At 42.7% G+C, this 72,089-nt stretch overlaps 1 protein-coding gene and 1 pseudogene across 2 annotated transcripts; one reads left to right on the top strand and one right to left on the bottom strand.

Annotated features, from left to right (window-relative positions):
* The first annotated feature begins 11,586 nt into the window (after positions 1 to 11,586).
* On the top strand, positions 11,587 to 27,824 carry LOC144681125 (amine sulfotransferase-like; annotated as a pseudogene).
* A 484-nt stretch (positions 27,825 to 28,308) lies between these two features.
* Positions 28,309 to 68,238, bottom strand: rwdd1 (RWD domain containing 1). 2 transcript variants are annotated; one of them, XM_078542240.1, is made up of 7 exons: positions 68,022 to 68,231; positions 53,658 to 53,723; positions 47,040 to 47,170; positions 44,145 to 44,288; positions 34,815 to 34,947; positions 32,344 to 32,406; positions 28,309 to 31,267 (listed from the first exon to the last, which is right to left on the bottom strand). In XM_078542240.1, exons 1-7 carry the CDS (start codon positions 68,092 to 68,094, stop codon positions 31,158 to 31,160), a joined length of 720 nt encoding a protein of 239 aa, XP_078398366.1. In that variant the 5' UTR covers positions 68,095 to 68,231; the 3' UTR covers positions 28,309 to 31,157. The 2 variants fall into 2 exon arrangements, with proteins under 2 accessions (XP_078398366.1, XP_078398365.1); XM_078542239.1 differs by lacking the exon at positions 53,658 to 53,723 and having other exon boundaries at positions 68,022 to 68,238.
* Positions 68,239 to 72,089: the final 3,851 nt, after the last annotated feature.

The raw sequence follows: 72,089 nt of genomic DNA, 5'->3' as shown, positions 1-72,089 counted from the left end.
ATTTGCCTTTATTAGCTGAGGCATGGAATACAAGAGCAGGGAGGTTATACTGGAACTGTATAAAACACTGGTTAGGCCACAACTGGAGTACTGCATGCGGTTCTGGCCATCACATTATAAGAAGGATGTGATTGCAATGGAGAGGGTGCAGGGGAGATTTACCAGGATGCTGCCTGGGCTGGAGGGTCTGAGCTGTGATGAAAGATTGGATAGGCTGGGGTTGTTTTCCTTGGAGCAGCGAAGGCTGAGAGGTGATAGAGGCAAATAAGATTGAGGAACATAGATAGGGTGGATAGGACTTTTTCCATTAGTAAAGGGGTCAATAACCAAGGGGCATAGATTTAAGGTAAGAGGTAGAAGACTAAGAGAAGAGTTGAGGAGAGTTCTTTTTCACCCTGAGGGTGGTGGGAGTCTGGAACTCACTGCCTGAAAGAGTGGTTGAGCCAGAAAATCTCGTAGCATTTAAGTATCTAGATATTCACTTGTGTTGCTATAGCCTCCAGTGCTATGGGCCAAGTGCTGGAAAATGGGGTTAGTGTTGTCAGGTCTTTGTTTGACTGGTGTGGAACATGATGGGCCGAATGGCCTCCTTCTATGCTGTAGACATCTATGAGCCTATGAGTCTATAAAAATTGATAAAAAGGTCCTGAAATCAGTATCCTGCCGGAGGTGCCTGTGTTTACTTTTATTCCCAGCGTTCTTGATTTGAATATCAGCCTAAAGGGAATGGTGCCACAATTAGCAGACAGTAACAAAAGAGGTATAGTTATTCTATATACATATTCTACATGAATTCTATCATACATCTGCAAGGTTTGTTGTTCTCCTTAAAAAAACTTGGAATTTTTTTTATTAGAACATAAAGTTTATAGGCAATGTGACACAGTTGTTAAAATTATGAAAAAATTGGGGAAGGACAGACAGTACCTTCTATCTCCAGTGGTTTAAGGTATAAAGCGAGGGGCCATAGATACAAGATGAAGCATGTAAGAGATGTAGAACATGGAGGAAGAGATTACTTCTTCACACAAAGAATTGTAAAGGTGTGAATTTCATCTAATGTTTAGTGATTCAGCCAATAACTACGCTAATATTCAAAAATATATTGGATAGGTGGATGAAGGAAAAGGGGATGAAGGAATAGCTGAACAGGCAAATAGATAACAAGCAAAAATTGGTTAATGAGTAACTGTAAAGTATATAGAAAACATATGCAGATTAGTAATGTAGGTACACAATTGGCAGATACAATTTAACTGCATAAGGGTGAGGTAATACATTTTGGAAAAATAAACAAGGAATAAGATGAGACACTTAATAGAAGAACACTGCAATGTGTTAATAAATGGAGAGACCTAGATTTTCAAATGCATAATTTCTTAAAATGGGGTTGCATGAAGATAAAGCTATTTTAAAAATGGCAACAGCTTCTTGGCTGTTATAAATAATAGACCAGAGGTCAAGAGCAAACAAGTCATGATAAATCTAGACAAAGGTTTTATTAAGCCATATTTTGAGTTATTTGTGTAGTGATGAGTGCCCTAAAACATTAAGACCAAACAGAGTGTGCTTCACATAGATTTCTAAGAATAATACCAGAGATAAGATACTTCTGAAAGGACTGAGATACTGGAACTATTTCCTTTGTAATGACGGCTGAAGAGATTTTGTAGTAATGTTAAAATTATGAAGGGCTTTGACATGCTGCATGGGAAAAATCTATTTTCACTGGCTGAGAACTCAATGAGAAGGCATATTCCCCAGTTTGTCTTCATACCAGAGTTCATAGAGTTAGCACAGACATGATGGGCTGAGCAATCTTTTTCTACTCTGGAGATTTCTATGGTTCTGTAACTCAATGGACCCCCATAAAACAGGGAAAAGCAGAAAATGGCAAAGCCAAGCAAGATCAGCTACAAAGTAAATTATTTTGTAAGTTGTACTGTGTAAATTATGAGAGTCCAATTGTATCTTTTGCCCTGTATGTTCACTTATTGTGAAACAATGTAGCCTAACAATTAGTATCTGGCCTCATCTTACCGGTGTTTTCTCGATCAAGCTATTGAGAGATAAACGTGGGCATGTGCAAAATTGAATATCTGGTTCTGATCACAACAGGGTACTATTGACAGACGCATTACTTTGCCAAACATGTGCATGCATGTATGTGTGCATTCATACATGCAAATGCCTACACTCAAATGTGCATGTGCTGGGTTTTGCTTTAGTCCTCAGATGTTTGTGCCAGTTAAGACTGTGATAATTCAGAGGAAATTGCACCCAATGTTGGGGATGTACATGAAGATTATCAGACCTAATATGTAGATGGGAGAGAGGATGTGGAACAGCTTGAAAGATGAAACATATAAGTTCATGCATATGTTTGTGCTTTTTTTCTAAATTGTTCAATCTTTCATCTGTTTATGTCACAGTTTCCTTTTAGAGTGAGGAGAGTGAGGAACTATCTGATAGATGCATGTCAAGGGAATGGATTTTGATACCATGTAATTGGAGCGAGAACATTTGTGGGAGGAGATTAAAGGGGAAAGGTTTTCTGTCATATAATAGATGAGGTAACAAAAATAACCAACTGAAATGCAAAATATCATACATTAAAAGAGGTGGGTAACATTTGGTGGGCAGTTAGTTATTAAGCAGAGAGGAAGACTTTGTTAGAGCTATTTCTTCAATTTGTTCTAATTAGCCAAGGTCAGGCAGACTGAAAACCTGAAGAGCAAATTAGTTTTGTCACCTGCAGCTCCGAAGGGCAAACAGACAGATATAATTCAGATAGATTGTAGACAATTTGGGGAAAAAAGTCACGTTGCAGGATGTAAAATAATCTGCTATTTATATCATTTGTGTTAATAAATATTTGTAGAAAACTGATATATTTACATACTGTTCATTCTAATGTACATTAGATGTTCCTTTTCTTTCCATGAAATGTGATTCACCACTTAACAATTGCATTTGAAGAGATTAGTTAATGACTACTCTGAATTCTTATCAAAATAAAGGAACAATATGGATGCAACATATAATGAAACATATTTACATGAATGGAGACCTACAAACAGAAGAGTGCAACCTATCCTATTCTGAAGTTCCCTGGCTGGAGTTGACACATAAGGAAACTAATACTGATGACCACCCATCAACTCGTTTGTTCATTACACATGTACCTTATCAACTGATAGCAAAAACTCTGAAGAACAAAATGACCAAGGTTAAGATTTTACTCTCCCAATGAAATTAATCTAGAAGCATAAATTAAAGCAAAATTTGAGATAAATATATGTAAGACAGTCTCTTCTTTCATTCAAAATGTCCAAGTGCCAGGTAAAACTTCAGAATCATCTGTAGCATAGTTAATATTGGAACGGGCCACAGTTTCAAAATAACGGGTCGGCCATTTGGAACTGAGATGAGAAGAAATGTCTTCATTAAAAGGGTTGTAAATTTTTGGAATTCTCTACTTCAGAGAGATGTGGATATTCTGTTGATGATCATATTCAAGACTGAGGTTGATAGATTTTTGAATATTAAGGAATCAAGGGTCATGGGGGGAGGCGTGGGGGACAGGGAGATGGATCAGGAAGTGGTGTTGATATAGGGGATCAGCCATGATCATATTGAATGGTGGAGGAGGCTCAAAGTATTGATTGGCCTAATCCTGCTCCTATTTTTGTGTTCTCATTTATGTACTCTACAAGATAATACTGTTTCTATAACAATGAGAAGTATATCCTACATAACAGAACGCATCAATAATCAGTTCTGTATTTTGTTGATCAGTTGGATATCTACCATGCAAAGATTCACCACCATATTTATGGGTTTCCAAACCAAGCTACTGAGTAATCCACATGGGTAACATTTCTGTCTGCCTGATTTGGAAGGACATATCTCACTTACCCAAGTCAAAAATACTGGGCACGGGGTTAGTGGGGTGAAAGCTTAAGGATGCCCAACTATGTGCAGAGGTACTGCAGCTGTTTAACCAGATATCAGACTTAGGAATAACACTCTCGCAACATACGCTTTTGTAATAACACTATTGCAACGCTCTTATAATGTGAAAACAATCAATAACATCTGATTCAAATTCATCAATGCACGCTCGAAAGAAAGAACAAAGATTGAAAACTGTTATTTTTAAATGAGCATTACCACTATTTACAACTAAGTTTTACTTGACAGCTTGTCTAAGTGTACAGAAACCCCAAGGATCTTGCAGTTTCTTATTATCATTTTCTTAAGTTTGCTAATTATTTGGGAACCCCAGAAAATTTTGGAGCTTTTCTGCAGGCATTTCTGAATGGCCAAGGTAAGACGGCACAAATTGCTCTCTCACTTTTAGATCGATATGCACTGTACATATAATATATACACCAGCAACGTGACATTGAGCCTGGCGAAAGTCAAACTGGTGCATCTTATTCAAACTCTGAAGTGTGGAAAAATCATTCCAGCTTTCCAAATAACAACTTCTTCTCAAATGACATCAGCTGAAATAGATTTCTATTAGTTTCTAATGATATTTGCCATAGGGTAGATTTAGATATATTTATGGACCCATGAAGCATTTTTTTAAAACCTTGATATAAAATAATAAATTCCATATTGTCGTTTGATGTGAAAATGTTGAAGTCCTTAAAGGAGTAAAGTGGATCAGCAATTTATTTTCTGAACTGTGATACAAGCTGTATTGGCATTGGCACCAGGTAAACAGCTGTAGCCTTGTACAAAGATTACAATCCAACCCAAGGACCTATTTAATGGAATGTTTGCTGTAAATTCAGTTTTGCAACACTTCTCTATCAATCCAGTCCAGGTAAGTTAATCTAAGGGTCAATATTAGCCGATTACATTATTTTAAAATTTCAAATTTCAGAATTGAAAAAAGTTATTTATTATTCAAAACAATTCAGCAAGTGTGAGGTTGATCACTACATTTCTTATGCTCAATTATTTCATCAATTTAACAGTCATGTCACAATTTCAAACTTTTGTTTGACCATGTTAGGAACTGGTATAATCATAGATATGAATTCAACATTTTTGGCAGAATTTTGCCCTTGGTGTGCGGGATCGGTGTGGGACGGATGGCGGCGGATGGGAAGCTGATCGCTGCCCGCAGTTGGCAGCGCATCGCGATTTTATGCTGGCGGGCCAATTAAGGCCCGCCCAGCATGGTACACGGCTTGTGAATGAGTGAGAAGATGCGGGCAGGAGCATGATGTCCACCAGGTCCAATGGTGACCCAGCGGCTGATTCAGAAGTGGCCTCGGCAGCCCCTGGAAAGCTGCCATGGAAGGACGCTGAAGTCTGGTTAATGGTGTCCATTGCAGGTGGACACGGTATGCGGGAGGGTAGTCAGCCCCGCGTTTCTCCGATGAGTGCCTCGCTGCACCCCATTTAAACATCAGGAATGCGGTGGCACAGCGAAATCAGCTGTGTGCCCGTCGACCTGTCAATGGCCAATTGAGGACACTTACAGGGTAATTAAAACAATTAAAGGACCAGCCCGTCCAACCTTAAGGTTGGCGGGCAGGCCAGGAGCCCCGGTGGGCTTCTGAAAAAACATGAAGCCTCATCCACCAGCGGGATGAGGTTTCATGTAGCGTTTAAAAACTTTATTAAACTTTTTGTGAAATTTATTAACATGTCCCATCTCGTGTGACATTGTCACATGAGGGGGACATGTTAAGGGTTTTTTTTCTATTTTTAATGTTTGTGCAACATTCAGCAATCTCCCTGAGACAGCACTTTGCCTCAGGGGGATGTGCGCTCTTTCGTGTGCATGTGTGAAAGAGCACACTCTCACATTTGGGGAATCCCCCCGCCCGCACAGAAAGCGCATAGCACTTCCCGCCGGGTGTCACGCTGGGCGGGCCTTAATTGGCCCGTCTACTTAAAATGGCAGCGGGGCCCACTTCTCCAGCAGGGATCAGCTCCCCGCCCACCGGAGATTGGGTCGGGCCCACCCACCCGGTCGGCAGAAAATTCTGCCCTCAGTGTTTCAGATTTTGTTTGTATTCCAGCATTCCAGTATTTTGCTTTTCCTTTCCTCTAACCAAAGTTTCCAGAATGTAATGTTCTGACTGGCTCCAGGAACGACAGCTGGATTAAAATATATTTGTCCAAAAAGTATACTTCTTAATCCTGCCAGCAGTCCCTCGAATTATGGATAATGTCTACTCAGGGCCATGAGTCTTCGTGTGGCTGAACAGGCCAATTCCCGACCCACAGATCTTTGGGCACATGGGGCAGTATCTAAAGTTCAGGTTTTTCTTCCTTTTCTTCCCTTCTCTGCTGCCACGCTGCCTCATTATTAAGCTGTTGTGACTCAAAGCACGATGCAGCTTGATGGACAAGTCGTTGCCATCCTGAACAATTGGTAGCAAGCTACTCCCAGTCTTTAATGTCAATGCCACCAAGCTTTAAGGAGAGCTCCAGAGTGCTTTTGAAAGGTTTCCTTTGCCCTTCCCCTGGAATGTTGGTCACTTGTGAGTTGAGAAAACAGGGTCTGGCCAGTGGGATGCTTTTTGATCATTAGGGCACAGTGTGTCCAGTCCACCAAAGTTGATATTGTAGGAATTCATGCCTGAATGCTTGTTGAATTAGCTTCAAGAAGGACACTAGTGTTTCTTTCTCCCATTGCATCCAGAGGATGCAGTGGAGGAATTGCTGATGGAATTTCTTTAACGCTCCTAAGTGTCATTGATACACAGTCCAGTTCTCATTCCAGTACAGGAGCATGGTGATGACAACTGCTCTGTACACTAGGGCTTTTATTGATTTGCGGAGGTCTTTGTTGTCAAACACCCACTGCTGTAGTTTTTAGAAAGTTGAGCTGGCGCATCTGACCTGTGTTGAATCTTCTCATCAATGGTGACTTTTTGAGAGAGGTGGCTGCCAAGGTATGGGAAGTGCACAATATATTCCAGAGTCTCTCCTTCAACATATATGAAAGGTGGGATATTTGGCTGATCAGGTGTGGGTTGAGATATGAGTTTTGTTTTGGCAACATTCATGAACATGCCCAGCTTCTTATATGCAGCATTAAAGAGATCAAGAGTGGCTTGCAAATAATATGAGCATATGAAGTAGGAGCAAAAGTAGGCCATTTGGCCCATCCAGGCTGCTCCGCCATTCAGTAAGGTCATGGCTAATCTGTTTGTGTTTCGAAATCCACATTCCCATCTATCCCAGATAACCTTTGATTCCCTTGCCTAACAAGAATCTATCTACCTCTGCCTTAAAAATATTCAATGACCCCACCTCCGCTGCCATCTGAGGCAGAGAGTTCCAAAGTCGCACAACCCTTTCAGAGAAAAAGATTCTCCTCTTCACTGCCCTAAAACGGCGACCCCTAATTTTAAAACAGTGGCGCCTAGTTCTGGACACACCCACAGGAGGAAACATCCTTTCCACATCCATCTTATCCATACCATTAGGATCTTATACATTTCAATCAAGTCGCCACTCACTCTTCTAAACTCTGACAATATATTGATATCACCAATATTTTAAAAGTATAAACTATATATCACCTACTCCCCTTGATTCAAAGTTGCTCAATTCAAATTTTCTGTTCATTCAAATTGGATTTCTTAAAATAAAAATCTCCTGTTTTATTAGCATTACTGGGTAACTTTTTCTTTCCACATGCAAAAATGACTTTAAATTAATAAATCTGGTGCAGAGTGGGCAACAACAGTTATCTGCAAAGTATAGATCATGTATGTCTATGGTGGTCAGTTCAGCTTTGGCATGGAGGCAACTGTGGTTAAAGAGTTTTCTGTGTAGGTGGTATTTTGTACTTACACCAGATGACAGTTGATCTTTGATGAGGTGCGTAACCACTGTCAGGTATATTGTGAATAGTATGGGGGCCAGCATACAGCCTTGTTTGACCCTGGTCTGGATTTAGGACGTGTCAATTTCAGATCTTCCACTCAAGACAGTTGCAGTCATATCACCATGAAGAAATTGCAAGATTGTAATGAAGTTTCTTGGACATCCAAATCTTTGAAGTACAATCCTCAGAGACTTGCTTTGGTCAGGTCGATAAATGCAATAAAGAGTTCTTAGTGGTGTTCTTGACATTTTTCTTGATATGCCTGGCAACAAAGACCATGTCAGACGTTCCGCTGGAAGATCTAAAGCCACACTGTGTTTCTGAAAGGATTTCCTCAACCACAGGAAGTAGGCAATTCAGGGGAATATGTGTCAAGGTTTTCCCTAGTGTGAACAAGAGGGAAATACCTTGATAGTTTCCACAGTACTTCTTGATCTATAAACATACAGATATTGTGCATTAGTCATAAATTACAGCAACTTTATTTTTAACTTTCTATTTTTTGGGTTATTTGTTGGGAGTGCAACTTTACAACCTGCAACAGTTGTAACTGTACATGTAGGTTATAGTTCATATTTTTGGAAAACATTCTACTTGGTTCAGTGCTAAGAATTTTCTGAAGATGTGTATTTTAATGATTACAAAACTTAGCACTTAGCATCAGCAGACTTCCTCAGCACAAGGAATCAAACCAGTCACTAAATATTCCAAGGGGAATAATTTGCATTAGTTTTAGCACAAATGGATATATTTTGCAGATGAGCTTGGTATGATAAAGTGAAATCCTGAACTGTGAATATTTATGTTTCTGCTCTGGGTTTTGAACACTAAATATAAAAGCATTGGCATCTTCAAACTACCATTTTGAGTGCAAAGACTGTAATTTTACTTCCAATATTTATTCAATTGTGCACCTACAAAACCGGATGCTTTAAATTAAGGGACAGTCTTTCAGCAAGGCAAGAAAATCTGATTTTTTAAAAAATGTATGTCTCCTGGAAAGGCTATCCTTTCAGGTAATGAAGGTATCGAGCCTGAATTGCAATTTTAAATGATAAAACTCAACTTTCTGAAAAAATAACAAGCGATTGTAACGAAGGCATGATTTTAAATCCAGTGTTTTTACACATATGAGGGGATGCAACAAATATTGAGCTTAATTTATTCTGATGGGACATCACAGGAGTGCAAAACCAATAGGGCATTTACCAAACTCCATGACTTCAGTTTCCCTTTTGAAATTTCAGACATGTCCATCACCTTGGCTCAGTGACTTTTAATTTCCCTACTATTTAGTTGCAAAAACTTCGAGGGGAAAGTAAGAATATTTTCTGTTATTATGATGTTATGATTTCTGCTATTAGGATTGTGCTTTCTGTAGTTCCTATAAATTGCATTTTATTTTTCTGGCTAAACTGGATTTATATTTCAGTAATGTTTAATTCAGCTTTCTTTCTCACCAGTGGCTGGGAGCCAGTTGGTTATCAGTAGCAGCTGGTCTGAGAGAGTTTCAAATTTTTAATGAGAACAAACAGTGAAAACTTGAAAAAGTACTATGTGTTTATTTTGAAATCCAACTTCATATGCAGGATATTAATGTTGCTCGATATCCAAGGATATGTCAGTATCATAACTGTCTCAACACTGGCTAGCCTTACGTGAAATACAAGGACATTTTCAAGAGCTTCATGAAAAATTCCTAGTTGAAGGTTTATATATTTATATACATCTTCAGTGGTTTTCCTTTTGTGGCTCGGAGGGGAGGCCCCTCTAAGGTAGAATCCCCCCCTTATCTTCCTACCCACCCGCAGCCCTAACCCCGCTGCCCCCCACCCCACTCCACCACCCTCCCTGAACTGCCCAAATTCACCCTGCCCAAGACCCTGAACTTACCTGGTTCTGGGATCCATGGTCCATCTTCCTCCTCCTCTTGCAGCCCTGGCAGTGGTCACTAACATGCTTTTGGATTGGCCAGCAGCTCCCGAGGTTGGCACCTCCTCCCTAGTGAGGGGTGCAAGTCCCACACTGGTCATGTTAAGCCCGCCCACGGTGCTTTATGGGTGTGGGGCGGGCCGCCATGGAGCCATGGCTAACTTTGTTTCTGGGGTGGGAGTGGGGTTGGGGGGGGGGGGGGGGGGGGCAAGCCATTTGCGTCCAGCCCATAAGAACATAAGATATAGGGGCAGGAGTGCACCATTTGGCCCCTCAAGCCTGCTCCGTCATTTAATAAGATCAAGCTGATCTTATTGTGGCCTTCACTCCACATTCTTGCATGCCTCCCAAGACTCTTGTAGATCAAAAATCTGTCTAACTCAGTCTTCAATATTTTCAAACCCAGCCTCCCCTGTTCTCTGGGCCAGAGAATTCCAAAGATTAGTGGCCTTCTGAGAAAATAAATTCCATCTCATCCCCATCTTAAATAGGAGACCCCTTATTTTGAAACTATGTCCCCTAATTCTAGATTCCCCTATGAAGGGAAACATCCTCTCAGCAAGTATCAAGTGTCAGGTGGCTCAGCATCTTATATATTTCAATAAGTTCACCTTTCACGCTTCTAAACTCCAAGGAGTACAGGCCCAACCTGCTCAACTTTTCCTCACGAGACAACCCCTTCATCCTTGGAATCAACCTAGTGAACATTCTCCAAACTGCCTGCTGGTGGTATCCTTCCAGCTCGTATGATGATAGTTTGTGCCATGCTGGTCACTTTTTATATTCTTTCACGGGGTGTGGGCATTGCTGGCTAGGCCAGCATTTATTTCCTACCCCTGATTGCCCTTGAGAAGGCAGTGGTGAGCCACCTTCTTGAACCCTTTGTTAAACATCGCCTGATGTGGCTCAGAAGACCCACCCTGGTGTGGCAGTCTCTACTGCATTTGCTGCAGAGGAAGGCAGTGGGCTGAGAAGGTGTACAATTCCCTGGCCTTTGCTATCTCTGGGCTCGTCTCGGCAAGGTGAGCTTTTCTTTTCTGCTCACCTCTTCCAATGTCCTTCCAAACAATCTGCCCAGTTTTATTTTCAATTAAAATTCAGCTCTATAGCTCAATTGTCACCTTTGGCACAACATTTCCCTGGTTTCAATAGCTTAGGAACGACGATATTCAATTCAGCATTTAAGTATTTCTATTACCTTGAAAACCTTGCAACATAGAATCATAGAATAGTGCAGCACAGAAGTGGGTCATTCAGCTCGTCGTGTCTTGGAAAACGCTTTCAAAGAGCAATCCAGTTAGTTCTACTCTCCTGCTCTTTCCCATATTCCGGCATTTTTTCTTCTGCAAATACTTATCCAATTCCCTTTTGAAGGCTACAATTGAATCTGTATCCACCATCATAACTAACATTCCAAATCCCCCCCATTCATTGGGTAAATAAACTTTTCCTCATGTTGCTACTGGCTATTTTGCAAAACACCTTAAATCTGTACCCTTTGCTTATTGACCCTTCAGCCATTGGAAATGGTTTCTCTTTATTTACTCTATTTACAGCTCTATCAAATCTCCTCTTAGTTTTCTCTGCTTGAAGAATAACCTTAGTTTCCGCAATCTATCCATGTAACTGTAATCCCTTGACACACACAATCAAATAGAACAGCAGTATGTCATGATTAACTGAATTCTTCAGAGATTAACTGGTAACTAGTTAAATATTAACTTAAAATTCTTAAAGTTCTTAAAAGAAACAGACATCCAGTTCCTCTAATGTTGTGGAATGGAAACATGGCAAACAGTAACAGTAATTTTCAACCAAAGGAACTTTTCAACCACAAAGGGCGTAACCTGTCAAACATCCATACCATTGAGTGTTTGCATCAAATGGAAAATTACGTTGTACATGATTCTGATGTTTTTGTGGTGTCTTATCCTAAATCTGGTGAGTAAATAGGATAAGCAGAGGATCCATATTATTCATGCACATGAAATTGTGCATATCCCATACATTGGAAGAATACATATAACTGGTAAGTGCAATAGATATATTGAATTATTTTAATTTTAAAAATACCAGTACATCAACAAGAATTCTATTACAAATATAATCCTAAAATAATTCCTCATTCATTTCTGTGCTTACAATGGATTTTGAAAGCTTGTCCATTTGACCTATGCAAAGGTCAAGCGGTTTCCAGTATTGTCGCAGAAAATAGCTAACATATTAACATAAAAACAAATCAAAGTTTTGCAATGATAAAATGTTTATAATGAGAAGGATAGCAATAAACTGCAGGAGGATATCAATGGACTGGTCAGGTGGGCAGAGCAGTAGCAAATGGAATTCAACCCAGAAAGGTGTGAGGTAATGCACTTGGGGAGGGCTAACAAGGCAACGGATTATTCTATGCATGGTAGGACCCTGGAAAGTACTGAAGATCAGAGGAGCCTTGGTGTGTGTATCCATAGATCCCTGAAGGTAGCAGGGCAGGTACATAAGGTGGTTAAGAAGGCATATGGGATATTTGCCTTTATTAGCTGAGGCATGGAATACAAGAGCAGGGAGGTTATACTGGAACTGTATAAAACACTAGTTAGGCCACAACTGGAGTACTGCGTGCGGTTCTGGCCATCACATTATAAGAAGGATGTGATTGCAATGGAGAGGGTGCAGGGGAGATTTACCAGGATACTGCCTGGGCTGGAGGGTCTGAGCTGTGATGAAAGATTGGATAGGCTGGGGTTGTTTTCCTTGGAGCAGCGAAGGCTGAGAGGCGATAGAGGTGTATAAGATTGAGGAACATAGATAGGGTGGATAGGACTTTTTCCATTAGTAAAGGGGTCAATAACCAAGGGGCATAGATTTAAGGTAAGAGGTAGAAGACTAAAAAAAGAGTTGAGGAGAATTTTTTTACACCCTGAGAGTGGTGGGAGTCTGGAACTCACTGCCTGAAAGAGTGGTTGAGCCAGAAACTCTCGTAGCATTTAAGTATCTAGATATTCACTTGTGTTGCTATAGCCTCCAGTGCTATGGGCCAAGTGCTGGAAAATGGGGTTAGTGTTGTCAGGTCTTTGTTTGACTGGTGTGGAACATGATGGGCCGAATGGCCTCCTTCTGTGCTGTAGACATCTATGAGCCTATGAGTCTATAAAAATTGATAAAAAGGTCCTGAAATCAGTATCCTGCCGGAGGTGCCTGTGTTTACTTTTATTCCCAGCGTTCTTGATTTGAATATCAGCCTAAAGGGAATGGTGCCACAATTAGCAGACAGTAACAAAGGAGGTATAGTTATTCTATATACATATTCTATGTGAATTCTATCATACATCTGCAAGGTTTGTTGTTCTCCTTAAAAAAAGTTTTACTTGGAAGTTTTTTTTATTAGAACATAAAGTTTATAGGCAATGTGACACAGTTGTTAAAATTATGAAAAAATTGGGGAAGAACAGACAGTACCTTCTATCTCCAGTGGTTTAAGGTATAAAGCGAGGGGCCATAGATACAAGATGAAGCATGTAAGAGATGTAGAACATGGAGGAAGAGATTACTTCTTCACACAAAGAATTGTAAAGGTGTGAATTTCGTCTAATGTTTAGTGATTCAGCCAATAACTATGCTAATATTCAAAAATATATTGGATAGGTGGATGAAGGAAAAGGGGATGAAGGAATAGCTGAACAGGCAAATAGATAACAAGCAAAAATTGGTTAATGAGTAACTGTAAAGTATATAGAAAACATATGCAGATTAGTAATGTAGGTACACAATTGGCAGATACAATTTAACTGCATAAGGGTGAGGTAATACATTTTGGAAAAATAAACAAGGAATAAGATGAGACACTTAATAGAAGAACACTGCAATGTGTTAATAAATGGAGAGACCTAGATTTTCAAATGCATAATTTCTTAAAATGGGGTTGCATGAAAATAAAGCTATTTTAAAAATGGCAACAGCTTCTTGGCTGTTATAAATAATAGACCAGAGGTCAAGAGCAAACAAGTGATGATAAATCTAGACAAAGTTTTTATTAAGCCATATTTTGAGTTATTTGTGTAGTGATGAGTGCCCTAAAACATTAAGACCAAACAGAGTGTGCTTCACATAGATTTCTAAGAATAATACCAGAGATAAGATACTTCTGAAAGGACTGAGATACTGGAACTATTTCCTTTGTATTGAAGGCTGAAGAGATTTTGTAGTAATGTTAAAATTATGAAGGGCTTTGACATGCTGCATGGGAAAAATCTATTTTCTCTGGCTGAGAACTCAATGAGAAGGCATATTCCCCAGTTTGTCTTCATACCAGAGTTCATAGAGTTAGCACAGACATGATGGGCTGAGCAATCTTTTTCTACTCTGGAGATTTCTATGGTTCTGTAACTCAATGGACCCCCATAAAACAGGGAAAAGCAGAAAATGGCAAAGCCAAGCAAGATCAGCTACAAAGTAAATTATTTTGTAAGTTGTACTGTGTAAATTATGAGAGTCCAATTGCATCTTTTGCCCTGTATGTTCACTTATTGTGAAACAAAGTAGCCTAACAATTAGCATCTGGCTTCATCTTACTGGTGTTTTCTCGATCAAGCTATTGATAGATAAACGTGGGCATGTGCAAAATTGAATATCTGGTTCTGATCACAACAGGGTACTATTGACAGACGCATTACTTTGCCAAACATGTGCATGCATGTATGTGTGCATTCATACATGCAAATGCCTACACTCAAATGTGCATGGGCTGGATTTTGCTTTAGTCCTCAGATGTTTGTGCCAGTTAAGACTGTGATAATTCAGAGGAAATTGCACCCAATGTTGGGGATGTACATGAAGATTATCAGACCTAATATGTAGATGGGAGAGAGGTTGTGGAACAGCTTGAAAGATGAAACATATAAGTTCATGCATATGTTTGTGTTTTTAGTCTAAATTGTTCAATCTTTCATCTGTTTATGCCACAGTTTCCTTTTAGAGTGAGGAGAGTGAGGAACTATCTGATAGCTGCATGTCAAGGGAATGGATTTTGATACCATGTAATTGGAGCGAGAACATTTGTGGGAGGAGATTAAAGGGGAAAGGTTTTCTGTCATATAATAGATGAGGTAACAAAAATAACCAACTGAAATGCAAAATATCATACATTAAAAGAGGTGGGTAACGTTTGGTGGGCAGTTAGTTATTAAGCAGAGAGGAAGACTTTGTTCGAGCTATTTCTTCAATCTGTTCTAATTAGCCAAGGTCAGGTAGAGTGAAAACCTGAAGAGCAAATTAGTTTTGTCACCTGCAACTCTGAAGGGCAAACAGACAGATATAATTCAGATAGATTGTAGACAACTTGGGGAAAAAAGTCACGTTTCAGGATGTAAAATAACCCGCTATTTATATCATTTGTGTTAATAAATATTTGTAGAAAACTGATATATTTACGTACTGTTCATTCCAATGTACATTAGTTGTTCCTTTTCTTTCCATGAAATGTGATTCACCACTTAACAATTGCATTTGAAGAGATTAGTTAATGACTACTCTGAATTCTTATCAAAATAAAGGAACAATATGGATGCAACATATAATGAAACATATTTACATGAATGGAGACCTACAAACAGAAGAGTGCAACCTATCCTATTCTGAAGTTCCCTGGCTGGAGTTGACACATAAGGAAACTAATACTGATGACCACCCATCAACTCGTTTGTTCATTACACATGTACCTTATCAACTGATAGCAAAAACTCTGAAGAACAAAATGACCAAGGTTAAGATTTTACTCTCCCAAAGCCAACTTGAAATTAATCTAGAAGCATAAATTAAAGCAAAATTTGAGATAAATATATGTAAGACAGTCTCTTCTTTCATTCAAAATGTCCAAGTGCCAGGTAAAGCTTCAGAATCATCTGTAGCATAGTTAATATTGGAACGGGCCACAGTTTCAAAATAACGAGATGAGAAGAAATGTCTTCATTAAAAGGGTTGTAAATTTTTGGAATTCTCTACTTCAGAGAGATGTGGATGTTCTGTTGATGATCATATCCAAGACTGAGGTTGATAGATTTTTGAATATTAAGGAATCAAGGGTCATGGGGGGAGGCGTGGGGGACAGGGAGATGGATCAGGAAGTGGTGTTGATATAGGGGATCAGCCATGATCATATTGAATGGTGGAGGAGGCTCAAAGTATTGATTGGCCTAATCCTGCTCCTATTTTTGTGTTCTCATTTATGTACTCTACAAGATAATACTGTTTCTATAACAATGAGAAGTATATCCTACATAACAGAACGCATCAATAATCAGTTCTGTATTTTTGTTGATCAGCTGGATATCTACCATGCAAAGATTCACCACCATATTTATGGGTTTCCAAACCAAGCTACTGAGTAATCCACATGGGTAACATTTCTGTCTGCCTGATTTGGAAGGACATATCTCACTTACCCAAGTCAAAAATACTGGGCACGGGGTTAGTGGGGTGAAAGCATAAGGATGCCCAACTATGTGCAGAGGTACTGCAGCTGTTTAACCAGATATCAGACTTAGGAATAACACTCTCGCAACATACACTTTTGTAATAACACTATTGCAATGCTCTTGTAATGTGAAAACAATCAATAACATCTGATTCAAATTCATCAATGCACGCTCGAAAGAAAGAACAAAGATTGAAAACTGTTATTTTTAAATGAGCATTACCACTATTTACAACTAAGTTTTACTTGACAGCTTGTATAAGTTTACAGAAACCCCAAGGATCTTGCAGTTTCTTATTATCATTTTCTTAAGTTTGCTAATTATTTGGGAACCCCAGAAAATTTTGGAGCTTTTCTGCAGGCATTTCTGAATGGCCAAGGTAAGACGGCACAAATTGCTCTCTCACTTTTAGATCGATATGCACTGTACATATAATATATACACCAGCAACGTGACATTGAGCCTGGCGAAAGTCAAACTGGTGCATCTTATTCAAACTCTGAAGTGTGGAAAAATCATTCCAGCTTTCCAAATAACAACTTCTTCTCAAATGACATCAGCTGAAATAGATTTCTATTAGTTTCTAATGATAATTGCCATAGGGTAGATTTAGATATATTTATGGACCCATGAAGCATTTTTTTAAAACCTTGATATAAAATAATAAATTCCATATTGTCATTTGATGTGAAAATGTTGAAGTCCTTAAAGGAGTAAAGTGGATCAGCAATTTATTTTCTAAACTGTGATACAAGCTGTATTGGCATTGGCACCAGGTAAACAGCTGTAGCCTTGTACAAAGATTACAATCCGACCCAAAGACCTATTTAATGGAATGTTTGCTGTAAATTCAGTTTTGCTACACTTCTCTGTCAATCCAGTCCAGTTAAGTTATTCTAAGGGTCAATATTAGCCGATTACATTATTTTAAAATTTCAAATTTCAGAATTGAAAAAAATGACTTAATACTCAAAACAATTCAGCAAGTGTGAGGTTGATCACTACATTTCTTATGCTCAATTATTTCATCCATTTAACAGTCATGTCACAATTTCAAACTTTTGTTTTTATTATAATGGTTTATGACAGCTGGTTTGACCATGTTAGGAACTGGTATAATCATAGATATGAATTCAACATTATCGGCAGAATTTTGCCCTTGGCGTGCGGGATCGGTGTGGGACGGATGGCGGCGGATGGGAAGCTGATCGCTGCCCGCAGTTGGCAGCGCATCGCGATTTTATGCTGGCGGGCCAATTAAGGCCCGCCCAGCATGGTACACGGCTTGTGAATGAGCGAGAAGATGCGGGCAGGGCATGATGTCCACCAGGTCCAATGGTGACCCAGCGGTTGATTCAGAAGTGGCCTCGGCAGCCCCTGGAAAGCTGCCATGGAAGGACGCTGAAGTCTGGTCAATGGTGTCCATTGCAGGTGGACACGGTAGGCGGGAGGGCAGTCGGCCCCGCGTTTCTCCGATGAGTGCCTCGCTGCCCTCCTGGAGGAGGTGGCAGCCCAGAGAGAAACCCTTGTCCCCAGGGACGGGAAGAGGAGGGCCCCCCATCTCACTAAAAAGGCCTGGGAGGAGGTGGCATCCAGGGTGAGCAGCCACGATGTGGGGAGGCGCACATGGGTGCAGTGCCGGAAGTGCTTCAATGATCTCCTGGGATTGGGAAGGGTGAGTGCCATGTTGGCATGTGTCACTTTGTAGAGCAGTTAAGAAATGACCATCCCCGCGTGTACCTCAGAAGTGTTAAGAGTGTGAGTGGCAAATGTCAATGAGGCAGCATCTGGCCAAGTAGGTGAGCCGTGGCTGCTTGGACTGATTGCCTTGCGGCTCCAGGGTCATGAATCGGCTGAGCCCTGTGAGGTGTTCCTCAGGTGGGGTTGGCCAAGCTGCAATGGCGCTGCAGGTACAGGGTGGACTAATCAATACTCCTCTGCCCTTTCAGGAGCAAACATTCCATAACCATATCGAGAGGTTGTGGACCCCCATACCTTCTCATCCTCATGTGGTACGAGCAGTAGGCCCTGGTGCTGGAGAGGCATCATGCACCTCAGTCAACCGGCCGCGGTGAGGTTGGGGAGTCAGAGGAAGGTAAGATCGCAGTGCACTGAGGTAAGAATGTCGGTTATTGCAACCATTCCAGTGTAGTCTCTGTATTGATGTGAGCCTCGAACCTGGAATCCCCATTGATAATGGAAAGACAAGGGCACCATTATGCATATCTCTGTCTCATCAGGGTGCCAGGCGTGCACACTAACAGTGTCATCACTTAACCTAATGACATGTCTTTCTTCTCCCTTTAAGGCTCACCAGCTGGCGGTCGTCATGAGGAGCCTGAAGGCCCACCCTTGACCCCTGAGGACCATCATGGTCACCATGCACCTGCATCACACCCTCTATGTCAAGCAGGCACAGATGCAGATACCAGCACCTCGATGGGCATAACATCGCTGTGTAGTCTATCAGTGCACATTGGTGAGGGCACTTCACACTCGCTTGAGTGCAAGTGGAGGGAGAGAGTGCCCAGGGCGCTGGCAGTCGGAGGATGGTTGAGGACCAGGGCAATGCTCAGTCGGTGGCTGATGATGGGCCTCTGGAATCGTCCCTCAGGCAGCAGATGCTGAATGTCCAGCAGGGTGTGCGGGAGGATCTGGCGAAGATACATGAGGAAATGTGTGCCATGGTGTCCGTTGTGGAGGAGTCCATGCAGAGCATAAGCAATGTAATGACCCTCATGGCTGAGCACAATGCCTCCTCCAAGGAGAGAGTGGTGACTCTCATGGAGAGGCTCCTCCAGGAACTCAATCAGGGGTTCCTGGGAATGCGCTCGGACCTGCAAGCCGTCACACTGGCAATGATCTCAGCTGGTCAGTGTCAGTGTGGGAGATGGATTGGGCACCCACTATCCCAGCTCGGTGCTCGTCCATCAATGGTGACCAGGGAGGTCCAAAGCGACCTCACGTTGACGCATGTGCTGCCTGTCCTCTTTAAGGCTCTTCTCAGGGCACTCCGGATGACAGCAGCGGCTCCTCCACCCCTTTGCCAGTGACCGTGGCATCTGATGAGGCTGCGGTGACTGGGGAGATGCCAGCCATGCCACTGGCTGCACCCTCCCAGGCGAGGCCAGCACAGGCTCCACAGGGCAGTGGACGTCCCCCCCCAAGGTCATCAAGGCCAACAAGACAGCAGAGTGAGCAGGTCGTCTTCAATGCTGGTGCCAGCGACGGGGGAGCACCTAGACGTAGCACCTGCAAATGAAAACTTAAGCACCTTAAGCACAACACGGCCTTATCACGGGTGATGTTTTGTTCCCCCATTTTTCTTTACATTTTTTAATGGTATGACCGAAAACACCGGTTAATGTTAATTTCATCAATGTTTCGCATTCACAATTAAATGAGATGTTATTTTGAGCTGTTGGTCTTTGGATGCTTCATTTGTTCTGTAGGTGCAGGGTAGGCCATTATGAAATGATGGACGTGTGTCTCCTGAAAATTTATTGCAAAAGCACACAATGTATGTTGTTGACCAAGGAACTGGTCCTGTCAGGGACTGAGCATGGAGTCTGCAGCCCTGGCATTTGGTTGGCTAGCTGAAGGAGCGTTGGATCAAAGTGTCCCAAGTGTCCCTGCCTCCCTGGAGGTTACCCAGGTCAGTGTCTATGCCCTCGGCGTTCTCACTGTGCTCGTCCTCGGACTCACTACTGGACTCATCATTTGTTGTCTGTGCAGATGCGTCAAGATCCTCTTCCTCCAGTGGGTCCCCCCTTGCCAGTGCCAGACTGTGGCGAGCACAGCATGCAACTACTATCAGTGACACGTGCTCTGGGGGGTATTGGAGTGCACCCCCTGCACAGTCCAGGCATCAGAAGCGCATCTTGAGAAGATCTATGGCTCTCTCTATCACCGCCTTGTGGAGGTGTGGCTCCTGTTGTACCGCTGCTCGGCCTCTGTTCTAGGGTGGCGGAGAGATGTCGTGAGCCACCTTTTGAGGGGATAGCCCTTGTCACCCAGCAGCCATCCATCAAGCCGGGCTGGAGCACTGAAGGGCCTCAGCACCTGGGAGTGTCTGAGGATGCAGGCGTCATGGGAGCTACCTGGGTACCTTGCACAGACTTGTAGAATCAGCATCCTGTGATCACACACTATCTGTACGTTCATGGAGTGGATTCCCTTCCTGTTGATGAAGGCACTGGGCTCACCCGCTGGCACCTTGATGGCCACATGTGTGCCATCTATTGCACCCTGGACACAGGGGGAACCCAGCAATCGCTGCAAAGCCTCTAGCTCGCTCAGCCTGGCTGGCCTCGTCTGTACGATAACGAATGAAAGTCAATACCCACCTGAACAGAGCTTCTGTCACCAGCTTCACGCAACTGTGGGCAGCTGATTGGGACACTCCACACAGATCCCCCACTGAGCCCTGGAAATAGCCGGATGCATAGAGGTTGAGGGCCACTGTGACCTTCAGCACCACTGGCATGGGGTGTCCACCAGCTGATCACAGGGCTGATCCTCTGACATATGGAGGTCACTGTCCCCCGTGAGAGACGGTGCTTCCTTCGGCATTGCACCTCAGACATATTGAGGTAGCTGCATCGCCGCCTGTAAACCCTGGCAGCAGGCTAATGGCATCTTCTGTGGCTTCTTCCGCCTTGGACTTCCTGCTGGCCTTGTGCTCCGTGTGGCTGCGCCTCTCCTCCCACAGGTCACCCCCCTGGAAGCTGTATTGAGACGCATGGCCTCCTCCCACTTCTGCCCCTCTCTTCCTCCTCAGAGGAGGTGCCTCCAGCAGAGATCACAATCCTCTTTGCCAGGGAAAGGGAAGGCTGTCCGATACCTGGAAGGGCCCACGCGGTGTGTATCCTCCGGGGGCCTGGAAGGCAACAATGAGTCCTGAACTGAAGCCTCAAAATTCTCTGAATGCATCTCTGAAGCGAGATGAAGCTGTCCTGTTCACAGAAGCAAATTAAATCCTAAACTCCTCACTAATCGCAATTACAAGGCTACTGACCCCTCTTATCCCGCTCGTGGACGAGGTTTTGACAATTGTGGCCTGCCCGCTTTGCTCACGCAACGGCCTAAAAATCTCACGGGTTACACAAAGTTGGAGACGTTTGGTGTCTCAAGAGCCTTAACTGGCCACTTAATTAATGGCGGGCATGCCTAGCAAAATATTGCAAGAGTGCACGTTGATGTCAGCACACTCGGCCGACGACAAGGCACTTTATTTAACACTCGAGCGGGTCAGGTGCTGCCCGCCCGCCGAGCTAAAAATTCTGCCCTATGTTCCAGTTATATGAAGAGGTGATCATGGTAAATTGTATTTATATTTGACGCCAAGATGAGTTTCCAACCACTTATCCGCAGCATCACTAAGATAGTTTATTTCCACCTAGGTAGCATTGCCTAACTCCACCCCGTCTCAACACATCTCATACTGAAACCCTCATCCATGTCTTGACTAATCCAATACACTCCTAGCCAAATTCGCACATTCTATACTCCAAAAACACTTGAAGTCATCCAAAATTCTGTTGTCCATGCCCTTACATGCACCAATTACCTTTCACCCATCACCCCTGTGTTCACTAACGCAGACTGGCTCCTGCTTAAGATAAGCTAATTTTAAAATCCTCATCCTTGTTTTTAAAATCACTCCATGGCCTCTCTCTTCCCTATCTTTGTTATCTTCTCTAACCCCACAATTTTCTGAGAGGTCTGCGCTGCTCTAACCCTGATTTCTTGCGCATCTTTAATTTTATTTGCTCCAACATTGGTGGCTATGCCTTCAGCTGCCAAGGCCCTAAGCTCTGGGGTTCCATCCTACAATCTCTCCATTTCACTACCACTCATTTTTCCTTTAAGGTGTTCCTTAAAACCTACCTCTTTGACCAAGTTTTTAGTCACCTGCCCTAACATCTCCATACCTCAATGTTCTCTTTATAATGCTCCAATGAAGTGGATTTGGGCATTTTACTACAGGTACTAGGCCCCTTATCCAGCATCCCAAAATCCAGAAGGACCAGAAAACAGGCTACATTCGAAGCTGACGCCCTGGTTGGCAATTTGAATAAAGCCTCTTTATTCTTTATTTTTCATACTCTATTTTATATGTATTATATATGTATTATAAGCACATGCTAGGCCTAGGGCCAAAAATCTGTAAAATCCCCAAATCTGGCACATGTCCAGTCCCAAGCTTTCTAGATACGGGGTCCAGTCCCTGTGCTTTATATGTGCTATTTAAATACAAGCTATTGTTAAGCCCCATGAATAGTCATTTTAGTATCACCCCATGGAATTACATTTTGCTTGTACAAATTGTCCTACTAACAGTTGAAGGTATTTGGTGTATTTTGAATTAAAGCACTGTGCCTATCTGAATCTAAAAAGAAACAAGTATATTTCGCAACAGCAGTGGCCATGTGAAGTTTAAGGCTACCAATAATATTGTAGATGAAGAATTAACTATTTGCATCACTCTGGTCAAAGTCACCAACAATATCCTCTGATTGTGACAATGGTGCATTATCCATCCTTGTCCTTAACATCCCTGCAGTATTCCTGTCATGGTGAATTATGCCATTCTTTTCTGCAGCTCAGCTCCATAGGACTTCTTTTTTGTGGTTTTACTATCTGTCCAAACAATGTGTGCATCTCCACTGGTCACGTCCAGAGTTCCACAAAGATCGATCCTTTTCCTCAACTACTGTGGTAGTCTTGGTGACATAATCTGCAGAAAATAGGGTAGCTTCCAGGTGTACCTGTTTTACCTCTCCACTTTGTTCTACCTTAGCCCACTGCTCCTAAAATCTTTGAGATTCAAAAGCCTGCTCCCAACCCCTTTCCATTAAAAATTCTAAATCAGCCAAAGCTTAATTGGCTGCAAAGTGCTTTGGGATATTCTGAAGTCGTGAGACATCTCTCGTTTTTTTAAAACTCCACCACCTGCATCCTCTGCTTTGCTTACGCTCAGCAGCTCAACACTTCTTCACTGCCCATAACTGGATCCTATGCTACAATAGTTAATGCAGTGAATTAAAATTGTCATCTATAAACTCCTCTGCAATTTTGCTATGCTCTACTGTTGCAACCTCAAGGCCTTTCCTATACTCTGGTTATGCTGTGCATTGAGTGGGCAGCAAATTATGATCTGACAACTACAGAAGCTGAAAAAACTGGCCACGGTATCCATCTGTGGGCACTTTAGAAAGGATGTCAAGACAATTGTGAGATTGAGTCCAGGAATGAGAAACTGATGCTGTTTTCATTAGAACAAAGAAGGTTAAGAGGAAATGGGAAAGAGGTATTCAGAATTACAAATGGAACAAATATTTTCACTGATCTGTGATTTGGTTACTAGGATGTGTAAATTTCTGATCACCAAATGAGGGAAGTTAGGAAAAACTTGATATGCACAAGAACAAAAGAACAGCAGGAGTAGGCCATACAGCCCTTTGAGTCTGCTTCATCATTCAATAAGGTTATAGCTGATTTTATTGTGGCCTGAATTCCACTTTCCTGTCTGCATCCCCATAACCCTTCACTCCCTTGCCAATCAAAAGTCTGTATAATTCAGCCTTGAATATATTCATTAACCCAGCCGCCACTTCTCTCTCTCTACAGTCTACAGACCAACAACCCTCCAAGAGAAAAAAAATTCCCCTCATCTCAGTCTAAAATGGGAGACCCCTAATTTTTAAACATGGTCCTCTGGTTCTAGACTTGCCACATCCTATCAGCATTCACTCCATCAAGTCCTCTCAGGATCTTATGTTTCGATAAGATCACCTCTAATTCTTCTAAACTCTAACAGGTATAGAACCAACCTGCTCAAACTTTCCTCATAAGATAACCCCCTTCATTCCAGGAATCAGTTGAGTGAATCTTCTCTGAACTGCTTCTAATGCAAACCCAACCTGCACACACTATTCCAGGTGTGATCTCACTAAGGCCCTGTACAGCTTTAGCAACACGTCCCTACTTTTATGTTCCATCCCACTTGCAATCAACAACAATATTCCATTTGCCTTCCTAATCACTTACTGTACCTGCATACTAACTTGTGATTCATGTACCAGGACACCCCAGAAGCCTCTGTACTATAGAGTTCTGCAGTCTCTCTCCATTTAAATGATATACTGCTTTCTAATCTTCCTTCCAAAGTAGACAAGGTCACATTTTCCCACATTATACTCCATCTGCCAACTTTTTGCCCACTCACTTAACCTATCTATATCTCGTTGTTGACTCCTTACCAGGAAATGGTAAAAACAGAATCCCCAATAGCTTTTAAAAGATAGCTGGATAGATATTTGCTAAAGAACACATTAAAATGAAATGGAGAAATTATGGGGAATGGAACCATGTGTATAGCTTTCAAAAAGTCAGCACAAGCATAATGGGCTGAAGCACCTCCTGTGTTGTAAACTTCTGTACTTCCAGCACCCATTCCTTTTATTCCCAATTGAAGTGCCTTGCAACATTTTACTCAAGTTACTGTATAAATGCAAGTTGTTGCAAATTTTGTATTTCCTTTGGATGCAACATTAAACCATCTGATTTAACACTGCAGATTCTCTCTCTACAGTTGCTGCCAGACCTGCTGAGTTTTCCAGCATTTTCTGCTTTTATTCCAATATGCTTTGTTAGGCAAACCTGTAAGATCCCATGGCATTATTCAAAGGACAGCAGAGGAATTCTCCATATTCAGATCAACATTTATCCCTCAATTTATCTCATTGCTGTTTGGGTCTGTGCTGTGGCAGGGCCAACAAAAACTAGCTGTCTACTTTCCTACATCAAAGCAGTAACTAGACTTCAAAAGTATAGTACTTAATTATGGATCATTTTAGGATATCCTACAGGCATCAAAAGTGCATTTTTTTTACTGCACTGGAATTAGGCTAAGATTACATATGTTGGTAGAATGACTTAACACACTTATGATTTTAAATTTAGGTTTAGTGTAAAAGTTGCTAAATGCTTCTACAGTCAAAGTAATGTTTGTACCAGTTTTTACTATTTTGTTAGTACAGGATTACACTTTGTGTTGTCATCATAGATTTGACGTTACTGCATCTCCCCTTCATTAGCACCAGCCATCTCCAACCCTACCATTCCCATGTTCAGAGAAAAAAATGCTTTTTGAACAAATGATTGGGTTACTTCAGTATTTTATGTCTCATCCTGAGATCCTGAATGCACCAACTGTGTTATATTACCTTGTACCTAGAAGAAAGCATGACAAGTGCAATACATTGTTCTCATTAAGAACCCCTTGACATGTTCATAATACATAATAATCAGCTTTATCAAAGTACACAGTAAGAAAGATTAAAGGTTGGAAATGTACCAGCTATAGCTCACTGCTTTCAAAGGTTTGCAGTCAACAACTTTTTTTCTTTCACAGGATGTGTGCATTGCTGGCTAGGCCAGCGAGAGTGAAGGAATGGTGATATATTTTCAAGTCAGGATGGTGTGTGACTTGGAGGGGAAGTTGCAGATGGTGGTGTTCCCATGCATCTGCTGCCCTTGTCCTTCCTAAATGGTAGACATTGCAGGTTTGGAAGGTGCTGTCAAGGGAGCCTTAGTGAGTTGCTACAGCATATCTTGTTTATGGTATACGCTGCTGCCATGTGCCTGGGTGGAGGAGGGTGTGGATGTTTAAGGTGGTAGGTGGAGTGCTACTCAAGCAAGCTGCTTAGTGCTGGATATTGTTGAGCCTGCACTCATCCAGGCAAGTGGAGATTATTCCATCACAGTCCTGACTCGTGCCTTGTAAATGGAGGTCAGACTTTGGGGAGTCAAGAGGTGAGTCATCCAGTGCTGTATTAAGTTCTCTCTCATGTACACAATGGAAAGCTAATTATGAATGTCCTCGTACCCTTGGATCTTAGAGTGGCAGTACTGACATTCAACGATTTTCTTGGAAGGTCTTTGGATAATAAAAGTGTTGACATAATTGTGGACCACTGAATCTTTATGAAATCGAAACCAAAATCAAATTATGAAAATGCAGGGTTTTCTACCTTTGATGATTCAGTTGCAGGATTTAAGAAAAGGTACACATTTTAAGCTCTTTATCAAATTAAGAGTTATCAGTAATTCAATTAATTATATCCAGCTATTAAAAAGCTTCCAACTTACCTTCAATAAAGTAGAAAATATATCTATTTTCTAAGGGCCTGATGTTGTGGCATAAGTATGCCAAGGGAGGGAGAATTAATGTGAATCATCCCAGAGCTGCAGAAGCAGCATTGAGAAATGCAACAGAAGAAAGACACTTTTCTAAATTTTCAATTAATAACGGTGTCTCTGTATATCCTGTAATGGCCTAAATACATGAGTTAGCATAAATATCTTGCTCATCACCCGATATTTTGCTGGCTACCGCATCATTTCCCAGGTGATCTGGAATTTTCCTGGTCCAGGAAAGTTAGAGGGCTACAGCCGAGTCCAAGAGATGCAGGATAAATGAAAAACAAAGTTGATTACAATTATGGATAGCCTCAGCTTCCAGTGAAACTAATTGTAGTTGAAATTGTGTGGTCACTCTAAGAAGACAGCAGATTAAATGAGAAAGTGCCTTTCCTTCTCACTAACTCAGTGTCCTCCTATGCTATACTGCAGCTAATGATCTCAATGTACAGTACAACATTTGTGTACCTCAAATATTAAATGTTCAACGCAGATTTTGATAAATTATTTTTTACTCCCAGCTTAAAAAACTTAATTTATAGATTTACAATCTTTCTATAAGAAAGATTGGGTTTTTCAACTAGAAAGTTAAGTATGCCTGTCATTTGAACTTAACTGACCCTCACTGGGTGAATTTTGCCAATTTTTGCCAAAGTCTCTTGAAGCATTGGTAGAGTCGCAGGTCAAAACTGACAATCTGATCACAACCCACATGAACAAATCTCCTGATCAATGCTTACAAAATATCAATGATTGGACCTGGACAAGCTCGCAGCCAAAGTTGTCCAGGACTGGCTTAAGGAGATGGCTATGATGGTGGAGGTCTAAAGATAGAAAAGTAGAGTGCTTATTAGCGTTTAGACTGTTCTTGCCCATTGTCTAACTTACATGTCTTATCCTTTCTTTAGGGCTAGTAGGAGACTGAAAAAAATCATTTCACAATGGCTTAAAATGAAAGATTTAATAGAATATTCCAGGGGAAAATGAAAAACATTCCACTGAATTATATCTGGGAAATTAAAGACTAAAATTGTTTGCTTCAACAATAATGAACACGGAGCATTGCAAAGTGTTTTTTGATTTTATAAAAGATTCTGTAGCAATTATGCAAACTTATTTCTCAATCCTTCATTCATAATCCATTAACAGATGTCTACAATTCATTCTGCAAAATGTTATCAGGGCAAACAATTCCTTCTAGCAGAAAATAATTTGATCACTGCTTAGAAGAAACTTTGATTTTCCAGCCAAAAAACACTAGAAACAATTTCTAACAGATGCTCTTACAATATGGCACGGTTAATCCAGGTCCACTTTTAACAAAAGTAGTCTTTAAGAAATAGTGATAACCCACTGGAAAAACTTACCAATAAACTCACTGTATTATTATCAGAGCATCTCTGCTGCCATATTTATTTTGATCAACAATTAATGATGAAAACATTTGCTGCCAGTAAGTGAGCCCACAAGTACACATCAATACCAATAAGTATGTTGCTCAAATTCAGATGTTACAAGGTACTAACTGATCACTATGACCAATATTAATGAGGATACCTATTTATTTCCTTCAGACTTACAACTCCTCTGAGCCCTAACTCTCTAAAATCAGAGTCTGCCTGAAATAGAGATGTGTATGTAATGGCATAATAAAATATTTGAGGGAATGTAGTTTGATGCAAGATAGCTGCAGAAACTCTATATATGAATGTCGATCAATATGTATAATAGCTTCGTAAAAGTGTACAAATATACACCTGTGCCTGCATAAAATGCAGTTTGAAACCACAAAGAAACTTAAATCGCAAAATCTGTAAAACATGATTCTCGACATTTAGACAACTGAATTTCTCCTTTAATCATTGGTTTTACCTTACAACCTATACACTGCATAGTCTTTAAAATTATTTTAGGAATTTATTTCAAAAATTCAACATTTCTGATAATATAATAAATGTGTATTTCCTGTTATCCAACACCAATAAATCAGCAGGGATGAATTGTCAAGAATGCCATTTTAAAAAAATTAACACAAACTATTCCTGCCCAATGTAAACAATGATTCAATTATTAATAAAAATAAAACTAACTTCAATTTGATCACAATTTGTCTGGCTTACATTTCTTAATTGTTAGATTGCAATTCCTATATTCAAGAGTGAACAGAAAATGTCCAGGGAAGTATAAACCAGTCAGCTTAACATCAATGGGAGGAAAAAGAATTGAATCCTTACTAAATGAGAGAATGAAGGAACATCTCGAAATGAAATGTATAATGAATAGCATGGATTTCTAAAAAGGAAAAGTTTTTTTGACCAATTGAATTTTTTGAGGAGTTAAGAGAGTAGATAACGGTAATGCAGCAGATGCAATTTATGTGGATTTTCAAAAGGCCTTTGATAAGATGCCCCAGAATAGACTATTGAATATGGTTAGAGAATGTGGAGTGAGGGGACAAGTGGCAGAATATATTGCTAGCTGGTTTCAAAACAGCAAGCAGAGAGTGGGAGTAAAGGGTAGTTTTTCAGCATGGCAGCAAGGAGGAAGTGCTGCTCCAACAGGATCAGTGCTGGTACCACTGCTGTTCAGCATTTACATTAACGATTTGGACTCTGGAATCAAAAACACAACTTCTAAATTTGCAGATGACACCAAATGTGGGGGATAGTTAAATTACAAGACATAATAAACTTGCAGAATGGGTAAATAATTAGCAAATGAAGTTCAACAAAGATAAATGTGAGGTAGTGCATTTTGATAGGAAGAATAGGTGGTCACCTATTACTTGGAAGATACAAGTCTAGGTGGGGTAATTGAAAAAAGGGATCCAAGAATACAAATACCTCTATTGCTAAAAGTTGGTTAACAAGGCCATAAAAAAAAGCAAACCAAGCACTGGCTTCATTTCTAGGGGAATACAAATGAAACAAATGCTTCAAACCTTGGCTAGGCCGCAATTAACAGTAATGTGTGCAGTTCAAGTCGCCATATTATGAAAAGGATGTGGAGGCAGTGGAGGGTGCAGAGAAGATTTACAAGGATAGAAATATGTGGATATACGTATCAGGAAGGGATTGACAGGCTGGGTCTCTTTTCTCTTGAAAAAGGGAGGCTGAGGAGTGACCTAACAGGTTTTTAAAATTATGAAAAATTTTGATAGAGTGGACACAGAGAATGTTTCCTCTTGTGGGGTACAGCATAACTAGCGGCAATCATTATAAGATGGTTACCAGAAATCCAATAGGTAATTCAGAAGAAACTTCTTTACCCAAAGATTGGTGAGAATGTGAAACTCACTACTTGGTTGAAGTGAATAGTACAGAGGCATTTAAGAGAAGCTTGACAAGCACATGAGGGAGAAGGGAATAGATGGTAGATTTAGATGATAAAAGATAGGAGGCGGCTGGAATGGAACATAAACACCACATCGACTGGTTGCGCTGAATGGCCTGCTTCTATCCTATGTAATCCTATATAAGAAAGCTATAGGCCGCAAGAAGATACCAATGGACTAGTCAGGTGGGTGGAACAGTGGCAAATGAAGTTCAATTCACAGAAGAAGTGTGAGGTAATGCACTTGGGGAGAGCAAAGGCAGCAAGGGAATACACAATAAAAGGTAGCAAACTGAGAAGTGTAGATAAACAGTATGTCCATAGATTACTGAAAGTGACTGTATAGGTAGATAAGGGGGTCAAGAAAGCATACAGGAGACTTGCCCTTTATTAGCCAAGGCATGGAATTCAAAAGCTGGAAGATTATGCTGAAACTACTAAATACTAGTTCAGCCACAGCTGGAGTACTGTGTGCAATTCTGGTCATTGCACTCTAGGAAAGATGTGATTGCACTAGAGACAGTACAGAGGAGATTTACAAGGATGCTGTCTGATCTGGAGGATTTTAGTTATGAGGAAAGATTGGATAGCAAGGGTTTTCTTTGAAACAAAGGTGGCTGAGGGGAAACCTAGTGAAAGGCATAAAATTATGAGGAGATTAGATAGTGGGTAGGAAGGCCTTATTTCCCTTGGTTGAGGGGTCCATAATCAGGGGCATAAATGTAGGGTAAATGATGGGAGGTTTAGAGGTGATTCAAGGGGAAATTATTTTGCCCAGAGGATGGGGATCTGGAAATCACTGCCTGAAAGGGTGGTAAAGGCAGAAATTACGGTTGGAGTGGTCACTCCACAAATGCTACCAAACCCAAGTACTTCCCAAGTGCTTCCAGTAGTTAACTTGCATGATCTCAGCTGATGATTTTTCTTTTCTTTATTGTTTTAATACCATATTTTGGGATGTCTAACAAAAACATATTCCTAAAATAATACTAAGGCTGTGGCAACATTCCAATAGCATTCATTTGTTAATAATACTCAAGGCAAGTAATAAATTCGCTCAAGGCATAATTAGGAGGAAATGAACTGACTACTTATGAAAAGGCAAACATTTCAAACAAGGAATCATTTCTGATTACATTCAAAATAGTTTTACTTTAGGAGAAAATTTATTGAACACGGTTAGAGAAGCATACATGAGAGCACAAAATTTAAAAAGTTCGTATTTTATGACCACTGCTTGCTATTTGCAATATAAAAAGTCACAGATGCTGTGACTTCATCCTCACTCTCTGATGTATACAAATTCTGCCATTGTGAATGGTGCTTTTTACAAAATAATTTTTAGGTACTTAGTCTTCATCACTCCCTAAATCAGGATTATAATCTGGGTCATCATCATCGTCTAATTCTAAATCATCCATATCTTGGAACAGGGATTCATCAACTTCCACATTGTTACCTGTTGTAAATGGACATTGAAAAGTTTTAGTTACAATCCAATTACATAAACAAGTGAAACAGCAATATTTTGGTAATGATTTCATACACAACATTAATTTAGGTCCAGTTAACCAAGCATAATTTAAAAATCATATCTCTACAAGGTATCAGAGTGGCAGAGTCCATAAAAAAACTTGCCTTGTTCCAATTACAATAATTTGATTAAGAAGCAAAACATGGTTTGCTTCACGACTAGAAAATTAAAAGGTTTGACTCCTTCCCCTGCGCCCCCCTCCATATCCCCCACACACAGACTCAATTGGAGTCAAAATTTGTATGTGTATACAAATCTTTACAGTGCCTTGCCAATTTTAAATTTCAAACCCTTTAGCAGTGCTAACAGTACAAATCAAAATAAAGAACATAGGCCAGGATTTTCCACTCGTCGGGCGGGCTCGGCAGGAATGGGCGGTCGCGGAGCTGCCCGCGATTTCACGCGGTCGGGTCAATTAAGGCCCACCCTGCATGGATCACGAGTGGTAGCGCTGAGTGCTACTTGTGCGGGCGGGGGGGGGGGAGGAGGGAGAGCTGGGCCTAGCACGCAGTTTGCGCATGCGCGCGAAAGAGCGCTTCAATCTCCCTGAGGCAGCTCAGTGCTTTTTGAAAAAAATAAAGAGCAGAAAAATTCAATGAAACATGTCCCCTCAGGTGACTGTGTCACATGAGATGGAACATGTTTTTAAGTTCAAATGAAATTTTTATTTTATTTGTAATAGCTTCAGGAAATCTCATCCCGCTCATGGCTCAGGTTTCCTGAAAAACGTAAAGGCCTTTTCACCCGCCCGCCAACCATTAGGTTGGACGGGGAGCATAAAATTCAGGTTAATGGCCTTGCAATTATCGGCAGGTGTGCAGCCGATTCCAGCGTGTGCACGCCAAACGAAATATTGCACAACTTTGCAATGATGTCGGCATGCACGCCCGACATCACTGCGCGTCATTTTACGTTCCAGCATGTCAGGCGTGCACCCGCACGCTGAATGGAAAATTCTGCTCACAGAATTTCATTATAAATTGAAATAAATTGTGCTTTACCTTCTTCCAAGAACTGAATGTCAGATGTATCGAGGTTATGATCAGTTTCAAACAGCTGCTTTCCTGAAATATAAAAACACAACCTGAAAGATGCAGCACTAAATTTTGAATTGTTTAACACAATCAGAATCTTACAGTACTGCATGAAGTCTTTGTGCCTACACTGACAGCCTGGAAAAGTCTCATTCTTGGAGATGCGGGGATACCTAGCAAAAGGAGGAGAGACTAGGAAGAGTTAAAGGATCAAGAGTGATCAGAAGTTTGGTGAAAGACAAGTTTTAAGGAGGGTCTTAAAGGAGAGGAGGGAAATGGAGAAGAAGAGGGCTTAATGAGGGAATTCAGCATGTGAGCATAGGCAACTGAAGTCACAGCTGTCAAAGGTGAGGGAAAGTTATTTAGTTAGTTCGAGTCTCCTGTAGGTAGTGGCACTCATTTATTTCACTGTCTGTCCAAATCAAGATATTTGACTCTGATCAGAGTATCATCTTGCCTTACATCAAGCTTTTCCACAGCTGACATTTACATTTGCAGGACTAACAGGCTCATCTTGCTTCTTGGTCAATTTGTAATTAAAGGCATATTTACACAAACAGATCATGTGCCTGACTTACAATCACTTACAAGGAGTACAGGTGAACTACCTATCAAACTATACGGCTTGGGTGGATACATTAGGAGTTTACACCCATTTATAGCTCTCAGGGTCATAGTAGCATACAAGCCATATCAAATTGCAAAGCCTAAGTAGGGATGTAGAGTGTAAGAGAGAAAGAGAAATGGGACACAAGAGGAACTGGGATTTTCAGAGTGGTGAAACTACAGAGCTGGGGTTAAGGAGATGAAAAAGAGTGGGGCAACATGGCTTTGAATACAGGGTGAGAAATTTAAATTTGAGGTGTTAGAAGCCAATGCAGGTCAAGTGTAGGATAGAATACAGCCAGCAGAGTGTTAGAGGAGTAGATGTATATGGAAGGGAGGAGGGTGGCTAGCAATAACTGGAGTAATCAGTTTGGTGGTGATAAAGGCAGTATTAGTTTGACTTTTGAAGCAACCATCTCATTCACATATGTAGAACAATATCCAGATGATCCTCCAAGTTTTGAAATCATTGGGCAAGAGAACCTTCAGAAGTCTGATGTTGCAGATATAATAACACTATTAAATGAACAGGTGAGTGAACTGAAGATTTATCTTTTAGCATCTGGGCATAAAGCAGCATGCAAATATGTTGGAATGAGGAAATTAGAGAATAAACACTCCTGTGACAGTTCAGTTTTTGTTTATTATGGATGTGAGACCCGTCTTGGCTGATCTAGAAGAGCACAAACAACAGCTTACAGGAAATGCTTCATCATGAACAAAAGGAAAAGGACCCAGCTCTGCTTGAATTCAGCACATATTTAAAGTAGAAGTACAAACAGTATTTTGAACACAAAGTGATATATTCCTAGACATAATGGAGGGCCTCTTAAATTGCTTGGGGTGGGAAATAATGGAACTGGGTCTTCATACTTATATATTGTCAATGACAAACAGAATATTTTGTTTTGCTGTTGGCTTTGTTTTTGTTTCGCAGTAGCTACCACATGTGCTACTCTCGTTAGCTCATAAACCTTCAACCACCAGAATTTAATGTTTGCTTCACATCAATGATACCAATTCTAGGCAAATGGAATTTTGGCCTATATTGCTAGAAGTCCTGTTACAACTGTACAGGGTGTTGGTGAGGCCGCACCTGGAGTCCTGTGTACAGTTTTGGTCTCAGTATTTAAGAAACGATATACTGGCGTTGGAGGCAGTTCAGAAGAGATTCACTAGGCTGATTCCTGGGATGATGGGGTTGACCTATCAAGAATGGTTAAACAGGTTGGGCCTTTATTCATTAGAGTTTAGAAAAATGAGGGGTGATCTTACTGAAATGTACAAGATTCTGAGGGAGTTTGACTGGGTAGATGTTGAGAAGATGTTTCTTCATTCAGAATGGTGAGTGTGTGGAACGAGTTGCCATCTGATGTGGTAAATGCGGGCTCACTCTTAAGTTTTAAGAATAAATTGGATAGATACATGGATGGGAGAGGTCTGGAGGGTTATGGACTGGGTGCAGGTCAAGGGGATTAGCGGAATAATATTTCGACACAGACTAGAAGGGCCGAATGGCCTGTTTTCCGTGCTGTAGTGTTTTATGTTCTATGTAAGCTGTTAAAGTAAGAAAGGAAGTTACTAAAGTAACATTTTAAATCAGAGATGGCACACTCTGATGGTCATCTACTTAAACTTTTATTTTTGGAGAAACATGATTGTATAGGTTCTCTGAAAAGACTTGTAATATGCCAAGTGCTATTCACGGATTTTAGATACAGTATTTACACACCTCATTTTGTATGAAGAAACCAAGGTGAAAGCAAGGATTGGAAAAAGAGTCAAGTAAAATCAAAGTGCTTTCATATTCAACACAAGTACAACTAACATACCTGTTAGTTTAACTTTTCCAGCCTGCTCCTCTTCTTTTTGTCGTTTTCTTCTGATTTCGGCTAACTCTGTGTCAAATTTTGCTTTCCATGACAAGAAATTTTCAATTGTAACAGGTGTACCATGGAAAACAGCCTACAAAAATTTGCAGAAAATATAAGTTCTTTGTAACATTGCATATGCTATGGATACTAGTGAGTGAATTACACAGTTGTAATTCAGGGAGGAAATAAAGGATGTAAAGGGACTAAGAATGACAACACAGAACAAAATTAAAAATCATTACCCCATAGAAGAATTTCAGTCTCACAATACACTTATTTTTAATGGGAAAAGGAAAGAGTTCTTTCCTTTATCCTAACGAAGCAAAGATTTTTTTATTCCTAAATATTTACCAGAGCTGCTTATTATGTAACAGTTTGGATCTTACATGAGTGAATTGACTGCATTGCTCTCATACATTTAATTGTGGATACTGCAGCCTGTCTTCCTGTAAGCCAGCTGTATTACGGGGCTCAACACTCCACATCCAGATATTGTGACATTTTTGACCATGTGATGGAGCAGCAAGTCAGCTGGCTTCAGGATGACTGGCAGCAGTTAGAAGATCAGGTTAAAAACAATGGCTCTTTTGGGCCACAACTCTGCAAAATCTGACAAGTTTCTCTTGATGTTCACACTAACTACTATATGGGGCAAGCAGCTGAAGGCTAACATGAAAGCAGTACTGATATCTCAGCCGAAGTTTAAAACAAAAATCACTGCAATTTAGAACAATTTAGTTGCAGTGAGTCTAGAAGCATAAATTTATGTAGTCTTTCCCCTTGTATATAATTGTAATGATATAACTTGGTGGTATAATGAATGGGAAGAGAACAGTGAGCATATGTTCTGATTCGCATACACTTGCTTAACTCAGATTGGTAGGAGAAATATACAATGGCAGAAAGCATTGGAACTCAGACACATTGCACCCAAGCACAGACCCACCACATCATACTACATACACGACTGCGTGAAATCTCACAATATATGTGCCAATCAAGATCAAATAATCTTTTCACTTCTGCTCTTTGGATCACCACCAGTTCATGTTCGCACACATCAAGAGTGGGCAGTAGAGGGTCGTCAGCACATAGAACAACCTGATTGATGAATGCACGTCACTGTGACAAGGGAACTGGACAAGTTCTTGTAACCAATATCAATGTGTAGAGGTGGCCAGTGTAACTTGGGTTTGTACCTCATGGTCGCTGTGATCACATATAACTTGTTTTTGATTGGGGGGTGGTGGCGGGTGTTGGTGCAATCACAAAGGAATTGGTCTAGCGCCAAAGCTTGCACCAAGTGTTATTGTGACTAGCGTACGATGTGTATCACCCTCCCTTTAATCACAGAATCACGGTGTGCAGAAGAGGCCCTTCGGCCCATCGAGTCTGCACCGACACGTGAGAAACACCTGACCTACCTACCTAATCACATTTACCTGCACTTGGCCCATAGCCTTGAACGTTATGACGTTCCAAGTGCTCATCCAGGTACTTTTTAAAAGGATGTGAGGCAACCCGCCTCCAGCACCCTCCCAGGCAGTGCATTCCAGACCTTCACCACCCTCTGGGTAAAAAAGTTTTTCCTCACACCCCCGAAAACCTACTGCCCTCACCTTGAACTTATGTCCCCTTGAAACTGACCCTTCAACTAAGGGGAACAGCTGCTCCCTATCCACGCTGTCCATGCCCCTCATAATTTTGTACACCTCGATCAGGTCACCCCTCAGTCTTCTCTGCTCCAACGAAAACAACCCAAGTCTATCTAACCTCTCTTCATAACTTAAATGTTTCATCCCAGGCAATATCCCGGTGAATCTCCTCTGCACCCCCTTCAGTGCAGTCACATCCTTCCTATAATGTGGCGACCAGAACTGCACACAGTACTCCAGCTGTGGCCTCACCAAGGTTCTATACAACTCCAACATGATCTCCCTACTTTGTAATCTATGCCTCGATTGATAAAGACAAATGTCCCATATGCCTTTTTCACCACCCCACTAACATGCCCCTCCGCCTTCAGAGATCTATGGACACACACGCCAAGGTCCCTTTGTTCCTCAGAACTTCCTAGTGTCATGCCATTCATTGAATACTTCCTTGTCAAATTACTCCTTCCAAAGTGTATCACCTCACTCTTTTCAGGGTTAAATTCCATCTGCCACTTATCTGCCCATTTGACCATCCCGTCTATATCTTCCTGTAGCCCAAGACACTCAACCTCACTGTTAACCACTCAGCCAATCAGTGTGTCATCCGCAAACTTACTAATCCTACCCCCATGTAGTCCTCTATGTTGTTTATATAAATGACAAATAATAGGGGACCCAGCACAGATCTCTGTGGTACGCCACTGGACACTGGCTTCCAGTCACTAAAGCATCCTTCTGTTATCACCCTCTGTCTCCTACAACTAAGCCAATTTTGAATCCACCTTATCAAAGTACCCTGTATCCCATGTGCATTTGCCTTCTTTATAGGTCTCCCATGTGGGATCTTGTCAAAGGCTTTGCTGAAATCCGTATAAACTACATCAACTACACTGCCCTCATCTACACACCTGGTCACCTCCTCAAAAAATTCAATCAAATTTGTTAGGAATGACCTCCCTCTGACAAAGCCGTGCTTATCAAACCTTGCCTCTCCAAGTGGAGATAGATTCTGTCCTTCAGAATTTTCTCCAATAGTTTCCCTACCACTGACGTGAGACTCACTGGCCTGTAGTTCCCTGACTTATCTCTACAACCCTTCTTAAATAGCGGAACCACATTAGCTGTTCTCCATTCCTCTGGCACCTCCCCCGTGTCCAGAGAGGAATTAAAAATTTGGGTCAGAGCCCCTGCGATCACCTCCCTTGCCTCCCTCAGCAGTCTGGGACACAAATCATCCGGACCTGGAGATTTGTCCACTTTTAAGCCTGCCAACACCTCCAATACCTTAGATAAAAACAAAAAGCTAAAAGCTACTGCGGATGCTGGAAATCCAAAACAAAATAAAAACAGAATTACCTGGAAAAACTCAGCAAGTCTGGCAGCATCGGTGGAGAAGAAATCAGTCAACGTTTCGAGCCCTCATGGCCCTTCAGCAGAACTGAAGCATAGTTTCAACAAGGGAGAAATATAAATTGGTTTAAGGTGGGTGGGGGGGAAGAGACACATTGAGGGTGTGGTGTGAGCAGATAATCAAAAGATGTCAGAGACAAAAGGGTCAAAGAGGTGTTGAAGGTGGTGGTCTTTGTCTGAGAAAAGTGCTAATTAAGAATGCAAGACAGGATATTCAAAGTACAGCTCTAGTGGGGGTGGGGTGGAAAGACTAAAGGTTTTAGTTTTAGATTTAAAAATAATGGAAATAGGTGGGGAAAGAAGAATCTATAGAAATTATTGAAAAAAAAGGCGGGTGGGGGGGGGGAAAGAAACGGGGTGGGGATGGGGGGAGGGGGAGTTTAAGATCTAAAGTTGTTGAATTCAATATTCAGCCCAGAAGGCTGTAAAGTGCCTAGTCGGAAGATGAGGTGCTGTTCCTCCAGTTTGCGTTGGGCTTCACTGGAACAATGCAGCAAGCCAAGGACAGACATGTGGGCAAGAGAACAGGGTGGAGTGTTAAAATGGCAAGCGACAGGGAGGTTTGGGTCTTTCTTGCGGACAGACCGCAGGTGTTCCGCAAAACGGTCGCCCAGTTTGCGTTTGGTCTCTCCAATGTAGAGGAGACCGCATTGGGAGCAACGAATGCAGTAGACTAAGTTAGGGGAAATGCAAGTGAAATGCTGCTTCACTTGAAAGGAGTGTTTGGGCCCTTGGACGGTGAGGAGAGAGGAAGTGAAGGGGCAGGTGTTGCATCTTCTGCGTGGGCATGGGGAGGTGCCATAAGTGGGGGTTGAGGAGTAGGGGGTGATGGAGGAGTGGACCAGGGTGTCCCGGAGGGAACGATCCCTACGGAATGCCGTCAAGGGGGGTGAAGGGAAGATGTGTTTGGTGGTGGCATCATGCTGGAGTTGGCGGAAATGGCGGAGGATGATCCTTTGAATGCGGAGGCTGGTGGGGTGATAAGTGAGGACAAGGGGGACCCTATCATGTTTCTGGGAAGGAGGAGAAGGCGTGAGGGAGGATGCGCGGGATATGGGCCGGACACGGTTGAGGGCCCTGTCAACGACCGTGGATGGAAAACCTCGGTTAAGGAAGAAGGAGGACATGTCAGAGGAGCTGTTTTTGAAGGTAGCGTCATCAGAACAGATGCGACGGAGGCGAAGGAACTGAGAGAATGGGATGGAGTCTTTACAGGAAGCGGGGTGTGAGGAGCTGTAGTCGAGGTAGCTGTGGGAGTCGGTAGGCTTGTAATGCGGTCCAATGCGGTCTCCTCTACATTGGAGAGACCAAACGCAAACTGGGCGACCGTTTTGCGGAACACCTGCGGTCTGTCCGCAAGAAAGACCCAAACCTCCCTGTCGCTTGCCATTTTAACACTCCACCCTGTTCTCTTGCCCACATGTCTGTCCTTGGCTTGCTGCATTGTTCCAGTGAAGCCCAACGCAAACTGGAGGAACAGCACCTCATCTTCCGACTAGGCACTTTACAGCCTTCTGGGCTGAATATTGAATTCAACAACTTTAGATCTTAAACTCCCCCTCCCCCCATCCCCACCCCGTTTCTTTCCCCCCCCCCACCCGCCTTTTTTTTCAATAATTTCTATAGATTCTTCTTTCCCCACCTATTTCCATTATTTTTAAATCTAAAACTAAAACCTTTAGTCTTTCCACCCCACCCCCACTAGAGCTGTACTTTGAATATCCTGTCTTGCATTCTTAATTAGCACTTTTCTCAGACAAAGACCACCACCTTCAACACCTCTTTGACCCTTTTGTCTCTGACATCTTTTGATTATCTGCTCACACCACACCCTCAATGTGTCTCTTCCCCCCCACCCACCTTAAACCAATTTATATTTCTCCCTTGTTGAAACTATGCTTCAGTTCTGCTGAAGGGCCATGAGGGCTCGAAACGTTGACTGATTTCTTCTCCACCGATGCTGCCAGACTTGCTGAGTTTTTCCAGGTAATTCTGTTTTTATTTTGTTTTGGATTTCCAGCATCCGCAGTAGCTTTTAGCTTTTTGTTTTTATCTTTGTGTTTGATTGACTGCCACCTCTCTTCAAAAAAATGCCCTCTTGGAAGAAGTATGGTTCTGTCCTCCGACAGGATTTCCGACTGTCTCTTCTGCCCTGCTCACCTTCATTGCTTTCCATTTCTCTCCTGGTGTTTGACAAGGTGTTTACTAAAACCCGCTTTCACAGCCATATCTCCTTTCTCAGTGACTGTCTCCGTCTCCGACTCACCCCACGTGGATTTCAACTGAAATTCCATCCCTCTTGTTTCGAACCCACCCAGGATTACAGGTATCTCCGGGACATAAAACGTTTCTCGGACTGCTGTTCCCGTCGCATTCTGAGATCCACACTCAGTGCCATGCGCCGCCATATGAACACACTTGACCTCTCCCTCCAGCAGCACCGCCGCACCCTTTTTCAAAGCTGCGCGTGCCCCCAGTTTCATTTTATTCTTCGCCTCATCCGTCGCCTCAACAAGAAACTTTTTCTCTTTCTCTCAAGTGCTAAGGAACGCAAGCTCCAACAACTCATCGACTCCAACACCCATCGGGGACCCTCCACCCCTGCTTGTCCCTCCGTCCTCACCCCATCTTCCAATCCCAGCCCCAGCCGCGTATTCACTATACCCCCTGACCTTCCCCTCTCCGATGCTGAACGTTCAGTGCTCAGCAAAGGACTTAGTTTCATACCCTTACGCCCTCATCTCAATGAATTTCGGGCTCGGCATGATGCTGAACTCTTCTTCCGCCGTCTTCGTCTCCGTGCTCACTTCTTTGGGCAGTAGTCCTCTCCCCGTTCAACGGATCCTTTTACCCACCTCCAATATTCTCCCTCCACTTGGACCCCTCCCTCTGGATTCTTACCTTCTCTTGATCTTTTCATTGAGAACTGTCGGCGTGACATTAGCCGTCTCAATTTCTCTGCTCCTCTCACCCATTCTAATCTGTCTCTCTCTGAACTCACTGCACTCCGTTCTCTCAGGTCCAACCCCAACATTGTCATCAAACCCGCTGACAAGGGTGGTACTGTTGTTGTCTGGCGCATTGACCTCTACCTCGCGGAGGCTGAGCGTCAACTCGCAGACGTTTCCTCCTACCTCTCCCTGGACCATGACCCCACCACAGAACATCAAGCCATTGTTTCCAGGACTGTCACTGACCTCATCTCCTCTGGAGATCTTCCTCCCACAGCTTCCAACTTGATAGTCGCCCAACCTCGGACGGCCCGCTTCTACCTCCTACCCAAAATCCACAAACAGAACTGTCCTGGCAGACCGATCGTGTCAGCCTGTTCCTGCCCCACGGAACTCATTTCTCGTTATCTTGACTCCCTTCTCTCTCCCCTTGTCCAGTCCCTTCCCACCTACATCCGTGATTCCTCTGACACCTTACGTCACATCAACAATTTCCAGTTCCCTGGCCCCAACCGCTTCCTCTTCACCATGGATGTCCAATCCCTCTACACCTCCATCCCCCACCAGGATGGTCTGAGGGCCCTTCGCTTCTTCCTTGAACAGAGGCCCCAACAATCCCCATCCACCACTACTCTCCTCCGTCTGGCTGAACTTGTTCTCACACTGAACAATTTCTCCTTCAACTCCTCTCACTTCCTCCAAATAAAAGGTGTGGCTATGGGTACCCGCATGGGCCCCAGCTATGCCTGTCTCTTTATGGGGTATGTGGAACATTCCTTGTTCCAGTCCTACTCCGGCCCCCTCCCACAACTCTTTCTCCGGTACATCGATGATTACTTCGGTGCTGCTTCATGCTCTCGTCGGGACCTGGAAAAATTTATTAATTTTGCTTCCAATCTCCACCCCTCCATCATCTTCACATGGTCCATCTCTGACACTTCTCTTCCCTTCCTTGACCTCTCTGTCTCAATTTCTGATGATAGACTGTCCACCAATATCCATTACAAGCCTACCGACTCCCACAGCTACCTCGACTACAGCTCCTCACACCCCGCTTCCTGTAAAGACTCCATCCCATTCTCTCAGTTCCTTCGCCTCCGTCGCATCTGTTCTGATGACGCTACCTTCAAAAACAGCTCCTCTGACATGTCCTCCTTCTTCCTTAACCGAGGTTTTCCATCCACGGTCGTTGACAGGGCCCTCAACCGTGTCCGGCCCATATCCCGCGCATCCTCCCTCACGCCTTCTCCTCCTTCCCAGAAACATGATAGGGTCCCCCTTGTCCTCACTTATCACCCCACCAGCCTCCGCATTCAAAGGATCATCCTCCGCCATTTCCGCCAACTCCAGCATGATGCCACCACCAAACACATCTTCCCTTCACCCCCCTTGACGGCATTCCGTAGGGATCGTTCCCTCCGGGACACCCTGGTCCACTCCTCCATCACCCCCTACTCCTCAACCCCCACTTATGGCACCTCCCCATGCCCACGCAGAAGATGCAACACCTGCCCCTTCACTTCCTCTCTCCTCACCGTCCAAGGGCCCAAACACTCCTTTCAAGTGAAGCAGCATTTCACTTGCATTTCCCCTAACTTAGTCTACTGCATTCGTTGCTCCCAATGCGGTCTCCTCTACATTGGAGAGACCAAACGCAAACTGGGCGACCGTTTTGCGGAACACCTGCGGTCTGTCCGCAAGAAAGACCCAAACCTCCCTGTCGCTTGCCATTTTAACACTCCACCCTGTTCTCTTGCCCACATGTCTGTCCTTGGCTTGCTGCATTGTTCCAGTGAAGCCCAACGCAAACTGGAGGAACAGCACCTCATCTTCCGACTAGGCACTTTACAGCCTTCTGGGCTGAATATTGAATTCAACAACTTTAGATCTTAAACTCCCCCTCCCCCCATCCCCACCCCGTTTCTTTCCCCCCCCCCACCCGCCTTTTTTTTCAATAATTTCTATAGATTCTTCTTTCCCCACCTATTTCCATTATTTTTAAATCTAAAACTAAAACCTTTAGTCTTTCCACCCCACCCCCACTAGAGCTGTACTTTGAATATCCTGTCTTGCATTCTTAATTAGCACTTTTCTCAGACAAAGACCACCACCTTCAACACCTCTTTGACCCTTTTGTCTCTGACATCTTTTGATTATCTGCTCACACCACACCCTCAATGTGTCTCTTCCCCCCCACCCACCTTAAACCAATTTATATTTCTCCCTTGTTGAAACTATGCTTCAGTTCTGCTGAAGGGCCATGAGGGCTCGAAACGTTGACTGATTTCTTCTCCACCGATGCTGCCAGACTTGCTGAGTTTTTCCAGGTAATTCTGTTTTTATTTTGTTTTGGACCTCCAATACCTTGTCACTCCCTATATCAATTTGTTTAAGAACCTCACAGTCTCTCTCCCCGAGTTCAATACCTTAATGCATCACTGGAAAGAGATATTTCAACAATCACAATTATGCTCTCTGGAATTCCTTCACTCAAGTCTTGTTGCATTCCTTCCCAGCTACAAATATCCTCTCACATTCCTTCTGCTTAATCATATCTTTGGTCAACTATTCAATTTATTTTCCCAACAAGCTCAACATTTGCTTCCTTCTCTTTTTTGGAGGAACGATACAAATACAAGTACTGCAAATAATTGCAAAGTGGTGGGTCTGAGGAAGTGGTATAAGCTAAAGTACATTGGTACACACAACATGAAAGGAAAGGAACAGAGGAAATAGGAGTGCAGAGCACAAGTCGCAGGGAGGGATACTGAATTTGTACAGAGCACACACCTGGCCCAACAGGAGGAACACTGTAAAATCCTAGTAGTGGGGCAAGTATTGCAAGGGACAATTAAACTTATATCATGGATTAGCAGCTGAACTATGACAGACAAAAATTGGGAATGCTGCATCTATTCCAGAGGAAAGATAGGTCAGGGAAGAGATTAGAGAGATATTGAAGATTCCAAGAGAATATAGATAAAATGATTAATTAATGTCCAAATGTGGGTTTGGGACTCAAGTTCAAAAAAAAAAGAGGAAGTGAACAGATGGATTTAACTACTTTATACTATGGGTGATGAATATGTGAAACAAGCTTACTTGGCAGCTGTGGATGTAGATATTATCAACAGGTTCAAGGGAAACCAAAGATGTATTTAATAGAAATAATGTTATCATAAATGAGTGACCATTTGTTTAGAAGTTTTCTAAATATTTGGCTTGGATACATGAATCAGTTTGTGCACAAATCCAGAATCTAATCTTCAAACCTTTTCAACTTCTTCAGCTTCTTTTTCTTTTAATAACTTTTCCTCTTCTTTGCGGAACTTTATTTGATCCACAATTTCATTTAATTTTTCTTGTACAGCTGTTACTAGAGTGAATATCATCACCATCCCAATGTTTTCTTGTATCTGAAAGGAAGTCATATTGCACAGTGTAAGAACAAGATGAAAGAACATAATTGCTTTCACCATCACTATCAGAAACCAGGTGCAAAGTCTGAAAGAAAAGTTGAACTTTGGAAGAGAATTCAACTGTTGAAAATAATTAAGTCTTGTTACAAAAGCTAATACGCATGTCTTTTTCATTTCTAGCGGACTTAAAGCCATCTGCTTTCCTTTTTTGAACTGATTTACTTTCCTCTCATTCACCTTTCTAATCCATGGTCTAGTTTATACTTACAATCACATACTGATAAGGCAGCAGAACAGGGCATGTGCTGACTAGTATAATATTACCAATAGGATATTAATGAACTTCAAACAGAGTTCTAAAAAATGTGGCAGTGAATTACTGAGTAACATTTCAATGATAGCTGTACATGTGCATAAATTGTGGCTAACTTGAAATGCTAGGGTGTTATTTTAGTTTATAAGAAGAATATAGCATTGAGGTGCCATGCTTTGGCACCACCTTGCAGTGTCAAGGAGACATGCAGTTTCAATTCCACCAAGTTAACCTTGCTACTACAAGTGGCAGAATTAAAAGTCAGCTGAGTGAGTCAAAAACAAAATCTAGAAGGGGCATATGGACCACCATTTCAATTCACCACAGCAACCAGACAGGTAACTAGAGGGCTGGCAAAGAAAAATCGTCAAGGAGAAAACAGAAAATACAGGGACAGAGGGTGGCCAGGGAAACAGGAGTATAGGGTATGAATTTCAAACAATGAGAGGCATCATATTAACACAAATTGCTCCCAAATTGACCTGGGCATGTGAAACATGCTGCATAAATAAATTAAACACCAGTTTACAAACAGCAATTGCAGTATAGCTTAATGACTGTTAAAGTAACATTGGTGCATATCTGCTAGATAAAAGACTAAAAGGTCTAAATAAAACAATTTTGAAATGATGAAAATCAATGCACCACATGGAAAGCTAAACCTTTATCATTCCTGCTGCCACAGAAAACCAACAGCACTATTGTAGTTTCAAACCCAAAAGAGTTTGTATTTAACTAGGTAATAGAAGCGCTAAACTGAATGCAATTCACCAATGGTACTTTGTTAGGACTTTTCCAACATAAACTCCATGCCTTAATTTACCTGTCAATTTGCAGTCTGACAAAAGGAAAATGTAATGGGAGGTTGTGCACAAGGAACATTAAAGTCATTTTTAAATTCCCAGCTTTGAGGGTTGGCGAACAAGAAAATAATTTTCTTTCAGTTTTGACAATAAAACTCCCAAGTTGTCTTTGGACATCGCACAAAAAAAAAGGTTCCAAAGTGTAAACGCATCATTTAAGTGATGCCATCTAGCAACATACATCACACATCAGTATGCAACTCAGCTATCATGTATTGTGAGGAATAAGAACATAAGAAATAGGTGCAGGAGTAGGCCATTTGGCCCCTCAAGCCTACCCCGCCATTCAATAAGATCATGGCTGATCTGCCCCAGGCCTCAACTCTTTTGTGCCAGCTCCTCATAGCCCTCAACAACTCCCCAACATTTCAAAAATCTATCTACCTTCTCTTTAAATACTTTGTGATCTAACCTCCACAACTATCTGAGGTAGGGAATTCCAGACATTCACTACCCTCAAGAGGAGAAATTCTTTCACATCCCAGTTTTAAGTGAGTGACCCTTTATTCTGTAACTATGTCCCCTAGTTCAAGATTCCCCCAAGAAACATAGAACCATAGAACACTACAGCACAGAAAACAGGCCATTCGGCCCTTCTGGTCTGTGCCGAAATATTATTCCGCTAATCCCCTTGACCTGCACCCAGTCCATAACCCTCCAGACCTCTCCCATCCATGTATCTATCCAATTTATTCTTAAAACTTAAGAGTGAGCCCGCATTTACCACGTAGGATGGCAGCTCGTTCCACACTCTCACTACTCTCTGAGTGAAGAAACATCTTCTCAATATCTACCCAGTCAAACTCCCTCAGAATCTTGTACATTTCAGTAAGATCACCCCTCATTTTTCTAAACTCTAATGAATAAAGGCCCAACCTGTTTAACCGTTCTTGATAGGTCAACCCCATCATCCCAGGAATCAGCCTGGTGAATCTCTTCTGAACTGCCTCCAACGCCAGTATATCGTTTCTTAAATACTGAGACCAAAACTGTACACAGGACTCCAGGTGCAGCCTCACCAACACCCTGTACAGTTGTAACAGGACTTCTAGCAATATAGGCCAAAATTCCATTTGCCTAGAATTGGTATCATTGATGTGAAGCAAACATTAAATTCTGGTGGTTGAAGGTTTATGAGCTAACGAGAGTAGCACATGTGGTAGCTACTGCGAAACAAAAACAAAGCCAACAGCAAAACAAAATATTCTGTTTGTCATTGACAATATATAAGTATGAAGACCCAGTTCCATTATTTCCCACCCCAAGCAATTTAAGAGGCCCTCCATTATGTCTAGGAATATATCACTTTGTGTTCAAAATACTGTTTGTACTTCTACTTTAAATATGTGCTGTATTCAAGCAGAGCTGGGTCCTTTTCCTTTTGTTCATGATGAAGCATTTCCTGTAAGCTGTTGTTTGTGCTCTTCTAGATCAGCCAAGACGGGTCTCACATCCATAATAAACAAAAACTGAACTGTCACAGGAGTGTTTATTCTCTAATTTCCTCATTCCAACATATTTGCATGCTGCTTTATGCCCAGATGCTAAAAGATAAATCTTCAGTTCACTCACCTGTTCATTTAATAGTGTTATTATATCTGCAACATCAGACTTCTGAAGATTCTCTTGCCCAATGATTTCAAAACTTGGAGGATCATCTGGATATTGTTCTACATATGTGAATTGGATGGTTGCTTCAACAGCTATTAAAAGACAATTATTGGATTTAATATTCAATAGCTTACAGTATCTACAGGTATTACAAACAAGCACAAATTCAGGTTTAAAATAAAGCGTATCTGTATATAAGCTGTAATTATTGTAAAACTTCTTAGCTTAATACAAGCATGATTTGAAGGATCAGTGAAAAGCAGCTTCAGTCTCACACTTAAACTAAACATGAGCCATGTAAAACCATTACTTCAGGAATCATTGCTGTCCAATTAAAAACAGAGGTCAAAGTTGAGATACACTTAGCTTAGTGCAGAAATTGGCAATAAACTCAAGGGAATTCCACCATAAGAGGCCATTTTGCCTGTGCCAGCTCCCTATTGGAGCCACATACTCCATTCCCATTTCTTGTGACTTTCAATACATTTCTAATAATTTTTTTTATATACCTACTCCTTAAATGTTGAGCAAGTTGGCTTCAATATAATGGCATAACTATGCAATTAAATATTTATTTAAAAATCCTATCAGGAGGCTCAACAATTTAAAAAGAGACCAGTGTTAAATATTGACAACTAGACAAAGGACGCACCCAAGACTACAGAATAAGTTAGTTCTTTAGTTTCTAAACAAGTGACAACTAGACAAAGGACGCACCCAAGACTACAGAATAAGTTAGTTCTTTAGTTTCTAAACAAGTGACAACTAGACAAAGGACGCACCCAAGACTACAGAGTAAGTTAGTTCTTTAGTTTCTAAACAAGATCAGTCATGTTCACTTCCACAGACTAAAAGTTTGGATGAGTGAAGCAACATTGTAGTCAATATTGAAAATGAAATATTGTTTGTGCAACAGGTCTCCCTCGGCATATTCAGTGAGTTGTAAGATAAGCCATTTTACAACAATAGAGCTATGGGATCCCATTCTCTCAGTTTCTTCACCTCCGTCGCATCTGTTCTGATGATGCCACTTTCAAAAACAGTTCCTCTGACATGTCTTCCTTCTTCCTTGACTGAGGTTTTCCTGGTTGACAGGGCCCTCAACCGTGCCGACCTATCTCCCATGCATCCGCCCTCACAGAACCATGATAGGGTCCCCCTTGTCCTCACTTATCACCCCACCAGCCTCCGCATTCAAAGGTTCATCCTCCGCCATTTCCGCCAACTCCAGCATGATGCCACCACCAAACACATCTTCCCTTCACCCCTCCTGGCGGCATTCCGCAGGGATCGTTCCCTCCGGGACACCCTGGTCCATTCCTCCATCACCCCCTACACCTCAACCCCCTCCCACAGCACCTTCCCATGCAACCGCAGAAGGTGCAACACCTGCCCCTTTACTTCCCCTCTCCTCACCGTCCAAGGGCCCAAACACTCCTTTAAAGTGAAGCAGCATTTCACTTGCACTTGCCTTAATTTAGTCTACTGCATTCGCTGCTCCCAATATGGTTTCCTCTACATTGGAGAGACCAAACGCAGACTGGGTGACCGCTTTGCGGAACACCATCGGTCTGTCCGCAAGTATGACCCAGACCTCCCTGTTGCTTGCCATTTCAACACTCCACCCTGCTCTCATGCCTGTCCTTGGCTTGCTGCATTGTTCCAGTGAAGCTCAACGCAAACTGGAGGAACAGCACCTCATCTTCCAACTAGGCACTTTACAGCTTGCCAGACTGAATATTGAGTTCAACAATTTTAGATCATGAACTCTCTCCTCCATCCCCACCCCCTTTCCGATCCCCCCTTTTTTCCAATAATTTATATGGATTTTTCTTTTCCCACCTATTTCCATTATTTTTAAATGTATTTCCATCCATTGTTTTATCTCTGCTTTTTAGCCTATTTCGATCCCTTCCCCCCCACCCCACCCCCGCTAGGGTTCACATTCCTTAGATAATATCACCAGCTTCAACAACTCTGTCCTTTTGTCTATGACATCTCTTGGTTATCTCCACCTATTACTGGCCCTCGATCCAGCTCTACCTGTCCCACCCACCCCTTAAACCAGCTTATTTTCACCTCTTTTCTATTTTTCCTTAGTTCTGTTGAACAGTCATACGGACTCGAAATGTTAACTGTGTTCCTCTCCGCAGATGCTGTCAGACCCGATGAGTTTTTCCAGGTATTTTTGTTTTTGTTTTGGATTCCCAGCATCCGAAGTTTTTTGTTTTTATTTTAGGATAGTAATGCCCAATCTGGAAAAACAGGCTAGCAAAACTTCTGACATGTCCATTCCTATGGTGCAAGCTGCCATCTAGAGGTTTGGGGAAAGAACTGTCAATTGGGACAATGAAAAGCTCTTTCAAAAAGCCCACAGACATCACATCAGGGTTGAACTCCTTTTGTGCTGCAAAGTTCTGTGATTTTGCTGGACAAGATAAATCCAAGAGCTCAAAAATATGTGCAATGCTTTATGACAGTAGTGTTCAGTAACTTCTGACAAAGGATATAATCCCAATTCACTGCAAATCAAAAGTGATGGGCAAATGGATACCACATGCCTCAGTGGCATGCAGTATAAGAGCCTAGCAAGAGAGACAATAAACAAACAAATGTTGTTAGAATTATCAATATTATACTAAAAGAAACATACCCAAGCTCTGGTGTGAGAAAAGCTCAGGCTCTTCTTGTGATTTACGAGCACTATATGCTTGAAATTTATCTTGTTAGTCTTTTTCTCCAAATATTGTTCCTCACCTAAAACTTGGCACACCACACAAGACCTTACCTGAGGGTGTTTTTAATGTAGAAAAAGGTGGGAGGGGAAGATACTGGTTCAACTGATCTATCCACTGTGCAGTCCCTCCCCATAATGCTGCATCATCATCATTATCATGCACTTAACCAGAGCCTTGTTCCCAATGAACTTTATAAGTTAAAACCTGATACTGAACCATGTAAGGAGATATTAGAGCAGATGCCTAAAGTTTGGTAAAAGTGGTAGGTTTTAGGAAGCATCTTAAAAGGAGGAAAAAGAGACAGATGCACATGGGGGGAATTCTACAGTTTACGGCCTAGACAGGTGAAGGCATGGCCGCCAGTGGTGAAGCAATTAAAACTTAGGATACTCAAGAAGCCAGAATTAGAAGAGCACAGTTATCTCAAGGGTCATGTAGCTGGAGATTACAGAGATAGGCAGGGGTGAAGTCATGGAGAGATTTGAAAACAAGGATAAGAATTTTAAAATCGAGGCATTGCTGAATTGGGAGCCAATGTAGGTCAGCGAGTATAGGGGCAATGGGTGAAAACGATTTAGTTTGAGTGAGGACATGGGCAACAGAGTTTTAGATGACCTCAAGATTGATTAAGCAGCGACATTTTCCCCAAAATATCCTGAATGGGAAAATACATGGCTGTATTCAGAAAAGGTTAATACGCAAATGTTTAAGAGTGTATCATGATGGTAAAAACTATACTTACTATATGCCAACTTAATTTAACAAAAGGTGCATGGCTGTGTACTGTACATCTATTTTCTACCAATAACTACATTACTGTTACAGTTCTTTAAGCAATCATGTGATCCTCTAATCAAATCAATTAAAACTCCTTTCAGTATTTTTTTTAAAAAAGCTATTTAACAATTTGGTTGGCAATTTTAAATCAAAATTCTCTGCTACTTACATTAGGAAGAAAAAGTATTTAATATCATTGCAAGAAGCGAGTTCTCATCTGCAACACAGGTATTTCTTAATCCTGGTTATGTGCTATTTAAAATTTTGTACTTTTATTCAATTCACTACACTTCCCAATCAGCTACAGCAATTATGGTACCAATAATATTCAAAGAATCAAACAAAACGTGTTTGATTTTAAAATTGCTGCTACTTATGCTACATTCTAAGAACATATTACAATGGCCCAGATTTTGCTGGGGCAGGGCATCTCAGTGCATTGTTAGACATGTTCGTGCACATCCAGGTTTTGAAGTATTTTGTACACAATTTTTTTTGAAAGTGGATCTAGGAACTTGGTGAACAACAGTTCAACCCAAATCTCATTAACCAATAAAATGAAAGGATTAAGAAATAAACAGAGGAAGGACTGAGGAGAGTGAATTTAATGTCAAATTAGGTATAAAAAGGGAAAGTGAGGGAGGAAGAGAAAAATGTAAATAGCTTAAAGGAATCTTCAACAGCAATTCATAATTTGAAGGAATGATACTGCATACTTTTAATCATTTACTTTCTGGGCAAATGGGATTGACTGACAGTTGCTAACAACCATTACATTGTTAGAAGGGTACTAATTATTTGAGATTACTAGGCTTAAAATAAGTTGTAATGGGCAAATAATGTGCAAATTCAGGAACTTCACAAAAACTGCTGGGAGGTTTGCATGAGATACGATTTTTATGTAGCTAACACTGGAGAAGCACAAATCAACCAGCAATTAGTTGTAATGCCTGGCCATTTGATCATTAATAAGGAGAGCATTATTCTAACATTCTAAGCAAATTTTGGGTGGGAGGTGTAATCAAGGTACATGTGGGAGTCAGCAGATACTGGGCAATAGATAATCCCCAGAAACGAAGATCGAGAAGTCGAGGAAGGGAAGAGTCAGATATGGACCATGTGGAGGCGAGGGGATCATAGAATGGTAACAGCTCTCTACAAGAACAATTTGACTAGATCCACTGCCCCCCCACCCCATCCTTTCCCTGGGGAAGTGTGGAAATTGGATGTAGAATTGATGAAAATTTCCAGTTCAGAACAAGAGCAGGAAACAGCACCAACATACGATATACTTGTATCATCATCATCTATATATGAGGTGAGGGCAGGGACCCATGTAGGACCGGAACAATGAATGTTACACATATCCCATACAGACTTCCATTCCTATTTTTTGGAGCAAGTGAGTAGAGTCAAAGGAGAAGTTGTTCAATATGGGGCTGTTAGCATACTCAACATTTTTCAGAAAATGCTGCCTAATCATGGAATTCGCATCTAAGAGTAGACTTTTAAATTAAAATAAGGATGAATAGAATCAGGCTTGAATGGCATTTAGGCCAAATATTAGGGAACCATCACTTGAACCTGAAAATTTGTTCAGCTGTAGAAGACCCTTCTGGGGTTGAAAGAAGGGAAAGTCAAGGCCCAAGGTTGAAGCTGTTCCTCTGCTGCAGTAGGGAATCTCAGCGTGATCCTGTTCTAGGAATAGAAAATCATCCATTCATCTGCTTCTGCTGCATCACCCTTCTTCCCCTCATTTCTACCTACTTTGAATTCACATCTTTCTCTGTTTCTGACCCATCTCCCCTTATGTGTTCTGCAAGTTCATCCTGTCCATGGGATCCACCTCCTGGTACATAATCAAATTCCCACAAAACTGCTGAGCATCTTCCCTCCCATCCTGACCCCCACTCTAGCTGATATTGTAAAACGTTCCCATCTTTTTTGGCATTGTTCCGTTACTTTTCAAAATTGCTATCCCCACCTCTTCAAGTCGCCACCCAAGACTAAACGGCAAGCTCGCCAACTGTGGTGCAGTATTTGTCCTCATCCTTCTTGACCTCTCTCCAGGATTCGACGTGGTCAATCACACCATCTTCTTTCAAAGCCTCTTTTCTGTTGTCCAGGTCAATAAGGCAGCCCTCGTTTGATTCCCTTCACCCATCTGACCGAAGTCACAGCCTCCCCAGCAATGACGTCGCATCCTTCCCCTGCAACAGCACCCCTGAAGTTTCCCAAGGTTCCTTGGCTGCCTCCTCATCATGCTGCACCTTGTTGTCCCATTTGGCCATGCTAAGTTTCCAACCCCACATTCCCTCTGTCACAAAGACCACTCATTTCAACCATGTAGTGGCACCCATCTGTGCTGCTGGCTATCTGTTGGGAAACAATATCCATTCCTCCAGCTTAGACTATTCCAATGCTCCGCAATCATATCATCCAGAAGTCTCCTGCCTGTATCTCATCTGACACTAAGTTCCACTCACCCATTACCCCTTTGTGACTTACATTGACCTGGGTCCCCGAATGCATGATTTTAAAAAAAAAGTTGAATAATATCTAATTAAAAATGGAACAAATATTGTAACAGATCAGAAAATACAGTAAGGAATATATCATAATATACAGTAATGTCATCAGTCCAACCCAACCACTGAAGGAGACCCAACTGCTCCAGGAGCTATGTAATAGAGATTGTCTTAGGTTAATAGTGTGAAATTTTGCACATTTACTTTGGGTGGGGCAAGGAGAAAGTGTTTTGTATGTTTATTCTGAACCCTCAAAAGTTTTAAATTCTGTATAGTCCATCACACAGCAAATTGTCTGAAGTTGATTGAAACAATGGCCTCAAAAAATCCAAATGGATACTTTCCAGCGCTTTTCCATACTGAATTACAGAATCTCACAGTGCAGAAGAGGCCCTTCCACCCATCGAGTTTGCAAATATGGAATCAGTAACATAACGCACAACCAATCAAGCTTTCTATTTTAAACTTATATGGAATTAAATGAAATCCAGTACAATACTCAATAAAGCAATATTTAACCAAATTTATGCACTTACTTTCTTCATTTTCACCAGTGTCAGATGTTACTGTGATAGTGAAACTTGTAGGATTCTCCAACACCACTGGAAAAAAAACTAAATATTAGAGAAATAGTCTGGACTAATATAAACTCCTTCAAGTAAAATATACTAATACACCAAAAAAAGCACAGTTTATACACATTTCTCTTTTCCCCATAACGTAGTATTAGCATTCTTTTATTCCTTTTGGTTTTCCCTCTGTTAGCATAAAGCTACAGTTCACATAATAATTCCAGCTGGCTGGAGAATCAGGAATCAAATCTGCACTTTAGTAAATCTCCTGTTATACTGCACAACATGACAGAGGATGCGATATTTTATAACACCGTTAAGTCCTGCCATCAACTGCAAAGGTGTCAGACATTACACATGCACACTCAGCCCACACTGTGGTTGCCGGTGCAATGCACAACTGTCTCCGAGGCCTTTCTGGTTAGCAGGAGTGACAGTGATTTTGAAATGTTTAAGAGGGGTCATTTGTGGAGCTGTCTTTAGACCCAGTGTCATCTTTCCTGCTTTATAAAAGGTTGTGTTTATTTGAAAAAGTGAACAAGCTGAACATGTGCAGGGATTTCCTACAAAGCCAGGTTAGCTCAGTTGGTAAATAATAAATAATTACAATAAAGTGTAAAGAGCAGGGATACTAGACTAATTAATTGATAATTTGAATAAAATACAATAGCGATGGCAGGACAGGTGTTGTGTTGCTGCTGCAACATGTGGGTGCTGATGGACACCAAGGTGATCCAGGACGAACACATCTGTACCAGGTGTTTGTAGCTTGAGGAACTTCAGATCCAAGTTAAGGAGCTGGAGTCCGAGCTGCAGGCATTGCGCCACATCAGGGAGGGGGAAAGTTTCTTGGACACTTTGCTCCAAGAGGCATGTCACCCCTCATATTGGATAATTCAAATTTGGTCTGTGATCAGGGACAGGAGGGTGTGACTGCAGGCGAAGCAGATAAGGGGACCCTGGGGGGTAGCTTCTGAGGAGGCTCGGCCCCTGCAACTGTCCAACAATTATGAGGTTCTTGCAGCTGTGTGGACGAGAGCAGGGACTGCAGGGAGGATGAGTGAACTGACCACGGCACCGTGGTACAGGGAGCCATTCAACTGGGGGGAGGAAATAAGAATGTAGTAGTCATAGTGGACAGTATAATTAGGGTGACAGATAATGTTCTCTGCAGCCATGAGCGTGAGTCCCGAAGGCTGTGTTGCCTGTCTGATGCCAGGATTAAGGACATCTCCTCAGGGCTGGAGTGGGAGGGGAGGGATCCAGTTGTCATTGTCCACGTCGGTACCAACGACATTGATAGGGCTAGAAAGGAGGTTCTGCTGAAAGAATTTGAACAGTTAGGTGCTAAATTAAAAAGCAGAACCTCCAAGGTAATAATCTCAGGATTACTACCTGAGCCACGGGGAAACTGGCATGGGGTAAATAAAGTCAAGGAGTTAAATGCGTGACTCAAAGATTGGTGTGGGAGGAATGGGTTTCAGTTCATGGGGTACTGGTACCAGTACTGGGGTAGAAGGGAGCTGTTCCAGTGGGACAGGCTTCACTTGAACTGTGCTGGGACCAGTGTCCAGGTAACTAGGGCTGTAGAGAGGGCTTTAAACTAAATGGGAGAGGAGGAGGAGGAGAGGGTTCTGGAAAAGGGATACGTAGGCTTACAAAGCAAAAGGACATGGCAGCCTTGCAGGGCAGTTATTTAGGTAATGATACCCAGAGGAAGGGGCAGAGTGTACAAACATAAACAAAAGCAGCAAATAAGGTCAAAGGGGGGAAAAATGGTAAAGAGTCAAAATTAATGACTTTTTACTTAAATGCACGTAATAAAATAAATGAATTAATGGCACAAATAGAGGTTAATGAGTATGATCTTATTATCAATATGGAGTCATGGTTACAAGGGGATCAAAGCTGGGAACTAAATATTCAGGGGTATGTGACTTTTCGAAAGGACAGGCAGGAAGGAAAGGATGGTGGGGTAGCTTTGTTAGTACGAGATGGAATAAGCACGATAGCAAGAAAAGGATCTTGGATCTGAAGATGTAGAATCCATATGGGTGGAGGTAAGAAATAACAAGGTGAAGGCGACACTGGTGGGAGTAGTCTATAGGCCTCCCGAACAGTAGCTATATTGTAGGACAGAGAATAAATCAGGAGATAATGAGGGCATGCAAAAAATATGAAAAAATATCTACCAGTCGCTCCCAGTCATCATGTATTCACTACTGGGATAAATATTTAAAAAACAGTATTGCTTTATTTAATAATTTCCAAACCTTTACCTTAAATAAAACATCTCATCATAAATAAAACTCCAAAGTGAGGTACTTCATAATCAAATTTGAACACTAAAGATATATTATTAGAATATATAGTTACTCAGCAAACACATTCAAATTCTTCCACGAAAGTTAAACTACTATTTCCAGCAATTCACTGGACAGTTTTCCTCAATTTTGGCACAATGGCTGCTCTGAGTAGTTGCAATTATTTTCCATATAACTGTCTCCTTTACAACAAAAACAGTTAAAGACACCAACTTGCAAAAAAAAAAAGCATAATTCAGTAACAGAAAGCAGAGCTGCACTTAAAAACATCTCCCACTTTAAACAGTCACAGGCTCTGGTACTGACACTGCATCTGCGTATTTGCAGGAAGTGCCCCCCACAGTGTTGTGGCAAAAATAAATGCAAACATTTTCTAACAAACCATCTTATGTTGCTGGGCCAGTAATCCAAATTTCACCACAGCAGTTTGAAAACAAAAGTTGCTATCAGTAAAAGTGTCTCTCTTTGTCGCAAGAGCCTAAATGGTTCACTAATGTCCTTTAGGAAAAGAAACTGATGTTCCTATCCCATCTGACCTATAGGTGACTCCAGTTCCACACCAGTGGGGGTGACTCTTAACTAACTGGGCAAGCCACTCAATTCAAAGCACCAGTGCAACTAAAGATGGACAATAAAATATGGTCTTGCCAGTAACACCCCCATCCGTGAATAAATATAAAATGATTTACGAACACAACAAATTCTCTTTTCACTACAAGATTTTGGATTTTTTTTTAAACTTGTATTCATGTTTCTGAAAAAGAAATGAATTTGTTTATTTATAATCAACTATCTTTACAAGCCTATGCATTTAAATCTTTACCATGATTTTTCAAAGCTCAGTATTCATAGGAATAGGAAAATAATAGCAAAGTGTAAGTAGATTTACAGGGTTAGCAGGAGGCTGTTAATGGAGTTTCTCTGCATTGATAGCAATGAAATGAGCTGGGAAATAAAAGTACCATGAAGGATGAGGCTGGGGTGTCAAAAAATGGGAATTGATTTACTGGATAACTCTTGGAGCCTGATTGTAGTAAGGGATTCCTAGGTTTTGGAAAGGGGCAGGCTGCCAAGGTCTGACTGCAGCATGGGAAAGGTTATCTAGAAGCATTAGGCAAAGGCGCCAGGATCTTTCTACTTGTGGGAAAGGCAGTGATCTAGTTAGACCGAGAAGGGAGGGTCTTGAGAATAGGCAGCACTGAAGTATGGGATCTCCTTGGTTATTAGTACCCACCCCTATCTTGGGCACTGGGGGGACAAGGAGACACAGCACGCACCATCCTGACTAGGAAATATATCGCCATTCTTTCAGTCGCTGGGTCAAAATCCTGGAGCTCCCTTGCTAATAGCACAGTGGATGTGCCTACACCACATGGGCTGCAGCACTTCAAGAAGACAGGTCACCACCATCTTCTCAAGGACTATTAGGGATGGGCAATAAATGCTGGCCTAGCCAGCTATTTCCACATCCCATGAACAAATTTTAAAAAGCAGTACTGGAGAGAGGGAGCAAGCCCTGGGAAATGTGGAGTCTCTGTTCATCATTTCCATTCCTGACTAAATTTTTCTTAAGCTTTCATTATATTTGAAACACAGGAATCTGTTGGGGTCCAGTTGAGGCTGCACAATGCAAATATTATGGAGACAGTGATGAGCTGGCTGGATCCATTAAAACGCTTGGCAAGTGAGAAGGATCCATCCAGGGCCACCTCTGGATTTAAACATTAGAAATTAGATGAAACAAATAATAAATAACCTATAAATAATAATAGATATTAAATACATAGGAAGCACTTGAAAAACTCAAGCACAAGCTGGTTTTAAGAGCTGCACCACTTGCATCGTCGACATGCAACTCAAGAGGTGCAAGGATCAGGGCTGGAGTGAGTCATGTGAAGGGAATGAGTCAGAGACAAGAAATGGGGACTCAATTGAATTTAAAAGAAAAAGACCAATGGCATGAAAGTTTTCCATGAAGTGTGCATTAGGTATACACTGTAGATCTCCTTTTGAAATACGAGCTAGAGAGCCAAGTAGAGAGAAATTCACAAAACATTTCTTTATATATTTGAGAGAACCTCTGTGCAAATGGGAGCTAAGGGTCGGCTGCAACAAAAAAATAGCACGAGAGCAATGGAGCAGATAAAACAGCTGGTGGTCCCCCAGAGTGGGACTGGGAGGCAGTGTGAGAGGAGCGGTGATTTTAAAGTGTAAGGAAAACCAGGCCCAACACCAGAGCAGAACCGGGAGGCAGTACGAGAGGAGCAGCAAACTTGGTAAGATTTAAAAAGAGCGGGAGTGGAGAGTTAGAGCAGAGATTTAAAAAGAGTGGGAACTAAAAGTCAGAGCGGAGATTTAAAAATTGCAGGAGCTGAGAGTCAGAGTGGAGATTTAAAAAGAGCGGGAGCTGGACTTGGGGCTGAAAGCAGCGCGCGGACAGAGTGAGAGTTCCAGGGTGACTCAGGGCTGAAAGCAGCGCGAGGATGTCACGATTCAAAAAGTGACGCGACGCAGGGAATGATTAGTAGGGTCAGGTGAGTACTTCTACTTTTTCTACTAATTAAATTGCTGCAGTTCATTAGCTTAAACAAAATAAGGTGAGGACTTTGGACTGTAGTGGGAGTGTTTGGAGTGGAATAAAGCCCCTAGCATAATTAGTATTCTTTAAAGGGAGTAACTAATGAGCTTAACCTAAAAGGTAAGTCACGGCAGCTGAGGTCACATCCGTGATATGCTCCTCCTGCGCTATGTGGGAAAATCATGGACACTTCCAGTGTCTCCGTCGACCATGCGAGCAGGAAGTGCGTCCAGCTGGAGGTACTGGTTAACCACATTTCGGAGCTTGAGCTGCAGGTAGATTCACTGTGGAGCATCCCCAATGCTAAGATTATCGTGGACAGGATGTTCAGTGAGGTGGTCACACCGCAGGTAAAGACTGAAAGGGCAGTAAGGAGATGGGTGACCACCAAGCAGAGTAGAGGAAGGCAGGTAGTACAGGAGTCCCCTGTGGTCGTCCCCCTTCTCTAACAGATATACTGTTTTGGATACTGTTGGGGGAGATGACTTCTCAGGAGAAAGCAACAGGAGCCAAGTCCATGGCACCACGGGTGGCTCTGCAGCACAAGAGGGGAGGAAGAAGAGTGGCAGGGCTATAGTGATAGTGGATTCAATAGGAAGGGGAACAGACAGGTATTTCTGCGGCTGCAAAAGAGACCCCAGGATGGTATGTTGCCTCCCTGGTGCCAGGGTCAAGGATGTCTCGGTGAGGCTGCAGGGCATTCGGACGGGGGAGGATGAACAGCCAGTGGTCTTGGTGCTTATTGGTACCAATAACATAGCTAAAAAAGGGTTGAGGTCCTACAAGCTGAATATAAGGAGTTAGGACGTAAATTAAAAAGTAGGACCTCAAAGGTAGTAATCTCAGGATTACTACCAGTACCACGTGCTAGCGAGAGTAGAAATACAGGATACATCAGATAAATACGTGGCTGAAGAAATGGTGTAGGGGGGAGGGATTCAGATTCCTGGGACATTGGGACCAGTTCTGGGGAAGGTGGGACCAGTACAAACAGGACAGGCTGCATCTGGGCAGGACCTGGACCAATGTCCTTGGGGGTGGTGGGGAGGTGGTGTTTGCTAGCGCGGTCGGGGAGGGCTTAAACTAGAATGGCAGGGGGTTGGGAACCTGAGCAGGGAAACAAGGTTAGAAACCAAAGACAGAAAAGTAAGAAACAAAAGTGGAAGGCAGAAAAAACAAGGGCGAAAAACCAATGGGGTCATAGTGCAAAATAAAGCTAAGATGACTAACAAGGTTGAAAAGACAAGTCTAAAGGCATTGTATCTTAATCTGCGGAGCATTCGCAATAAGGTAGATGAATTAACAGCACAAATAGATATAAACGGTTATGATATAGTTGTAATTACAGAGACATGGCTGCAGGGTGACCAAGGATGGGAACTAAACATCCAGGGGTATTCAATATTTAGGAAGGACAGGTAAATAGGGAAAGGAGGTGGGGTAGCATTGTTAGTAAAGGAGGAAATCAATGCAATAGTGAGGAAGGATATTGGCTGGGAAAATCATGATGTGGAATCTGTTTGGATGGAGATAAGAAACACCAAGCGGCAGAAAATGTTTGTGGGGGTTGTCTATAGGCCCCAAAACAGTAATGCAGATGTAAGGGAAGGCATTCAGCAGGAAATTAGAGATGCGTGCAATAAGGGTACAACTGTAATCATGGGTGATTTTAAACCACATATAGATTGGACAAACCAAATTAGCAATAATACTGTGGAGGAGAATTTCCTGGACATGATGGTGTCCTGTGTACATGATGGTTTTTTAGACCAATACGTTGGGGAACCAACTAGAGAGCAGGCTATTCTAGACTGGGTATTGTGCAATGAGAAAGGATTAATTAACAATCTTGTGCAGGGTCCCTTGGGGTAGAGCAACAATAAAATGTTAGAATTTTTCATTAGGATGGAGAGCGAAGAAGTTGAATCCGAAACTAGGGTCCTGAATCTAAATAAAGGGAACTACGAGGGTATGAGACGCGAGTTGGCAATGATGGATTGGAGAACCTTACTAAAGGGGTTGACAGCGGATAGGCAATGCTAATATTTAAAGAACGTATGCATGAATTACAACAATTATTCATTCCTATCTGGCACGAAAATAAAACAGGAAAGGTGGCTCAACCATGGCTTACAAAAGAAATTAGGGATAGTATTAGATCCAAAGAGGAGACATAAAATTGCCAGAAAAAGCAGCAAGCCTGAGGATTGAGAGCAGTCTAGAATTCAGCAAAAATGGACAAAAAGATTGATCAAGGGGAAAATGGAGCATGAGAATAAACTTGCATGGAACATAAAAACTGACTGTAAAAGCTTCTATAAATATGAAGAGAAAAAGATTAGCAAAGACAAATGTAGGTCCCTTTCAATCAGAAACAGGGGAAATTATAATGGGGAATGAAGAATTGGCAGAAGAATTGAACACATATTTTGGTTCTGTCTTCACAAAAGGGGACACAAATAATTTGCCAGAAATGTTAGGTCTAGTGAGAGGGAGGAATTGAAGAAAACCAGTATCAGTAAAAATAAATAGTGCTAGGGAAATTAATGGGGTTAAAGGCCGAAAAATCCCCAGGGTCTGATAATGTACATCCTAGAGTACAAAAGGAAGTGGCCCGAGAAATATTGGATGCATTGGTGGTCATCTTGCGAAATTCTATAGACTCTGGAGCAGTTCCTACAGATTGGAGGGGGGGCAAATGTAACCTCACTATTTAAAAAAGGGAGAGAAAACCAGAGAATTACAGACCAGTTAGCCTAACATCAGTAGTGGGGAAAATGCTAGAGTCTATTATAAAAGACGTGGTAACAGAACACTTGGAAAGCATTAACAGGATTAGACAAAGTCAGCATGGGTTTATGAAAGGGAAATCATGCTTAACTAATCTACTGGAGTTTTTTGAGGATGTAACTAGTAGAATAGAAAAGGGAGAACCAGTGGATGTGGTGTATTTGGATTTCAAGGAGGCTTTTGATTCGGTCCCACATAAGAGGCTAGTGGACAAAATAAAAGCACATGGGATTGGGGGTAATATACTGGCATGGATTGAGAATTGGTTGACAGACCAGAAACAGAGTGTGGGAATGAATGGGTCTTTTTCGGGTGGCAGGCAGTGACTAGTGGTGTACCACAGGGATCAATGCTTGGGCCCCAGCTATTCACAATATATATATATATGTATATGTGACTTGGATGAAGAAACCAAATGCAATATTTCCAAGTTTGCTGACAACACTAAACTGGGCAGGGTTAAGTTGTGAGGAGGATGCAAGGAGGCTTCAAGGCGATTTAGACAAGTTGTGTGTGTGGGCAAACACATGGCAGATGCAGTATAACATGGATAAATGTAAAGTTATATGCTTTGGTTTGAAAAACAGAAAGGCAAAGTGTTATTTAAATGGTGATATATTGGGAAATGTGGATGTACAAAGTGATCTGGGTGTCTTTTTAAAAAATATTCATTCATGGGATGTGGACTTCACTGGCTGGGCCAGCATTTATTGCCCATTCCTAGTTGCCCTTGGGAAGGTGGTGGTGAGCTGCCTTCTTGAACCGCTGCAGACTATGTGGTATGGGTACACCCACAGTGCTGTTAGGAAGGGAGCTCCAGGATTTTGACCCAGCGACAGTGAAGGAACGGCAATATATTTCCAAGTCAGGATGGTGGGTGACTTGCAGGGGAACTTAAAGATCATAGTGTTCCCATCAATCTGCTGCCCTTGTCCTTCTAGATGTTAGTGGTTGTGAGTTTGGAAGGCGATGTCGAAGGAGCCTTGGTGAATTCCTGAAGTGCATCTTGTAGCTGGCACACACTGCTGCTGCTGCTGCTGCGCGTCAGTGGTGGAGGAAGTGAATGTTTGTGCATGTGATGCCAATCAAGCGGGCTGCTTTGTTCTGGATGGTGTCAAGTTTCTTGAGTGTTGTGGGTGCTGCAGTCATCCAGGCAAGCAGGGGATATTCCATCACACTCCTGACTTGTGCCTTGTAGATGGTGGACAGACTTTGGGGAGTCAGATGGTGAGTTACTCGTCGCACAATTCCTAGTCTTTGACCTGCTATTGTAGCCACAGTATTTATATGGTTAGTCCAGTTCAGTTTCTGGTCAATGGCAACCCCCAGGATGTTGATAGTGGGGGATTCAGTGATGATAATTCCATTGAACATCAAGGGGCGATGGTTGGATTCTCTCTTGTTGGAGATGGTCACTGCCTGACACTTGTGTGGTGCGAATGTTACTTGCCACTTGTCAGGTCAAGCCTGGATATTGTCCAGGTCTTGCTGCATTTGGACATGGACTGCTTTAGTATCTGAGGAGTCACGAATGGTGCTGAACATTGTGCAATCATCAGTGAACATCCCCACTTCTGATCTTATGATGGAAGGTCATTGATGAAGCAGCTAAAGATGGTTGGGCTGAGGACACTACCCTGAGGAACTCCTGCAATGATGTCCTGGAGCTGAGATGACTGACCTCCAACAACGACAACCATCTTCTTTTGTGCTCAGGAGTTCAGCTCTTTTGTCCATTTTTTAACCAAGGCTGTAAAAAGGTCAGGAGCTGAATGGCCCTGGCAGAACCCAAACTGGGCATCAGTGAGCAGGTTATTGTTAAGCAAGTGTCGCTTGACAGCACTGTTGATGACCCCTTCCATTATTTTACTGATGATCGAGAGTAGACTGATGGGCAGTAATTGGCCAGGTTGGATTTGGCCTGCTTTTTGTGTACAGGACATACCTGGGCAATTTTGCACATTGCTGGCTAGATGCCAGTATTGTAGCTGTACTGGAACAGCTTAGCCAGGGACACGGCAAGTTCTGGAGCACAAGTCTTCAGTACTTTTGCTGGAATACTGTCAGGGCCCATAGCCTTTGCACTATCCAGTGCCTTCAGCCGTTTCACATGGAGTGAATCGAATTGGCTGATGACTGGCATCTGTGACGCTGGGGACCTCCGGAGGCGGCCGAGATGGATCATCCACTCCTTGTACACCAGTCAATGAAAGTAAATAGGCAGGTGCAGCAAGCAATTAGGAAGACAAATGGTATGCTGACCTTCATTGCAAGAGGATTTAAGTTCAGAAGTAGGGATGTCTTACTGCAGTTATACAGGGCCTTGGTGAGACCACACCTGGAGTGTCGCGTGCAGTTTTGGTCTCCCTACCTAAGAAAGGATATACTTGCCATAGGGAGTGCAGCGAAGGTTCACGAGGCCAAAACTGGGGATGACAGGACTGTCATATGAGGAGAGATTGGTTCGACTGGGCCTGTATTCACTACAGTTTAGAAGGATGAGAGGCGATCTGATTGAAACGTATAAAATTCTAACATGGTTAGAATGACTGGATGCAGGGAGGATGTTTCCCCTGGTTGGGAAGGTTAGAACCAGGGGCCACAGTCTCAGGGTACGGGGCAGGCCATTTAGGACTGAGATGAGGAAAAATGATAGAGTAGTAATAGTGGGGGATTTCAACTTCCCCAACATTAACTCGGTTAGTCATAGTGTGATAGGTTTAGAGGGAGAGGAATTCTTAAAACGCATCCAGGAGAGCTTTTTAAGCCAGTACGTAGAAGGTCCTACAAGAGACGGGGCGGTCCTGGACTTAATTTTAAAAAATGAAGCCAGGCAAGTGGTAGAGGTATCAGTGGGGGAGCATTTTGCAGATAGTGATCATAACTCCATTAGATTCAAGGTTGTTATGGGAAAGGATAAGGATGGGCCAGAAATCAGAGTTCTAAATTGGGGGAAGGCCGATTTTAATAAGGTTAGATATGATTTGGCCAGAGCGGGCTGGGAGCAGCTACTTTTAGGTAAATCTGCATCAGAGAAGTGGGACTCATCCAAGAAGGAAATAGGGAGAGTACAGGGCCAACATATTCCAGTAAAGACAAAGGGTGGGATCAACAAATCCAGGGAACCCTGGATGTCGAGGGATATACAGGATTGGATAAATAGAAAAAGGGAGGCTTATGGCAGATACTGAGGACTCAAAACAGCGGAATCCTCAGAGGAGTATAGGATGTGTAGGGGGGAAAACTTAAAAAGGAAATTAGGAGAGCAAAAGGACATGAAAATACATTGGCAGGTTAAATAAAGGAAAATCCAAAGTTATTTTACAAGTGCATTAAGAGTAAGAGGTTAACTAGGCAAAGAGTAGGTCCCATTAAGGACCATAGTGGAAATTTGTGTGTGGAGGGCTCGAAATGAATACTTTGTGTCGGTGCTCACAAGTGAGAGGGACGATGTGGGCATGGAAGTCAGACAGAAAGACTGTGACATAATTGAAGAAATTAGCAGAGAAAGGGAGGAGGTTCTAAGTGATCTGGCAGGCTTAAAAGTGGGTAAATCTCCAGGCCCGGATGAAATGTATCCCAGGCTGTTGAGTGAGGCAAGGGAGGAGATAGCAGGGGCGCTGCCAATAATTTTCAAAACCTCTCTGGCCACAGGAGAGCTGCCAGTGGACTGGAGGACAGCCAATGTGGTACCGTCATTCAAGAAGGGAGGAAGGGATAAACGAGGGAACTACAAGCCAGTCGTCAGTGGTGGGGAAACTATTGGAAGCAATTCTGAGGGACAGAATTAATCTACACTTGGAGAGGCAGGGATTAATCAAGGACAGTCAGCATGGTTTTGTTAAGGGGAGAACAATTTGATTGAATTTTTCGAAGAGGTGACCAGGTGTGTAGATGAGGGCAATGCATTTGATGAAGTCTACTTGGACTTCAGCAAGGCTTTTGATAAGGTCCTGCATGGAAGACTGATAACGAAGGTAAGAGCCCATGGAATCCAAGGCAATTTGGCAAATTGGATTCAGAATTGGCTGAGTTGCAGGAAACAGAGGGTGATGGTCAAGGGGTGTTTTTGTGACTGGATGCCTGTGTCCAGTGGGGTTCCACAGGGATCGGTGTTGGGTCCCTTGCTGTTTGTGGTATATATAAACAATTTAGACTTGAATGTAGGAGGGTTGATCAGTAAGTTTACAGATGACACGAAAATTGGTGGGGTGGTAAATAGTGAGGAGGATGGCCTTAGATTACAGGAGGATATAGACGGGCTGGTCAGATGGGCTGATCAGTGGTAAACGAAATTTAATCCAGATAAGTGTGAGGTGATGGCACTTGGGCAGGACAAACAAGGTACGGGAATACACGATGAACGGTAGGACCCTGGGAAGTACCGAGGATCAGAGGGACCTTGGTGTTCATGTCTATCGGTCCCTTAAGGTAGCGGGACAGGTAGATAAGGTGCTTAAGAAGGCATATGGGATACTTGCCTTTATTAGCCGAGGCATAGAATATAAGAGCAGGGAGGTTATGCTGGAACTGTATAAAACGATGGTTAGGCCACAGCTAAAGTATTGTGTGCAGTTCTGGAATCCGCATTATAGGAAGGATGTGATTGCACTAGAGAGTGCGCAGGGGAGATTTACCAGGATGTTTCCTGGGCTGGAGAGTTTTAGTTATGAAGAGAGATTGGATAGACTGGGGTTATTTTCCCTAGAGCAGAGGAGATTGAGGGGGGACATGATTGAGGTGTATAAAATTATGAGGGGCATAGATAGGGTAGACAGGAAGGAACTTTTCCCCTTGGCGGAGGGATCAATAACCAGGGGGCATAGATTTAAGGTAAGGGGTAGGAGGTTTAGAGGGGATGTGAGGAAGAATTTTTCACCCAGAGGGTGGTGGGAATCTGGAACTCACTGCCTGAAAGGGTGGTAGAGGCAGAAACCCTCATAACATTTAAGAAGTATTTGGATGTGCACTTGCGAAGCCATGGCATACAAGGTTAAGGGCCTAGTGCAAGAAAATTCGATTAGAATAGTTAGGTACTTGTTGACCGGTGCAGACTCGATGGGCCGAAGGGCCTTTTTCTGTGCTGTAGACCTCTATGACTAATTTCTTCACTCAGAGGGTGGTCAACCTGTGGAATTCTCTGCCACAGAAGGCTGTGGAGGCCAGGTCACTGAGTATATTCAAGAAAGAAATTGATAATTTTTTGCATATGAGAGAAAGCAGGAATATGGTGTTGAGTTAGAGGATCAGCCATGATCATATTGAATGGCGGAGCAGCCTCGAAGGGCCAAATGACCTACTCCTGCACCTAGTTTCTATGTTTCTAACATTTAAATGTACACATGCAATCATTTCATTTAAATTTGTTATCTGAAGCCTCAGTCCAGTTCCTGAAGCAGACTAATTTTATCTCCTCTCCCAAATGACAATCATACCTACTGATTACTTGCATTCCTAATAGAACAATCCAAGCCACTTCCAATGATGCTGCAGTTTTAATAACTCAACAGCACAACTAGCAGGCAATAATAGCTTTTACAATACCTTCAGATCAGCAAAGATGCTGAACTCAAGAGAAACAAAAAAATATTTATTTCAAATGATGCTCCTAATGCAAAATAAAGCATTTTATGCAAGGGCAAGATTTAGTGAAGGAAATAACAAGAGAGAATAAAGTAGTCATCAGGACGTAATTGGAGGGGACCAGAGCAAACTTAGCATGAGGCAGTATTAGAAGCAGATACAAGGACAAATGGAGGTCCTGTGACTCAGTAAGTAGCGCCTGTTCCTGAAGTAGAACCTCTGGGTTCAAATCCTGCTGCAGGACTTGCTAGCCAGGGAAGGAGCATTCATGACACGGCAAAACAGATTGATAGTAAACCTGCTAATTCTTCCAACACACCTATGACAGTAAAAGCGGGAGAGATTCCCGGTCAGCCATGCTAGGAGCATGGCTACTTGTCTCTCTCTAACAGACAGGGATGCTTATGATTCCTTGCGGACGATGGTTAAGTAGACGGCCAAGAGCAGATCCTGGCCTAGAATGAGAAAAGGTAGCGACAAAGACCAACGAGGGGACAGCAAAATGTTTACTGAGATGTTTCGTCTGTAGTTTTTTTTTTATCTCGGGGCTGCATTCTGCCCACTCCTTTTCTTGTTCCGGACCAGAACATTCAGTAATGCCTTATTCAATGCTTCAGCACTCCACATGCCTTACATGTACGTGTGTACATGTGCAACACATCTATAAAACAACATCCGCACGTCATTACTGTAAGGGTTAATCTTTGAGTGCTACAATTTCAATACAGCTGTTCCCAAATAAAGAGAGCACCAAGGGGTCATGAATTCCTTCATCCCTGGGTGGCTTTGAGAAGACAAGAAAGCTAAAAGTGCCCCTTGTCAAGAATGTCTATGCCACTCTTTGGTTGCAGATTGAGATCACAGCAGTTCCCACCCGGCCACACCTCCAGCGCCGGTCCCTGCCCAGCCCCACTCTCACATGTCCGGATTAGGCCCTGGAGCTGAACTGGAGACAGACCTGCCGGCCGGGTGGCGGGGGGAGGTCAAAGATCGGCTCCCACTCCTCCTTGGCTGAAGCCCGCCGGCCAGGAGCCCGGCCCACAGGCCTCTCACCTGTGAACGAGTCCGGGTAAATGGATTCCAGCGCCTCCAGCTCGTTGTGCTGCTCCTCGATGTAATCGGTCATCTTGAGCGGCTGAGAAGCGCCATGGAGAGAAACCCGGACACCTACCGAGAGCCGGCTCTGCGCACGCGCAGTGTTCCTCGCGCCGCGCGGCCGCTTCCACCAGAGCCTACACCGGTTTGCGCAGGCGCAGAAGGCCGGCACGCCCTGTTGTCCGCAGAATTACTGACTGAATCAAAGATGGCGTGGATCACGACAGAGTCCTCCCTGCCCAGCACAAAGTTAGCTCGGAGGACTCAAAGGGAAAGCGTCTCTTGACAGCGCGTCTTCGTTGATGTTGTGGGGCTGCGTGTGCTGCCAACGCCGTGCAGGCGCAGTTCGACTGTTTTCTCATTTACGTCATTGAGACCGGTGGAGTAGGCAGCGGCCAGGAGCAAAGATGGCGCTGCTCACATTGTCACAGCTTAGCAGCAGCGTCCTTTTAGCGTGCACCAGGAGCAGAATAGTCCCAAAAGTGGTGCAATAGTTCCAAATGCATTATACGGAGAAAATGCTTAATAACGATATGAATATGTTATGTATTCCACTGTGTCTCCGTTTATTTCAGTCTCGAACGGGGAAACAATGAAACGGTAGGCAATCTCCCTGTAGATAAAAGCAAAATACTGCGGATGCTGGAAATCTGAAACAAAAACAGAAAATGCTGGAAAAACTCAGCAGGTCTGACAGCATCTGTGGAGAGAAAGACAGAATTAACGTTTCGAGTCCGTATGACTCATGGCTGGTGGAAGAAGAGTCATCGGGACTGGAAACCTTAACTCTTTTTTTCCTCTCCACAGATGCTGTTAGACCTGCTGAGAATTTCCCTATGGATCCCATTTCTGTTTACAATTTATTTTTCAGCTTCTTAGTCCTTGTCTGCAAATAACTTTTTATTCTTTCCCTTTAAGCTGTGTCTCTTGAAGTGGCTGAGGAGGAGCTAATGAGGACCCCCACAAATACTGATCTCACGGAATTATATCTTACAGAAAATGTCCCAGACACCACCATCCCTGGGTGTGTCCTGTCCCACCAGAGACAGACCCAGCAGAGATGGTGGCTCAGTGAGATACAGTCAGGAGGGAGTTGCCCTGGGAGTCCTCAACATCAACTCCAGCCCCCATGTAGTCTCGTGGCATTAGGTCAAACATGGGCAAGAAAACCTCCTGCTAATTACCACGTACTGCCCTCAGCTGATGAATCAATGCTCCTCCATGTTGAACACCACTTGGAGGAAGCACTGAGGGTGGCAAGGTCGCAGAATGTACTCTGGGCGCAGGACTTGAATGTCCATCACCAAGAGTGGCTCAGTAGCCCCACTACTGTCTGAGCTGGCCGAGTCAGAAAACACATAGCTGCTAGACTGGATCTGCAGCAGGTGGTGAGGGAACCAACAAGGGAAAAACATACTTGACCTCATCCTCACCAACCTGCCTACTGCAGATGCATCTGTCCATGACAGTATGAGTAGGAATGACCACTGCACAGTACTTCTGGAGGTGAAGTCCTGCCTTCACATTGAGGATACCCTCCAATGTGTTGTGTGGCACTACCACTGTGCTAAATGGGATAGATTTCGAACAGATCTAGCAACTCAAGAATGGGCATCCATGAGATGCTGTGGGCCATCAGCAGCAGCAGAATTGTACTCAAACACAATCTGTGACCTCACGGCCTGGAATATCCACATTCTACCATTACCATCAAGCCAGGGGATCAACCCTGGCTCAATGAAGAGTGCAGGAGGGCATGCCAGGAGAAGCATCAGGCACACCTAAAAATGAGGTGTCAACCTGGTGAAGCTACAACACAGGACTACTTGCATGCCAAACAACATAAGAAGCAAGTAATAGAGCTAAGCAATTCTACAACCAACGTATCAGGTCTAAGCTCTGCAGTCCTGCCACTTCCAGTCAGAATGGTAATGGACAATTTAAAAACTCACTGGGGGAGAAGACTCCATAAATATCCCTGTCCTCAATGATGGGGGAGCCCAGCACGTCAGTGCAAAAGATAAGGCTGAAGCATCTGCTACAATCTTCAGCCAGAAGTGCCGTGCCAATAATCCATCTCGGCCTCCTCCAGAGGTTTCCAGCATCACAGATGCCGGTCTTCAGCCAATTCAATTCACTCCACGTGATGTAAAGAAATGGCTGAAGGTACTGGATACTGCAAAGGCTATGGGCCCTGACAATATTCTGGCAATAGTACTGAAGACTTGCGTTCCAGAACTTGCCACGGCCCTAGCCAAGCTGTTCCAGTACAGCTACAACACTAGCATCTACCCGGCTATGTGGAAAATTGCCCAGGTAAGTCCTGGCAATTCCAACCTGGCAAATTACCTCACCATCAATCTACTCTTGATCTTCAGTAAAGTAATGGCATGAGTCATCAACAGTGCTATCAAGCATCATTTGGTTAGCAATAACCTGCTCACTGACGCTCAGTTTGGGTACCGCCAGGGCCACTCAGCTCCTGACCTCATTACAGCCTTGGTTCAAACATGGACAAAAGAGCTGAAATCCCGAGGTGATAGTGACTGCCCTTGTCATCAAGGCCACATTTGACCAAGTGTGGCATCAAGGAGCCCTAGCAAAAGTCATTGGGAATCATGGGGAAAACTCTCCACTGGTTGGAGTCATACCTAGCACAAACGAAGATGGTTGTGGTTGTTGGAGGTCAATCATCTCAGCTCCAGAACATCACTGCAGGAGTTCGTCAGGGTAGTGTCACGGATAATGTCCCAGACACCACCATCACCATCCCTGGGTGTGCCCAGACCCAGCAGAGGTGGTGGCTCAGTGAGATACAGTCGGGAGGGAGTTGCCCTGGGAGTCCTCAACATCAACTCCAGCCCCCATGTAGTTTCATGGCATCAGGTCAAACATAGGCAAGAAAACCTCATGTCCACACTGTCAACAAAGATCTGACTACACTTATCATAATCCCATTTTCCAGCACTTGGCCCATAGCCCTAGAGGCTATGGCAACGCAAGTGAATGTCAAAATACTTCTTACAAGAGTTTCTGACTCAACCACTCTTTCAGGCAGTGAGTTCCAGACTCCCACCACCCTCTGGGTGAAAAACTTTCTCCTCAACTCCCCTCTTAGCCTGCTACCTCTTACCTTAAATCTATGCCCCCTGGTTATTGGCCCCACTTCTAATGCAAAAAGTTTTTTCCTATCCACCCTATCTATGCCCCTCATAATCTTATACGCCTCTGTCAGGTCACCCCTCAACCTTCACTGCTCCAAGGAAAACAACCCCAGCCTATCCAATCTTTACTCATAGCTCAGACCCTCCAGCCCACACAGCATCCTGGTAAATCTCCTCTGCACCCTCTTCAGTGCAATCGCATCCTTCCTATAATGTGGTGACCAGAACTGTACGCAGTACTCCAGCTGTAGCCTAACCAGCATTTTATACAGTTCTGGCATAACCTCCCTGCTCTTGTATTCTATGCCTCGGCTAATAAAGGCAAGTATCCCATGTGCCTTCTTAACCACCTTATCTACCTGTCCTGCTACCTTCAGGGATCTATGGATATGCACGCCAAGGCCCCTCAGATCTTCAGTACTTTCCAGGGTCCTAGCATTCATAGTGTGGTCCCTTGCCTTGTTAGCCCTCCCCAAGTGCATTACCTCACACTTTTCCGGGTTGAATTCCATTTGCCACTGCTCTGCCCACCTGACCAGTCCATTGATATCCTCCTGCAGTTTATGGCTATCCTCCTCACTATTTACCACTCTGCCAATTTTCGTGTCATCCGTAAACTCCTTGATCACACCCCCTACATTTAAGTCCAAATCATTTACGCACACCAAAAACTGCAAGGGCCCCAGCACTGAGCCCTGTGGGACTCCACTGGAAACAGACTTCCAGTCACAGAACCATCACCTTCTGCTTCCTGCCTCTCAGCCAATTTTGGATCCAACGTGCCACTTTGCCTTGGATCCCATGGGCTCTTACTTTCTTGACCAGCCTGCCATAAGGGACCTTATCAAAAGCCTTGCTAAAG

This window comes from Cetorhinus maximus, chromosome 5 (assembly GCF_964194155.1).
Source record: "Cetorhinus maximus chromosome 5, sCetMax3.hap1.1, whole genome shotgun sequence".
In the NCBI taxonomy this organism is placed as follows: Eukaryota; Metazoa; Chordata; class Chondrichthyes; order Lamniformes; family Cetorhinidae; genus Cetorhinus; species Cetorhinus maximus.
The sequence above is the reverse complement of the archived record's forward strand: the minus strand, read 5'-3'. Positions and strand labels throughout refer to the sequence as shown.

What these genes read in the sequence shown, in the direction of transcription:
- rwdd1 (XM_078542240.1), bottom strand. Translation starts at nt 68,094, where the DNA reads ATGACCGATTACATCGAGGAGCAGCACAACGAGCTGGAGGCGCTGGAA. An exon ending in TAACACTATTAAATGAACAG is followed by an intron (nt 44,289 to 47,039) that starts GTGAGTGAACTG and finishes ACTTCCTTTCAG; the next exon opens with ATACAAGAAAACATTGGGAT. An exon ending in CATTCAGTTCTTGGAAGAAG is followed by an intron (nt 31,268 to 32,343) that starts GTAAAGCACAAT and finishes CATTTACAACAG; the next exon opens with GTAACAATGTGGAAGTTGAT.